Source organism: Miscanthus floridulus, chromosome 12 (assembly GCF_019320115.1).
Source record: "Miscanthus floridulus cultivar M001 chromosome 12, ASM1932011v1, whole genome shotgun sequence".
Classification (NCBI taxonomy): domain Eukaryota; kingdom Viridiplantae; phylum Streptophyta; class Magnoliopsida; order Poales; family Poaceae; genus Miscanthus; species Miscanthus floridulus.
Window position 1 is genome coordinate 73,159,343 of NC_089591.1, and position 71,913 is coordinate 73,231,255.

General features: G+C 44.5%; 3 protein-coding genes across 4 annotated transcripts; 1 reads left to right on the forward strand and 2 right to left on the reverse strand.

Moving 5' to 3' along the window:
- Nucleotides 1–17,824: 17,824 nt before the first annotated feature.
- LOC136496101 (probable receptor-like protein kinase At1g30570) lies at nt 17,825–21,299 on the reverse strand. Its single transcript, XM_066491816.1, has 3 exons — nt 21,165–21,299; nt 20,927–21,026; nt 17,825–20,723 (listed from the first exon to the last, which is right to left on the reverse strand). The coding sequence occupies exon 3, from the start codon at nt 20,664–20,666 to the stop codon at nt 18,138–18,140; it is 2,529 nt and encodes an 842-aa protein (XP_066347913.1). The 5' UTR covers nt 20,667–20,723; nt 20,927–21,026; nt 21,165–21,299; the 3' UTR covers nt 17,825–18,137.
- A 2,106-nt stretch (nt 21,300–23,405) lies between these two features.
- Nucleotides 23,406–26,671, forward strand: LOC136496123 (uncharacterized). The gene is made up of 5 exons (XM_066491832.1): nt 23,406–23,431; nt 23,525–24,437; nt 24,550–26,099; nt 26,166–26,447; nt 26,524–26,671. The coding sequence occupies exons 1-5, from the start codon at nt 23,406–23,408 to the stop codon at nt 26,669–26,671; spliced, it is 2,919 nt and encodes a 972-aa protein (XP_066347929.1).
- An 8,026-nt stretch (nt 26,672–34,697) lies between these two features.
- Nucleotides 34,698–37,724, reverse strand: LOC136496457 (F-box/WD-40 repeat-containing protein At5g21040-like). 2 transcript variants are annotated; one of them, XM_066492136.1, is made up of 2 exons: nt 37,591–37,724; nt 34,698–36,952 (listed from the first exon to the last, which is right to left on the reverse strand). In XM_066492136.1, exon 2 carries the CDS (start codon nt 36,874–36,876, stop codon nt 35,182–35,184), a length of 1,695 nt encoding a protein of 564 aa, XP_066348233.1. In that variant the 5' UTR covers nt 36,877–36,952; nt 37,591–37,724; the 3' UTR covers nt 34,698–35,181. The 2 variants fall into 2 exon arrangements, with proteins under 2 accessions (XP_066348233.1, XP_066348234.1); XM_066492137.1 differs by lacking the exon at nt 37,591–37,724 and adding an exon at nt 37,494–37,582.
- Nucleotides 37,725–71,913: the final 34,189 nt, after the last annotated feature.

A 71,913-nucleotide genomic window follows, 5' to 3' on the forward strand; every position in this document is an offset into this window, starting at 1 on the left:
GGCGCACGATACTGAGTGGAAGGTGCCTGAAAAGTCTGTTGAGGCTATCGAAACGAATGCCCACCCAAAGATTGATAGGGCACCTGCCTGACAACCTGTACTTTCTATGCCTAGGGTGGCTAGAAGATCTAGTAGCCACCCGCTTGCGCTTCCATTTTGCCTACGAGTCATGCTGCAATCCCTCCATGGCAATCGTAGCGTTCATCATCGCCCCAAAGGTCTGATAATTTCCTGTATATAACTCCTTCTACAAGATACAAGAGAGGCCGCGATAGAAACAATCTCTCTTCTTCTCATCTGTATCAACATGAGTCCCAACATACTACGACAAGTGGTTGAACTTGTTGATATAGTCCATCACGGACATGCTTCCTTGCCTCAAGTCCATAAATTCTGTCAACTTTCTGTATAGAACACCAACAGGAATATAATACTCTCTGAAGGCTGCTGTGAACTCCTACCAGGTCACTGCATGGCATTGAATGTGTCCCACCATGCACTAGCAGATCCCAATAGCTGTTGCGCCGTAAAGCGCACCTTCTGCTCCTCAGTTACTATGAGCAGGAGAAACTTTTGCTCCAGAATGCGAAGCCAATGCTCTACATCTAGAGGCTCAGCCATCGGTGTGAACGTGGGTGGGTGCGTCTTTAAGAAATCCTGATAAGAGCAGGGTCCTTCAGGACCACGGGCACCACCCCTGTTCCCACCATTGCCCCCGTGGCCTCCCCGGGCAAAGCCATCGATAGCCTATGCCAGCAGCTCCATGACACGAGCTGACTTGTGATGAGTAGCCAACATCTCTGCCATCATCTCTGCATGAGTCATCAGAGGTGGCGGTGGTGGCGGAGGAGGAGCTAGAAGTGGAGCCTCATGGCTCTCCCCGTTGCCGTTCCCATTGCCCCGGCCACTTTCACCTTGTCCTTCGCCAAGACCATGGCCTGCTCCAGCACTGGTGCTCCCGCGACCGGACCCTAGGTTCATCTATAATAGATAGGAACCAACCATTTAGGACAACCTTCCAAATCAAGAATAAGAGACTAGAGAAATGATAAGATATTTATTGAAGCATTCTTTTAGTTATCATATCAATTTACTAATCCAAATTATACGTGTAGGGGAAATTTAGTTTTAAGTAAGATTCCCTTATCATGATGCATGCATCGGCCTGTACGCTCACTCAAGTCGGAATATAGTGGCAATTCACAAAATTTTCGGCACATCGCACACTCACTTCCGCTTTGCTAACGATTCTTACGCAGCGTAAGTCAGTGTACATGCAGAAAACCGATTAGATAAAACCAATGCCGCTATCCTAGATATACCATATTGCTAGGGCTTATACTTATTTATATAATTTTATCGCATCCTACCTATCGCAAAACTTTTGTTGGTCAAATTTTAGGTTTTGGAAAAAGAGTGAGGAAACTCGTAGACTCATTATTGGCTCTGGTACCAACCATGGTAGAACCGCCCAAAATAACACACCTTCAGAGGCGCTCATCTTCCACTAGACGCTAAGCACCTCAAAAGCAAGCTACATCGGGCGGATTCTGTCGGGCACACCATAGGGGAGAGCCTGAATATTCCATGTTTTCCTACAGGATCCAATAATGAGAACGAGTTTACATAACTTAGTCCATTTCATACATCCAGAGTTCATAAAAATATATTATTACAGTATCAAATTCAGAGTGTGGAAATTTAACAGCGGAATGAAAAGAAACATCTATCGATAATATACAAGGATCCATCTGTGCCCACCAGAAGAATCCTTCACACAACGGCTACTCCTCAAGCAGTACCTGCAATAGGGGTAAATAAATCCTGAGTACACAATGTACTCGCAAGACTTATCCGACTAGTGGGAATACTTTCCTGACTCCAAGGGATATGATAAACTTTATGGTTTCCTAGGTTTCCTTTTTGCAGAAAACAATACTAACAGTAAATCCTTATTTATATTATTATTAGCAGTCATGCTTAATTCATTATCTAGCCCTTCTATGTAAGCACCTGTTCTACTTTCAAGCATGGGTTGAGCAAATAGTTCCATTTCATCACATTTCCTCTTTTAGTTCTTACTACGGTGCTAGACTGTAGACAAGCCATACCAAATCGCCTGGTGATTCATGAATCAATGTGCCTAGCTGGATACCTCAAAAACAAACGTCCCGCTTATACCCCAAGCACAAGCAGGACTAGCTGAAAGGTCCTAATGGCTAGAGGAGGTGAATAGCCTATTAAAATTCTACAACAACACTTAACAAACTGGTTAGACAAATATGAGGCAAAGCAAATGTTGCGCTAGCCTACTAAAATAGCAAGCCACCTACCATAATTCTAGTTTATATAGTTTCTATCCACACAATAGCTATGTCACTACACTAAGTTAGTGTGCTCTCAAAGGCTAACTAAAGAGCCACACTAACCAAACTAACAAGCTCTCACAACTAGCTACACTAAAGAGCTTGACAACTAGTTTGCGGTAATGTAAAAAGAGTGAGCAATTTGTTTATACCGTCATGTCGAGGAAGGAGCCAATCAATCACAAGAATGAATACTAATGAAGACCAATCACCTCGGAATCAAATGAGGACATAATGATTTTTTTACCGAGGTTCACTTGCTTGCCAGCAAGCTAGTCCTCGTTGTGGCGATTCACTCACTTGGAGGTTCACGAGCTAATTGGCATCACACGCCAAACCCTCAATAGGGTGCCATACAACCAACACAAGATGAGGATCATACAAGCCACGAGCAATTCACTAGAGTACCTTTTGACTCTCCGTTGGGAAAAGGTCAAAAACCCCTAACAATCACCATGATCAGATCCGGAGACAATCACCACTCTCCCCTCGATGATCCTCGCTGCTCCAAGCTGTCTAGGTGGCAGCAACCACCAAGAGTAACAAGCGAATCCCACAGCGAAACACGAACACCAAGTGTCTCTAGATGCAAACACTCAAGCAATACACTTGGATTCTCTCCCAATCTCACAAAGATGATGAATCAATGATGGAGATGAGTGGGAGGGCTTTGGCTAAGCTCACAAGGTTGCTATGTCAATGCAAATGGCCAAGAGAGTGAGCTTGAGCTGGTCATGGGGCTTAAATAGAAGTCCCCATGAAATAGAGTCGTTGTACCCCTTCACTGGGCATAGCACGGGGTGACCGGACGCTCCGATCATATTGATCAAACGTTGAGGTCACGTGCCACGTGTCCTCTCTCTTCAAATGTTGATCGCCTGATCTCAACGGTCAATTGAAGACCGGACGCAGCGGCTCAAAGTGACCGGACACTGGACCACAATGTCCGGTCGTTTCCAGTAAGCATCTAGAAATGATTTTTCATGACCAGACATGTCCAGTCATGCTCGATCGGACTCACCCAACATGCGGTCACTTGGTGTTTCCCCTGTGCATGACCATGTTAGTGTGACCGGACGTAGCCAGCCAGTGTCCAGTCGTTTCAGTGTCAGCGTCCGGTCGACGATCGACACTGCGCTTCTTCTACTGCTACTGACCGGACGTGTCAGTCCTTTAGAGACCAGCGTCCAGTCACTCACAGTGACCACATTCACCTGAGTTTAGGGCACCGGTGGCACCATTGGACTGTCTGCACTCTATGGGCGGATACTCCGTCGGTGAAGTTTCTAACCCTTGCTCAAATGTGCCAACCATCAAGTGTATCACCTTGTGCACATGTGTTAGCATCTTTTCACAAACATTTTCAAGGATGTTAGCACTCCACTAGATTCTAAATGCATATGCAATGAGTTAGAGCATCTAGTGGCACTTTGATAACCGCATTTCGATATGAGTTTTACCCCTCTTAATAGTACGGATATCGAACCTAAATGTGATCACACTCTCTAAGTGTCTTGATCACCAAAACAAAATAGCTCCTACCATTTATACCTTTGCCTCGAGCCTTTTGTTTTTCTCTTTCTTCTTTTCAAGTCAAAGCACTAGATCATCTCCATGGCATCACCATCATTATGTCATGATCTTTATTTGCTTCACCACTTGAAATGTGCTACCTATCTCATGATCACTTGATAACCTAGATTAGCACAGTTTCATCAATTCATCAAAACCAAACTAGAGCTTTCAATCTTCCCCTTTTTGGTAATTGATGATAATCCTTTCATAAAGATATGAATTAAAATTCAATTGAATCCATGTTGCTTGTCCAAGCATATTTACCATGTGTAAAAGGATATGGACAAGTTTCATAAACCCCAAATGGTAGCAATTGCTCCCCCTACATATGTGCTAAGAGTTTGGATTGTAGCTTGCACATATGCTTAGAAAATATAGGAGACAATGTCCACCAAATGATGCTAAGGTATAAAAGATGGACCTTTGAAGCGTGATACCAATCGAAGTGCACAATTATACCATCCTTAGCACCATGGTTAGCTCGATACCACTTGGAAACACTTGGAAATAAAATCACTAGATAAACTTATGCATGCTAGATTTTCATTTCATCATTCAAACCTATAACTAGCATACACCACACAAGCATGAATATTGAAATTTAAAACTTGTGCCATGCAAGCAAACATATGAAATGCACATTCAAATGCATCATACAAGTTCATGAGCTTGCTCTTCCTACTTGTGTGCTCAAAATTTTAATTGATCACTTTCCTTTGTCATATCTCTTGCCATATCTCTCTCCCTATGTCAAGTTCTCCCCCTATCACTTATATCTTTATTTCTTTTCCCCTTGGTTGTCTTTTCACCATCTTAGTATATTAATATCTTTGTTTTTTCTCTCCCCATGTACTAATATCACTAATATCTTTGTTTTTCTCCCCCTTTGTCATCAATGACCACAAAGGTTCAAAAAGTAGATAGGTTGAGATTATCGATGTCAATCAATGGGGTGAGGATCATTTTCCCAAATTTGGTTCAATCTAGAATACTTGCCAAAGACATTTAACTCGGTTTGATCCAAGGACAAGCTTCTTCACACCTCCAAATAAGGGTTATCTTGTACCATGTTGAGTTAAACACTTAGAGCTTATTTTCTAGATTAAACACTAGGTTTACAAGCCCATAAACATGTTATATGCTACTACTAGATCAAGTCAAGTATAGAAGCAATAGTGGTACCATATAAACATCAAATTCATTTGATTTTCATGAATGAGCCTATTACAATTGAGAGATGACTAGATGAACTAATCATGTCCTTAGCAAAGATGTATGCCATGCCAATCAACTTTTACCTTGGATTCTCGAAGGAGAGGCATGTCATATAAGTGGGGGGGTGCATCAACACATATTTGAGAAATCCAATATGTTCAACTCGTTCCTTAGCTTGTAAAACATTTTCTCATCCAATGGCTTAGTGAATATATCGGCAAGTTGATCTTCAATGCCTACACTCTCAATGCAAATGCCTCCTTTTTATTGGTGATCTCTTATGAAATGGTGGCGGACATCAATACGCTTTGTTCTTGCATGTTGAACTAGATTGTTGGTCAACTTGATTGCACTCTCATTGTCACATAGCAATGGCACTTTCTTAAACTTGATTTCAAAGTCACTCAAAGTGGCCTTCATCCAAAATATTTGTGCACAACAACTACCGGCGGATATGTATTTGGCTTCGATGGTTGATAATGCAATACTATTTTGCTTCTTTGATGACCATGAAACAAGTAATCTTCCCAATAATTGACATGTGCCTGAGGTGCTCTTCCTTTCAACCTTGCATCCTGCATAATCTGAGTCAGAGTAACCAACTAGCTCAAACTTTGCTCCTTTGGGATACCATAAACTAACATTTGGTGTATGCTTCAAGTACCTCAATATTCTCTTAGTAGCCTTCAAATGACTTTCTCTTGGTGAGGCTTGAAATCTTGCACACATGCATACACTAAACATGACATCCGGCCTTGATGCGGTCACATAGAGTAGGCTTCCAATCATAGACCGATACACTTTTTCATCCACCATATTTCCACTTGCATCACTATCCAAGTTGCCATTAGTTCCCATTGGTGTGCTAATGGCCTTGCTATCACTCAAGCCAAACTTCTTGATCATGTCCTTGATATACTTGCCTTGACTCACAAATATACTATTCTTCAATTGCTTGATTTGAAGACCAAGGAAGTAACTTAACTCTCCAATCATGGACATCTCAAACTCATTAGCCATTATCTTTCCAAACTCATCACAAAAATCTTGATTGGTTGATCCAAATATGATGTCATCTACATAGATTTGAAATACAAATAAATCTTTTCCAATCTTCTTGATGAAAAGAGTGGTGTCAACCTTACCCATCATGAATCCTTTAGAGAGTAGGAAGTCCCTCAATCTCTCATACCATGCTCTAGGTGCTTGCTTCAAGCCATACAATGCCTTCCTCAACTTGTACACATGGTCGGGCTTCTTGTCATCTTCAAAACCGGGAGGTTGCTCAACATATACTTCTTCATTGATGTAACCATTGAGAAATGCACTCTTGACATCCATTTGATAGAGCTTGATGTTGTGGGCACAAGCATAGGCTAGCAAGATTCTAATAGCTTCCAATCTAGCAACCGGGGCATATGTTTCTCCAAAGTCAAGACCTTCAACTTGTATATAGCCTTGTGCTACTAATCTTGCTTTGTTCCTTACTACTATCCCATATTGATCTTGCTTATTTTTATAAAGACCCATTTGGTTCTAATCATATTGTGTCCCTTTGGTCTCTCTACTAATTCTCATACTTGATTTCTTGTGAAGTTATTCAATTCTTCATGCATAGCATTCACCCAATCGATATCCTTTAATGCTTCATCTATCTTCTTTGGTTCAGTGGATGACACAAATAAGAAATACTCACAAAATGAAGCCAATCTTGATCTTATTTGTACACCTCTAGAAATATCACCAATTATAGTGTCCAATGGATGTCCCTTGCATTATTTATTGGTTGGAGGATTGAAACTTGATTGCTTGTATTTACTTGATCATTGGGTTGAGATGATGTACTAGCCACTTGATCTTGTTCATTAGCATGAGAGCCACTTGTGCTAGCTTGATTTGTATCATCTTGCACATTTGAGTTAGAGAGCACTTGTACTTGATCATCTTCATCATCATTCACTTGCCTAGGCCTCAATTCACCAACATCCATGTTCTTCATGGCATTTGAAAGTTGAATGCATCTAACATCTTCCAAGTTATCATTCTATTCTTGTGAACCCTAGGTTTCATCAAATTCAACATTATGAACTTCCTCAAGAGTATCACTATCCAAATTCCGAACTCTATATGCTTTGCTTATAGTGAAATAACCAAGTAGGAATCCTTCATCACATTTCTTGTCAAACTTACCCAATCTAGTGCCTTTCTTCAAGATATAGCATTTACAACCAAAGACCCGAAAATATACAATGTTGGGCTTTCTACCATTCAAGAGCTCATATGATGTGTTCTCTTTCAATGGGTGGCAATAGAGATGGTTGCTACAATAGCAAGTCGTGTTGATAGCTTCGGCCCAAAAAGATTGACTCATATTGTACTCATTAAGCATAGACCTTGCCATATCAATAAGTGTTCTATTTTTCCTCTCAACAAGGCCATTTGATTGTAGAGTGTACTTGGCTGAGAATTGATGTCTAATTCCAAATTCATCACATAACTCATCAATTCTAGTGTTCTTGAACTCACTACTATTGTCACTTTTAACTCTCTTGATGGTTGTTTCAAACTCATTATGAATACCCTTAACAAATGATTTGAATATTGCAAACACATCACTTTTGTCTATTAGAAAGAATACCCAAGTGTATCTAGTATAATCATCCACTATCACAAAGCCATATTTGTTACCACCAATGTTAGTGTATTGAGTTGACCCAACCAAATCTATGTTCAATAACTCAAATGCTTTACTAGTATTCATCATGCTTTTCTTAGGATGGGTGTTTCCAACTTGTTTACCGGCTTGACAAGAGCTACAAAGCTTTTCTTTTTCAAACACATCTTTCAAGCCTCTAACCAAGTCATGCTTAACCAATCTATTCAATTGCTTTATTCCAACATGACCAAGCCTTCTATGTCATAACCAACCCATGCTAGACTTAGTGAACAAGCATATAGATAATTTAGCTTCACTAGCATTAAAGTCAACCAAGTATAGATTCTCATATCTAAAGCCTTTGAAGATCAAATTAGAGCCATCTACACTTATAATCTCTATATCATCTACCCTAAATATGCATTTGAATCTAAGATCACATAATTGAGCCATGGATAACAAGTTGAAGTTCAAGCTCTCTACTAGCAACACATTAGAAATGCTCATGTCATTAGATATTGCAATCTTACCAAGCCCTTTGACCTTGCCTTTACCATTATCACCAAATGTAATACTATCACAACCATCATTGCCATTGGTGTTGATTGAGTTGAACATTCTTGCATCACTGGTCATGTGTTGAGTACACCCACTATCAAGAACCCAATGCCTTCCTCCAGCTTTGTAATTAACCTACAAAAGAAGATCAATTCCTTTTAGGTACCCAAACTTGCTTGTGTCCTTAAAGGTTAGTTACTAAGCTCTTTGGTACCCAAATAGCTTTTTTCTTTGAGCCCATCCATGGTTTACCAATAAACTTAGCCTTTACACCATTTGCACCCTTGGTAAGCATATAGAAAGAATCAAGCTTAATAGAGGATACATTAGCATTTTTGCTCTTGTTTTTGCATTCATGCTCTTTATAACCAACTTGCTTGCAACTAGTGCAAAATCGACCATTGTTCTTCACAAAACTAGTCTTGTGAGAAGCAAAGGCCGCCTTGCCTTTCTTGGGGGTATAGCCCAATCCTTCTTTGTAGAGAGAAGCTCTTTAGCTACCCAAGCACATAAGCAAGAGGTCCTCACCACCATAGGCATTAGCCAAGGTGTGAGTGAGCTTATTGACCTCCTTCTTAAGGTTCTCATTCTCAAGCATTAGTGAGGCATCACAAGTGAAACCATCACTACTAGATGAGGTGAAAGTAGAAGTACTACAAGAAGGTTTAGCGAGAGCAACAATGATAGGCATAGATAATGATTCATCAATTATATCATAAGTTAAGCCTACATCACAAGTCCCAACATGCTTCTTTTTATTTTGCTCATTAAGCAAAGAGGAATGAGCTTTTTCAAGCTTCTTGTGAGCATTGCCAAGCTTCTCATGGGATTCCTCTAGCCTCTCATGAGTTTTTTTGAGCTCATCAATGGCTTGCTTAAGGGCTTTTACCTCCTTATTCAAGCTCTTGCATTCCCTTCTCTTAATGTCAAAGTGTTCTTTAGCATCTTCTAGCATGTCAAATAATTCATCTTTAGTAGGTTCATCATCATCACTATCACTATCATTTTCATTATCATGTTCATTATTACTTTCATCATCATAAATTTGTACCTTAGTGGCCTTAGCCATGAAGCATGATGGAGTGTCAAAGAGAGAAGGCTTCTCATTGATAGCAATGCTTGCAAGTGCCTTCTTCTTTGTGGTCTTGTCATCATCACTATCATCATCATCACTTGAGAAAGCATCACTATCCCAAGTGACCACATATGAACCACCCTTCTTCTTCTTGAATGTCATCTTGTCCTTCTTATCTTTCTTTTCCTTTTCCTTTTTGTCCTTCTTGTTCTTCTTGTTGTCATTATCATTGTCGCTATTGTATGGACATTGAGCAACAAAATGATCTTTGCTTCCATATTTGAAGCACCTTCTTGACTCTTCCTTGTTCTTGGATGAAGATTTCTTTCTTCTAGCATGGTACCCTTTCTTCATCATGAATTTGCCAACTTTCTTGACAAAGAGAACCATCTTCTCATCATCATCATCCCATGAGCCATCATCTTCACTTGATGTATCTTGCTTTGCCTTGCCCTTGGATGATGCAGCTTTGAATGCCACGCTCTTCTTCTTCTCATCTTTCTTCTCCTTCTTCTCTTTCTTCTCATCATCATCTCTATATATATCATCGGTCATTATATCTCCCAACACTTGGTTTGGTGTCATGGTGTCTAAACCGCTCCTCACTAGAATAGTGACCAATATGCCAAATCTTGAAGACAAACATCTCAAGAACTTGTGGGAGAAGTCCTTGTCCTTCACCTCTTCTCCAAGTGCTTTGAGATTATTGACAAGCACTTAAAGCCTATGAAACATCTCTGGCACACTCTCATCCTCCTTCACCTTAAAGCTTGTAAACTTCTCTTTGAGAATGTATGTCTTTGCACCCTTCACGGCTTGAGTGTCTTCAAATGATTCCTCCAATTTCTTCCACGCCTCATGAGCCATCTCAATATTCTTGATTTGCTCAAATGTTCTCTCATCATTGCATCATGAATGACACTTAGAGCAATGTCATTGTTTTGGAAAAGCACTTCTCCGGCAGTAGTGGGATTCTCTGGATTACTAATCTCAATTTTGGTTTCTACCACCTTCCACACCTTTCTATTGATTGACTTGATATGTGTGGTCATCTTTGACTTCCAATAAGGATAATTTGTGCAATCAAAGTGGGGCGGCTTCTTGGTATTGTTGATTTGAGCCATTTTTACACCAAAGATTGTTAAGCTTCAAATCACGGTGACCTTGGCTCTAATACCACTTGAAAGGTCCTAATGGCTAGATGGGGGGTGAATAGCCTATTAAAATTCTACAACAATACTTAACAAACCAGTTAGACAAATATGAGGCGAAGCAAGTGTTGCGCTAGCCTACTAAAATAGCAAGCCATCTACCATAATTCTAGTTTATATAGTTTCTATCCATACAATAGCTATGTCACTACACTAAGTTAGTATGCTCTCAAAGTCTAACTAAAGAGCCACACTAACCAAATTAACAAGCTCTCACAACTAGCTACACTAAAGAGCTTGATAACTAGTTTGCGATAATGTAAAGAGAGTGAGCAATTTGTTTATACCGCCGTGTCGAGGAAGGAGCCAATCAATCACAAGAATGAAGACCAATCACCTCGGAATCAAATGAGGACAACAATTTTTTTACTGAGGTTCACTTGCTTGTCAGCAAGCTAGTCCTCGTTGTGGCGATTCACTCACTTGGAGGTTCACGAGTTAATTGGCATCACATGTCAAACCCTCAATAGGGTGCCGCACAACCAACACAAGATGAGAATCACACAAGTAATGAGCAATCCACTAGAGTATCTTTTGGCTCTTCACTAGAGAAAGGTCAAGAACCCCTCACAATCACCATGATCGGAGCCGGAGACAATCACCACTCTCCGCTCGACGATCCTCGCTGCTCCAAGCCATCTAGGTGGTGGCAACTACCAAGAGTAACAAGTGAATCCTGTAGTAAAACATGAACACCAAGTGCCTCTAGATACAAACACTCAAGCAATGCACTTGGATTCTCTCCCAATCTCACAAAGATGATGAATCAATGATAGAGATGAGTGGGAGGGCTTTGGCTAAGCTCACAAGGTTGCTATGTCAATGTAAATGGCCAAGAGAGTGAGCTTGAGCCAGCCATAGGGCTTAAATAGAAGCCCCCATAAAATAGAGCCATTGTACCCCTTCACTAGGCACAACATGGGGTGACCGAACGCTCTGGTCATATTGACTGGACACTGGACCTCAGCATCCGGTCACGCGATGCGTGCCACGTGTCCCCTCTCTTCAAATGTTGATCACCCGATCTCAACGGTCAAGTGACGATCGAATCCAGTAGCTCAAAGTGACCGGACGCTGGACCACAGTGTCCGGTCGTTTCTAGTAAGCATCCAGAAACAATTTTTCACGACCGAACACGTCCAGTCATGCTTGATCGGACTCACCCAGCGTCCAGTCACTTAGCGTTTCACCTATGCATGACCATGTTAGTGTGATCGGACATAGCCAGCCAGCGTCCAGTCGTTTCAGCGTTACTGTCTGGTCCATGACCGACACTGCGCTTCTTCTGCTGCTACTAACCTGACGTGCCGGTCCTTCAGATTCTAGTATTCGATCACTTACAGTGACCACGTTCACCTGAGTTTAGGGCGCCAGTGGCACCGTCGGACTATCCACACTCTACGGGTGGACACTCCGCCGGTGAAGTTTCTAACCCTCGCTCAAATGTGCCAACCACCAAGTGTATCACCTTGTGCACATGTATTAGTATCTTTTCACAAACATTTTCAAGGTTGTTAGCACTCCACTAGATCCTAAATGCATATGCAATGAGTTAGAGCATCTAGTGGCACTTTGATAACTGCATTTTGATACGAGTTTCACCCCTCTTAATAGTATGGCTATCGAACCTAAATGTGATCACACTCTCTAAGTGTCTTGATCACCAAAACAAAATAGCTCCTACCATTTATACCTTTGCCTTGAGCCTTTTGTTTTTCTCTTTCTTCTTTTCAAGTCCAAGCACTAGATCATCTCCATGGTATCACCATCATCATGTCATGATCTTCATTTGCTTCACCACTTAGAATGTGCTACCTATCTCATGATCACTTGATAACCTAGGTTAGCACTTAGGGTTTCATCAATTCACCAAAACCAAACTAGAGCTTTCACCAGTCGATCAGTCTCCTATCATGGGGTCTAGGTCCCCATCCAAACTTGGACTCCAAGCCCCCGCTCCTAAGTCCCAGACTCAGTGCGGTGCTTAGATCTTCACCATCCCTTCCTCCAATCAGTCGGTCCAGAAAGAGCCGGAAGCCACGACAAGAGAGCAATAAGTCTTTCCTGCGTCCATACCCAAGTATGTTCTCAGGATAATAAGTCTGTGACTTGCCTAGAACCCAATACAATGGCCGGTCCTTAACCGATGTAGACAGGAAAAAAGTGTAACCAAGCTATGCCCTATTGGCTGCAGGACACAACCTTTTACACCCACCAATACCCAAGCCATATCCCTGTCCGGTCTCCATTTTTCCTTTCCACTATTTTATCATGAGTAGTCTTAATAATCACCTATTGTGAGTAATGGCAGGTTACCCACGCTACCGAAATTCTAAGCATAGCAGCTACTCGACTTATACTAGTAGGACTCATAGGTAAGTATATCTATGCATGTAGTTTCCATAAAATGCTTGTAACATAAATGCATATCACACACACACACACATATATATATATATATATTCCATGATCATTCAAAAATAGGTGTTATGCACCGGGGCTTGCCTTGGGCAGGCGGGGTATCAACAAAGTCAGCAACTGATGGCTCCGGGTCTCCCTCCTATACTAGAATCTCCTCCTTATACTCCTCAATGATCTCCTCATAGTCTTGTTCATCCACAGGCATGAACTCTACCAACTCGTTATCTACATGCATGAAATGATGATGCAACAGTTAATAATACGTCAACAACAACTCTTAAAATAAAATACATCTGTCAAGCTACAAAACTAGCTCTACCGACTAAGACGCTACGCTACCTATCATTCCCACTAAATATGTATGAAACATTTGATGTATTAACTTAGCAACTAAAGGAATCCCTATTCTTAATATTGATTTACTCTATATACGATAAAACAAGGAGTACTAGCTACTCTATTTATCAACCTACTCTAGGGCTACAAAATTTACAGTGAGCACATAATAATATAATAAACCTACTGTAAAAATTTTATGGCTAAATCTATCACCAATTTTCCACCAAAATTCCTACAAATATTAAGCTAAATAATACTAAGCTTTTCTAAATGAATTAATGAATATATCATTATCATAGATAACTATAAACTAATAACACCAATAGATAGATAGCATTTTTGTGAACCTAACAAATTTTGTTTCACTATTTTTGGACACCTACAGAATTTACTATAATTTTACAAAGCTCAACTCAAAACTAAATTGAATAAACATTTACTAATTCCCTGGAAAAATAAAAAACCAGAATCCATCCGCACGACCCATCGCGCGAGCGGCTCGGCCCACTCCCGCGCAGCGCGCACGCGCACACATGACCCACCAGCGCGGCCCAACTGCGCGTCAGCGTCCCACGATAGGAAGGCCTGCGCGCACCGGTCAATTATGCAAAAACCCCTTGACCAACCGGTGAATCACCCTAAGACCCGTGACACTATTCCTACAGTCAATACTTAAGCAATCTAACCCTCAGAATATTCTATCTTCACCGCGGCCAGACCCTCGGGCACCCGTAGGCGCACTGGTGCTGGCACAGGGTGGTCACGCCGACCAACCTAGCCTCTTCCCGCCCAAGCTAGTGAGCCGAATAGCACCTACGACCCAAGAGTCTACCCTAGCCGACGTTACAAGGACAGTAGAACTCGCGGCAATGGTGGCCACGCGCGACGACGGCACGACCATGCTGACCACTCTAAGTCACTGCAGTGAGCTATAGCTAACCCTAAAGCACCACTAGCGTACCCTTGTGGCTGCTGTGGTGGAGGTTTGGCCAGGGACAGACCGGGTGTGTCTGGCCACGTGCGCACAGCAAGCTCCGTGACGGCGGCGGTGGCACGACTAGGTCCGCGGCACCGGGAAGGTAGTGGCGGTGGAAGTGGGGGTGCACACAGGATGGAGGGGATCAAGGCGGAACTCATGGAGCAGGCGAATTGGCGAGAGGTGGTGAGACGGGTAGTTGTCCACGGTCACGGCCAGTTCTGGCCTTAATGGCACGGCGAAGGGGGAAACGACCAATTGAAGCACGACCGAGCTCAATTGAAGGCTGGAGGTGACTGGGGCGGTAGCAGGGCTCCAACACCAGCGCTTGTGTGAGTAATTGCTCTAGCAGTGACCACGCGCGGTGAATTTGACTCAGGCGTAGCTCGGTCCCACCTGCCATCCCATGCTGTCGCAGCAGTGCGTACGAGAGATGTAGGGACGAGACGGCACGACGCGTCGTGAAACCATTTAACACACGAGGACAAGGTGAGGGGATGGTAGCTCCACGAGTAACGCAGTGCGAGGCCAACAGCGATGTTGTGTCGCCTCGACAGCACACGGACGCCAGGCAGAGCAGTAGCACGTGGGGGTACCACATGCCTGCGCGCGCTGTGCACCCGACGTGACAACGCGGCATAGAGAAACATGCACATGTTGTGGCACGATAGTGATGGGGGATGGGACGGTGGCGGTCCATGGTGCGGCGGTGACAACGCGATGCAAGCATCCAGGCAGCAGCGGACTAGCCAGAGCAACTGGCCCATGACGGTAACAGCAAGGACACCAGGGGGCGGAGCGGCCAGGCTAGCGTGGTGGTGCGCGTGCATGTGTGTGTGCGTGCGCTGGGCGACCGACACAGCGGCGCCGAGTGCCAAGGCACGGTGACCGCGCCCGGACGCTGAAATTGGCCGAGAACATGCCACACACGATTTTTAAAGCATCCCAAAAACCCAATTCGATGCTTCAATTGCTAAACCACCTATTCCATTCATAAGAGGGAATATTGAGTTATTAAAACCAGCCCTAAAACCACCCCACTACTTAACCCCATTCTCCTACAAAAATTATCAAACATGGCTTCGTAAAACCCTTTTCAAACTAACAAAATCGACTAAGTCTCGATCGGGTTCGCGTCAAATTTGATTTCCAAGCTATTAAGTTTGCTAGGTAGTGAATTCCTTTCTCGACTGTAGGTATTTGATCGTCGTCTACAGAGTTCATACTTCTAACTCTACTAAAACTCCGTATATACATTCTATCGTGTTTTCGCTCAATAAAAATTGATTTAAAACCATAAGTGATATCACTTGACTATGAAATGTAGCTTTCGTTTCGCGTTTCTGATGATCGTTTCAAGTTATGGAAATTGATTTACATACTATATCACATGCATTAACACATAACCATGATGCTCATGACATGTTTTAGCAAAAGATTTATAGTGTAACACCGAGAGTGTTACACCGCCTGCCCAAGGCAAGCCCCGGTGCATAACCCCTATTTTTGAATGATCATGGAATATATATATGTGATATGCATTTACGTTACAGGAATTTTATGAAAACTACATGCATAGATATACTTACCTATAAGTCCTACTAGTATAGGTCGAGTAGTTGCTATGCTCAGGATTTCGGTAGCGTGGGTAACCTGCCGTTACTCATAATAGGTGATTATTAAGATCACTCATGGTAAAATGGTAGAAAGGAAAAATGGAGACCGGATAGGGATATGGTTTGAGCATTGGTGGGTGTAAGAGGTTGTGTCCTGCGGCCAACAGAGCATAGCTTGGTTACACTTTTTTCCTGTCTATGTCGATTAAGGACCGACCGTTGCAATGGGTTCTAGGCAAGTCACAGACTTATTATTCCGAGAACATACTTGGGTATGGGTGCAGGGAAGGCTTGTTTCTCTCTTGTCGTGGGTTTCGACTCTTTTCGGACCGACTGATTGGAGACGGGGATGGTGGAGGTCTAAGCACCGCACTGAGTTCGGGGCTCAGGAGCGGGAGCTTGGAGTCCAAGTTTGGATGGGGACCTGGACCCCATGACAAGAGAGTGATGGGCTGGTCCTGCTTGTGTCTGGAGTACAAGCGGTGCGTATGTTTTCGGGGTACCCAGCTGGGCACCTTGATCCGTGAATCACCAGGCGATCTGGTAGGGCTTGTCTACAGTCTAGCACCGTAGTAAGAACTGAAAGAGGAAAGGTGATGAAATTGAACTGTTTGCTCAATCCTTGCTTGAAAATAGAACATGTGCTTACATAGAATGGCTATATAATGAATTAATCATGACCGCTAATAATAACATAAATAAGGATTCACTATTAGTATTGCTTTCTGCAAAAAAAAAACCTAGCAAACCATAAAGCTTATCATATCCCTTGGAGTCGGAAAAGTATTACCACTAGTCGGATAAGTCTTGCGAGTACATTGTGTACTCAGAATTTATTTACCCCTGTTGCAGATACTGCTTGAGGAGTAGCCATTATGTGAAGGATTCTTCTGTTGGGCACAGACGGATCCTTATATATTATCGATAGATGTTTCTTTTTATTCCACCGTTAAATTTCCACACTCTGAATTTGATACTGTAATAATATGTTTTTATGAACTCTGGATGTATGAAATGGATTAAGTTATGTAAACTCGTTCTCATTATTGGATCCTGCGAAAAAACGTGGATTATTCGGTCTCTCCCCTAGGGTGTGCCCGACGGAATTCGCCTGATGTAGCTTGCTTTCGGGGTGCTTAACGTCTAGTGAAAGATAAGCGCCTTCAAAGATGTATTATTTTATATGGTTCTGCCACAAAAACTCATCAGGTTTCGGGTACCCTTGCCATCATTAATTGTAGTACTAGCTAAAATTGTAGTACTAGCTAAATTGCCGTCCCTGGCAGTTGCAGACTTGCAGTGCAGAGAGAGGGAACCCAACGGGTGGCTCAGTTGTTACTTTCAGCTGCAAAACAGATGTCTTACCAACATAGCGCCACGTACGCGAGCAAAATTGATACCACCTTCTGGAGCTGCACTACCCACCTGCTGAATCCATTTGTTTAACGGCCATGTTTGTTTGAACTTATCAACTTGGCTTATCAGTTATGGTACTTGGCTTATCAGTTATGGTACAGTGTTTTTCTCTCGCAACAAATCAATGAGCAGTACTTTTCAGCTTGTTTTATTTACATCAAAACTTACGCAGTGCAGCTTCAGCCATTTAAAGCACCCGAGTGACTGCCACTGAAATCATGTGAAACAAAGATGACACCAAAATGATATACATAATAAGAAGTAGCCGCTAAGCATCGCTTGGCTGATAAGCCATGGCTAAAAGTGCCGTTGGTTTATTTGTTGTGAGATAAAAATATTATTCGTTTGCTGAAAAAATATGGCTTATAAACCAAACGAACAAGACGAATATATCCTCAAAGATATCTATAATTATCAATCCATTTATACAGGTCACACAGGCAGCAGTACATGAACGGTGGTTATGCAGATTGCATGATACAGATGTCAAGGAAACTCTTGACACTTCTGCGTCTTTTTTTTGGGGGGTTTGGTAATCTACAGAAAAAAAAAGTCCTATTATTCTACAGTTGTCAAGCAGGAGAACGCCCAAAGGAATAAGAATCAACTGACATAGCTAAAAAAAACTAAGAGAACAATATAACACAACTTTACATCATAATCATGGCTACAAAGCAAGATTTTTCAGTGGGTTTTGCTGAAGTCAGAAGTTCTCATGTGTCTAGTTCCTCTCTGATACTTGATGGCTTAGAGTGGCGTTCCTCTTCCCCCTCTCTGATGTGAGGAAGGCTAAAGGATATATCAGCGAATCCCAATTCACCGCTTCCAAACGATTCAGACTCTACATTTCGCTTGTAAGCTTCATGGAGCTGCAGCACATACTCAAGGTGCCACAGGACCTCACCCATTGATGGCCTGCTTCTCCCATCATCAGCGAGACATTTCTCCGCAATCTCACCAAACTTCTTCAGGGATTCTGATGAGAAGTCACCATCCAGACGAGGATCCATGATTGCTTCCAGCGAGCGCTGGCGCTGCCACCTCATCGCCCACTCTGCCAAATTGATTTGATCCTTTCGCAATGTGGGATCTATCACAGGCCTTGCACAGGCAACTTCAAAGAGCACCACTCCAAAAGAATACACATCGGATTTTTGTGTGAGTTGCTGCCTCCGGAAGTACTCAGGATCTAGGTATCCAAAGCTTCCCCTGACTGCAGTGCTAACATGGGTTTGGTCGAGCGTTGGTCCAGTTTTTGACAGCCCAAAGTCTGCTATTTTTGCAACAAAATTCTCGTCCAACAGAATGTTAGTGGTCTTTACATCCCTGTGGATTATACCTCGGTCCGCTCCTGTGTGGAGGTAGTGAAGGCCACGGGCCGCACCAATGCATGCATCAATCCGTTGCTTCCATGTCAGAGGAGGAAGGTTGCTCCCGTAGAGATGGCTTCTCAGTGTTCCCTTAGTCATGTATTCGTAAACTAGAATCATCTCTTTCTGCTCTTCACAGTAGCCAATCATTGCAACAAGGTGCCGGTGCCGAAGCTTGGAAAGCATCTCAATCTCTGTTTCAAATTGTTTCAGACCCTGGCCACATAATGTATTAGCACGCTTGATAGCCACTGTAGTGCCCTCATCGATCTCACCTTTGTAGACCTTTCCAAATCCTCCAGTTCCAATGATTAAGGACTCATCAAAATTCTTCGTGGCAGCCCTAATCTCTGCAATGCCGAATCTTCTTCCCATCCTATGACCGATGGAAGAGGCATTTCGTGCCAAGGACGATTTACTGGTTGCACGGGCATCTGTAGTGCTTTTCATAGCCTCATGGAGAACCAACGGATGCCATCCGGGAGGGGCCTCCTTCTTGACAGCTTTTCGTTTCTTTCTTATATAACACCAAGAGAACAGAACAACACTTGTAACTGCAACTAAAGATGCTGAGCCAATACCAACTTCTTCCCATAGACCTTTATTCTTTCCCCCTTTTGAAGAACCCCTTTGGTTGCCCGTGTCAATATGACCAAGCACGTAAGAAAGGTCGGAATCCTTGCTGAGCTTGAATATCTCCAAACCATTCAGAAGTGCATCAGCACCTGAGGCACTGGTCATGGAATCAGGGCCTAGCTGCAGCCAAAGTGAGTCTGCCTGCTGTGTTGAGTTGTCAAAGAAGTCCTCATGATGTGCTTTATTAATTCCCCCAGCCCTAGCATACACATCATAGTTCTCAGCAGCAGTCTTGTTATTGATGTAGATCTCGAAGATCCTCTGGCTGGGCTTGTCATAGACAAGCTCACAGAAATGAAGGCGGACTAAGTAATCAAAGTTTGGGTGGACATAGAATCGCCATGACACGTTAAACCGCTTGTCCACAACCATGTTATTGCTCATGATTCTTGCAGTCTCGTAAACATCAATTGGCGCAATTGATGAGTCGTTGCTTGATATATACATTATGCTTGAAACATTAGACACAGTCTGAGCAGCATTTGTAGAAAACATGAATGCTTCATCAGTGTACCATGGCCTATGGAGATACTGATCACTGGCCGATTTAAGTGCAGGACCTCCAATGTTCAGCCGGTACATTGTCTCAACACCTCTGCCACGCAAGCCAAGAGGAAGCTGCATGCCTGCACTGCCAACTTTGCTCACTGTATCATTGAACAAATTATCTGGGGCCAGCATGACCTCAATTGCATTCACAAAAGCAAACGACCCAGGTCTTGGATCAAACTCAATATTCAGGCCACGAGCACCAACTACGAGAAAGTACTCCTTGACAACTGCACTGATGACTGAATTGCTCACAGAGGCTCTCCAAGCAATCTCCTCTGACACATTGAATTTTGAAACAAGCTTGAAATCATTTGCTGTGACATCAAACACAGAATTGTTTGCACTGAAATTCCCAAATGTCGAAGGGAAGAAATGCAATCTGACACAGTAACTTCCTGGCAGCACACTAATGGTATACCAAGTTGCCGCATCAAAGAAACGGGCAGAACTGTAAAGCGGTCCGAATATCTCATCGGAATTGCTCTTTCCGACCAGTGATGCAGCAAGCCCAGGACTGCTCAAGGTAAAATTCCCCTCAGGGGTCATGTCCCCGGTCCATCTCCGCCCATCAGCACCAACAGTGCCATTCGAGCCACAGCTCAGAAGCAGTTCGCTTCCATGAGCTTGCAGGAACTGCAAGTTGAGAAATGCAATGCTCACCACAGCCAGTACAAATGGACTCATCTGAACGTCAATCACTGCCACTTTTAGCTCTTGCAGGTCTCATTTAGTCAACAGAGCCTAAAATTAAACACAAAAGAAGCCTTAAACACAGCAATTAAATACAATAGGCAGAGGTAGCAATTACAATGTTCGTCATTTCCCCTTCAGATCCAAAACGTCAAAGAAGCTAGATACTAACAGACAACAACTACCAAAAAAACAGCACCCCGCTTTGGAACGGAAATGAAAGAGGTGAACACGAGAGAATTGAGGCGCCTCACCTCGCCGAGACGCGCCGCCGGCGAGATCCGGGCCACCGGCTGGCGCCGGCTGCCTGCATCCCGGCGCCCAGCACGCGCGGCTCGCCGGCCTCCGAGCAACCTGCGAGGTACGGGGCATGAGGAAAGCGGTTACACTCGCGTCACCGTCACCTCGCCCCAAAAAAACGAACGAAAATGTGGCGACCGCCCGCTCGGCTGAGCGGGCGGCGCCGGGCGCGCGGCGAGAGCGGTAGCTCACCGGAGTCGGCCGGATCTCTAGGCCGGGACAGCGGTGGAGCGGAGGGGAAGGAAGGAAGGGGGGGCTCGCCGAGGAGCGGGTCCGGGCGGGCGTCGGGCGGTGGGGGGCCACCGTCAGTGAGACGCGGAGGGCATGGGGGGTGAGGCCCGGAGCGGTGGGGGGAAAGGCGTATATATATCTGGAGGGGATACCCATGTGCTTAGCCCGGGGGTTGGAGTGCCAAATGGCTCGCTAGTTACCTTTACCCTTTTCTAGGCTTTTACTGTGACCTCGGTTACCATGCTTAATCCCACTGTTATCTCGAAAATCAGCCAGTCTCGTTAAAAAAAAAATGTCACCTTCCCATTGGACGGCTCCTCCTGCCTCGTATTTTGAGACCCAAAAAAAAAGTTTAACCGATTGGTTGGATCTGGACGGTGCCTATTGGCGGCTCTAAGGGCCATCGCAGGGATTCAAAATCAAAACCTGTGTGATTTTAGATGATTCAAAATGAATATGTATATCCTGTGTCAGAAATAGGAGAATCTCAAATAAATAGTACTACTAGATAATGGATGCACTGGCGCGCACGTACGTGGATAGATCCAGCAGCTGAACACGTCGCGGAGCTTGTACTTGGCTTGCCATCCCGTTTTTTTTTTTCTGTTGTTATAATGGAATGTTTTTTCACAGTGTACTTGCGCCTGGCTGGCCTCTCTCTCTAGGATTCAGGGGCTGTTTGGATGGAGCCCTCCCAGGCAGCTCCATCCCCAGGCAGGCATCTCAACCCTAGGCGTTCAAAATCGGACGTCTGAGGGAGATCCCATCGCCAGACAAGTTTCACCAGTAAAGAACCAAACAGGCCTTCAGGGCGTGGACGTGGTGGAGGGGGGGGACGGGATGGGACGGGGCTGTGTTTAGTTGTAGGAATTTGGATTTTGGGGTTATTGTAGCACGTTCATTTTTATTTGGTAAATAGTGTTTAAACATGGACTAATTAGGCTCAAAACGTTCGTCTCGTAATTTCCCACCAAACTGTGCAATTAGTTTTTCTTTTTGTCTACATTTAATGCTTCATGCACAGGCCGCAAACATTCGATGTGATAAGTACTATAGCAACTTTTTAGAAGTTAGGGTGGAACTAAACAAGGGCCAAAGTGGCGGATGACCGAAAGCCAAGGGCCTGTAGGCCAGTGCAGCACGACCATTTTTACCCCACGTTGAAACGCGACAGAAATGAAAAGCGACAACGCATTGCCATCGACCTCTCTCTCCGTGTGTGGTTTTTTTCCCCTCTGAGGCAGGCAGCTAACATTATTGATACATTATCTTTTGCAATAATAATGTAATGTGGGACACATAATCAAAGGTGATTTGACCTGAGAGAGTTATAGAATACTCCCAGTATTCTATAAGCCCTGGGTGAAAGTTATAGCGGCCGGGCGTTTGACCCTGTGGGTTTTTTTTTCTGGACCTTTTTCTGCTGGGCTGGGCGGCGAGGAGTGCGTTCCGGTGATGTCAGGCCGGGGGCAGGGCAGTGGCGTGCGTGGTGGTGACTGGTGGTGAGTGGTGGTACGTCCGGCCGAAACGCGGCCGTAACAAGGATGTATCACCAGTCGAGATCTGTCCCGTCGCTAGCTTTTCGGACCAGCCAGATCGAAGAACCCAACCATGCGTCATGTGATGCGCCCGCGGACCGGACACCGGACCGAGCGACGAGCCAAAACCAACCAAACTGCCGGGGACATCTAATTATTTGCCACTCTTACGGAGGCCGACTCTCTGATTGTCAACTTTGTGGTGGCAACTATAAAAATATCCTAGAAAATAGTAACTCGCCTAATATTTTACCATTTTTGCTGACGTGGCATGCCAGATCAGCCAGCCAGTTTGAAAACGGGCCGTTGACGCTCGAAGACCGAAGCCAAAAGACCATTCTGCCCCCGCCGTGTATTGCTTAACCAGCGCCGTCTCTCCCCCTCCCATCTGTTCAGTCCACTCGCTTCTCTCCGGGATTCTCTCCCGTCCCTCCCCTTTCATTCCCCGTGGCGGCGCTTGCTCGAGGCGGGCAGGCGGGAGCTCGACGGCGGCGCCAAGTCGCGTCCCCCAAGTCGCAGGACGGCACGACGCCTGCAAGGTTAGATCTACTTCCTTCTTCTACCTACGCGCGGCATCTATGAATGGGGGGATTCCTGGTGCTAGGGTTTCCTAATTTTCGTGTGTTGATGTAGGATTCGGATGTAGAGCAAACCATTAGCCACGATGGTGTTGTCTCCGTGCCCCCCGTGGTATGTTTCATTGTTATGGCATGTATGTGAGGGGATCCCGTATGTGAGGGATGTCCTAACTCCCGATTTGTTTGTTTTGCTTGTCACTGTCAGGATTGATCCTGACAATGCTTTTAGAATCCATGTTAGCGTTGATAAATACACTTTGGCTAACGACTATGGAGTGGTTGACCTAGATGCTCAAGAACATGACCTGTGGTTTGACAGTAGCAATGTGTACACACTGAATGACTTTGTAGATGATATGGTCAGCAAGATCATTTGGGGCCGCAGTCAGCAACTGCTTATTTGGGGTGTTGACATTGACAGTGGAACAGAGTGGAAGGTTACTAGCAGTGATCAGTTTGAGGAGATGATAATGTCTAGGATGGATGAGAAGGTAATGCATGTTAGTTGTGATGTTGTTGAGAAAGATGCAGTTGGTCTGAATGATGTTGTTAGCAGAGCAAACAAAGGTGGGTCTTCTACTACTGCTGCCCATTCTGGTGTGACAAATGCAGGACATGCAGAGAATGTAGAAGGCTTAGGTGACACTTGTAGTACTCCTGAAGAAGGTAGAGCTGAAGAAAATGTGGTTGATTGGAACACATTGACTATATTGGCTGATGAGAACTGTGATGGTGAAGCTAATGCTGTGGTAGATGAGGATCAAATCTATGAGGCTTTTGGATTCAAGGCAGCAGATGAGGCTACTGCAGATGAGGTTCCTATTCCTAACATACCTGCTGATGTGGAGGATGAAATGAATGAGGCAGCAATCCCTGTTAATGATGACCTAGGAGATGAGCCAATGTTTGGTTGGGATAGAGACAACCCTGACATGAGTGTTGGGACACTGTACCCTTGCATGGATGATTTTAGGATGGCAGTTAGGCAGCATGCTATTGTGAATGAGTTTCAATTGGGGACAGAGAAGTCTGACAAGGAGAGGTTTAGGGGCTACTGCAGTTCCAAGGGCTGCCCATGGAAAATTAGAGCTAGGACACTGAAGGATGGCAGTGTCAGGGTACCAATACTAACACTTTTTTTGTCCTTTTGGTGTAACCTTATTTCTAATATTTGCATGTTGTATATGAATTTATCTTAACTATTTCTGACATTTCTTCATGTATGTGCAGATCCAAATCAATAAGGGTACCCACAAGTGTCCTTCAAAGAGTAGAGTTCTTGGGAGGATGGCATCCCAGAAGTGGATTGCTGAGAGGGCTATACCACTATTGAAGGATAATCCTGAGATGGGCCCCAAAGCTGTAAAGGAAGAGTTAGAGAAGAAGTACAACATAAAGATTCCATATCAGACTGTATTTTATGGGAGACAGAGGGCTACAGATAAATTATTTGGTAAGTGGGATGATTGTTTTGATTATTTGTTTAGATTCAAGGCTGAGATTGAGCTTAGGTCTCCTGGTAGTGTAGTTGAGATAGATACAGTTACTGTGGAAGGCAAGGTTCACTTCAGTAGATTTTTTTGTGCCTTCAAAGCAAGTATAGATGGATTTAGAGATGGCTGCAGACCCTATATTAGTGTAGATTCAACTACTCTCAATGGTGAGTGGAATGGCCACATGCCTGCAGCCAATGCAATAGATGGCCACAATTGGTTGTACCCAATTGCTTTTGGCTTCTTTGATTCAGAGACCAAGGATAATTGGACTTGGTTCATGGAACAGTTAGGGAAAGCAATAGGACCAATGAACCACTTGGCTATATGCACTGATGCATGCAAAGGGCTAGAAGCAGCTGTGAAAAAGGTTTTCCCTGGAGCAGAGCAGAGAGAGTGTTTCAGGCATCTCATGGAAAATATGAAGAAAATGTTTACAGGAAATGCCTATGCCAAGTACATGTGGCCAGCAGCAAGGGCATGCACAGTAGAGAAGTTCAATAAATTGATGGACAAAGTTATTGAAGCCTATCCAGGAGTTGTTCCATGGTTGAAGGAACATCACAGTTTACTGTGGGCCAGGAGTGGATTCAAGGAAGAGATCAAGTGTGACTTCATAAATAACAATTTGGCTGAATCTTGGAATGCATGGATCCAAGCACACAAAGATCTACCATTAGACATTCTAGCTGATGCTATCAGGCATAAGACAATGGTACTTTTTGAGAAGAGAAGGAAGATATCCAAGGCCCTAAAAGGATTCATACTACCAGCAATAATTCATCAGCTAAATGCAGCCTCAAAGGGACTGAACCATCTGAAGGCAACTAAGGGTGGACCCAACCAAGCAGAGGTGATAGTCATGTACAATGATGAAGTTGTCAAGAGGCATGTTGTCTACCTGGACCAACATGAGTGTACATGCAGAGAGTGGCAAGTGAGTGGCAAGCCCTGTCCCCATGCACTGGCAGTCATAACAACTGAAAGGCAGCCAAATATGGAGAAATATGTGGATGTGGCCTACTCAGTGCACAAGTTCCAAGCAGCATATGCAGGAATGATTCCTGTCATCACTGATAAGAGCCAGTGGCCAGTAGTTGAGAAGGGATTCAAGCTTCTTCCACCAATTGGGAAGAAAAGAGGACTTGGGAGGCAAATGAAGAAGAGGGTTAAGGGATGCCTGGAGAGAAGTGGCAAAGCCACAAGGCAGGTTATTTGCAAGGGCTGTGGTGAATTAGGCCATAGAAGGACCAGTTGGAGGTGCCCACTAAGTGGCACCAAAAAAAGGTAACTTACTAACCTACCTTTGCTGAAATCCTTTCACCATTGCTAACTAACTTAATGAAATTGCAGGAAGAGGACAAGAAAGACAAAGACCAAAAAGGGGCCAAAGAAGGGTGCTGACAAGGAGTATGAACCTGCTCCAGCTAGTGAAACTGCAGCAGCACCACCTGAGCCTTCACCAGCTCCACCAGCAGAAGCAGCACCTGAGCCTTCACCAGCTCCACCAGCAGAAGCAGCACCTGAGCCTTCACCAGCTCCACCAGCAGAAGCAGCACCATCACCAAGGACTCCAAGAACAAGGGCAGCAGTAGCAAGGGAAAGAGAGGCAGAGGAAGCAGCAGCAGCAGCAAGGTAAAATCTGAACCTAAATTGTGACTCAGGAACTTGCCATCTCGACAACAGCTCACTAAACCACTTTCAAATGCAGGAGGTTGAACTTGGAAGCTCCACAACCACTTGAAATGATCATTCCAGAGGCTGAATCTCTGCCAAACCCTGCACCAGCCAAGAAGATGACCCCTAGGAGGAAGCAGCTAGCCACAAATGTGAAGAGTTCTTCTGCCAAGGGAAACTGATGAAGCAATGAATCCTTGTGATCCATATTTTGGGAACTCTGTTATGTCATTGAAAGGTGCATGAACAACTTGTTATGGTATTGTAAGTTGAATGGACAACTTGTAATGTATTGCCTTATAGGCCTGAACAACTTGTGATGACTTTGCTAGGGTTGTGTCATGTATGCAGACTGAACTTGCTATGTTTGTGTCATGTATGCGGACTGAACTTGCTATGGTTGTCAAGAGCATATCAGTGGTCTTGCAGTGATGATTTTTGGATATCATGTACAAGTGAAATAACAGAAACAATATTCCATTAACCATTCAACATTTTCACACATATATGCCCACTGATTGGTCAGACTCATACTAAAACACAGAGCTCATTACTCAACTGAGATACAACTTGAAATAGTTCAACGGGATCCCTAGTTCAACTAACAGACAAGGGAACTAACAACTAGTCAAACTAACAGAGAACACATACATAGCTCCAACCACTACACCAGCACCCATGACCAAGCTCAAAGCCTTCACTGCACCAACCAAAGCATCCAGCTTCACCTCCATTGAGTTCTTCTACACACGCACCAGTGCCCTTGAATCAGCTTCTTCCTCTACTGCGCCATGTTGTTCTAGATTCATCACAATCTTCCCCTGGTCCACCAATATGGCTAGGTACTCTTGCTGCCACTCAAAAAACCTACAAGATCCTGGAACCTAATCACATGGAAACATATTTGATGTGACAATCGATTCAAAACCCTAACAAATCGGAACCCAAAGAATATGGCTTACCCCTTGCATGTTCCTGGGACATTTGAAGAAGGCACGACCCTTGTTGCATTTCTCATCTGTCTAGGGCCACGAGCTCGAGCACCCTCTGCAGCCCACACTCCTCGCACATGATGAGGGGGAGCCCTGTCTGCCTCCCGAGTGGGTACTCCCCTATCCTATCCGACAGCTGCGGACGCCTATTGCGTGTTGATGAGCTCGCTCGACGGGACATGGCGGCTAGGGTTGGGGAGGGCAATGGAGGGGCGCCGGCAACCAAGGACGGGGAGACGAGGGATCCCGGGAGACGAAGGAAGAAGAAGTGCGGAGAGAAGCGAACAGATGGGAGGAGACGGCGCTGGTTAAGCAATACACGGCGGGGGCAGAATGGTCTTTTGGCTTCGGTCTTCGAGCGTCAACGGCCCGTTTTCAAGCTGGCTGGCTGATCTGGCATGCCACGTCAGCAAAAATGGCAAAATATTAGGCGAGTTACTATTTTCTAGGATATTTTTGTAGTTGCCACCACAAAGTTGGCAATCAGAGAGTCGGCCTCCGTAAGAGTGGCAAATAATTAGATGTCCCAAACTGCCGAGGCCCGCGCGCTAGCCCCGAAGGAACCATCGCGTCGCCGTCGAGATCATGGTCGGCCGCGCGACCGACCGAGAGAAAAGCTCTCCCCGTCTTTCGATCCTCCGCTCCGCCAAGATGGATCTGCCACCGGCCGGGCGGCAACGACGACGACGGGGCCCGGGAAGTGCAAGTACACGCATCATGCCAGCACTGTTGCCTGGAAATGTGCAGATCTGGTTGCCGCTAATAGGAGCGCACAACCGGCTGTGGCACGGCCCGGGCGCCCGGCCCCAACGCGACCATATGCCTGCATGTTAGGATGAAAACGGTACGAAAATATCCCGTACCCGTATCGTTTTCTATATTTAATCTGATCGAATACGTATTTTCGGACAAATTCGAATTCGGTTCGAAATTCGGAATACCAAATTTGAAATCGGAACGAAAACGGTTTAGATATTTTTTCGACCGTTTTCTACTTTTCTACTTTTAATTCGGAATATCTCGAATTCAAAATTCGGTTTCGAAATTCGGTTTAAACCAAATTTGGCCCAATACAAGTCTAACATTAGAAAAATTATATCTTTTTCATACGATCTTGGATGAAGATGATTTTTATATAAAAATTGTAGTTCTTGACAAGATCTATAACTTTCTAGTTCTTAGTTTTTGATTTGATGTCTTGAAGATGTTTAAAAAATTAAACAAAGTCAGCGATATATTAATCGCGTACAAGCACTTGTTGCCTTAAAAAATCATATCTTTATTACGTCGTGTCGAGTGGAGATACTTTTTATGAAAGTTGTAGGACTTGTTAATTATTATATACTTGTTAATTGTTATGCACTTGGTCCTACGGGTCAATATTCTGTATTGATTTTTCATATACCGACCGTGTTCGACATAATTCCGCTCGAATTAGTTCGTTTTCGAAATTTTTGATATTCCGTAAGTTCGTGTTTGTTTTCGTGTCCGGCTTTACCGCTTTCATTTTCATTTTCCTATTTAAATGTAGAAGTAGAAAACGGTTGAGAGGTTTTCCGACCGTTTCCGACCGTTTTCATCCCTACATGCATGCATGCTCGCTCTTGCCGTTCCACTCCGGCCCATCGCTGCTTCTTGCGCGTATGGCGTGCATGTGTGTGGCATGTTCAGTGAAAGCCAGGCGGTGCTTTACGCCCCGGTTGGGGCTCAGGGCTCAAACGAGCCATAGCTAGGGGGTGTTTCCACCAAAATCCAAACTTTGACACTATGTAAAAAGAAGATTTCCCGTCACATCAAACTTGTGGTACATGTATGGAGTACTAAATGTTGACGAAATCAAAAACCAATTGCACAGTTTGGTTGTACTTTGCGAGACAAACGTTTTGAGCCTAATTAGTCAACGATTGAACAATTATTACCAAATACAAACGAAATGCTACAGTGCTCTACAGTGAATTTGCCGCCGTCGATTCGGCCAAGCTAAACGAGGGCCTAGCTGGCTGCTGAATCAGCTAGCAACCCTATGGCTACCTGGCCAGCTGCATCTGGGAGGGAGAGAGAGGACAGAGAGACTTTAAGGGTACGCATCTGTTGCCTACGGGCCCCGATACCCGACGGGTATTTGATCCATTAGGGGATGGGATATGATTATATTTTTACCCGCGGGCATCTAAATGGGCAAGAATTCATCCCCGACGAGTATAGCGAGTACGGGAACGTTCCTGTTTATCCGTTCCCGTTATCCGTTGGGGAACCTGACTATTTGAGCTGTCATGTGAGTATTAGGCCCAAAGAAGCTCAACATAGGTATTTTGACCCAAATCTGAACAATCATATATATAGTTTGTGTGTTCTACGAACCCTAGTTCAATTTTTCCTCACCATCTCTGTCAGCAGCACAAGCACGCCTGCCTCATGAGCGCTCGTGCCCCTCGCTTTCTCAGTTCGGTCTCTCTGCCACCTTTGCTCGTCCTTCTCACAACCTCGCTCCTTCTCCTTGGCATCTCCAAGACTCCGACACTTATACCCGGGTGAAGAAGAAACGTCTCCGATTGCAAAGTTGCGACCCCAAGTGTCCTTATTTATCAGGTATGCAGTACCCGTCGGGTATCTGTTACCCGACCGATGCCCGACGGGTACGAGGATCAGCAAGAATCTATACCCGAGACAGTTAACGGAGATGGGAATGTGATGAATTCTCCGTAGCGGGGAAGAGAACGTTACGGCGATACCCGACGAGTACATCCCCGTTGCCATCCATACTGTTGCCGGGGCCATGCTTGATGGGAGGAAAAAGGGTCCGGGCACCCTTGCTTGCTCATGTCACGCATCTCATTGCTCACCACGTACACTACCAGCTGGTGGTGCGCATTGGATCTTCAAGCCGGCCAGCTATGCAAATACAACCACCACTACCATACCATATGCATGGCAGCGGAGGTGGCGGTGGTGGAAGGATATAGTGGTACATTGGATTTGGAGTAGTGTGTGGTACACTAGTCACTGCCTCAGTTTTCGACATCACTGTCGATTTAAAATCCTCCTTCACTGCCGTTTGAATCGGTAGTGGCATGTTGACAGTGATGCTCACTGGCTACTGTTGACGGTACTTTACCCGATAGTGATAAGGTTTAGAAAAACAAAAAAAAAAAAACAATCCAACAAGCATGCTGGCTGGAGCATGCTCGTTACCCTAGTTTTCTGTATTAATTGCTGGTTGACTTCTGGAGCTCGGCTATACTGAATTATTACGAGAGAAAAATATTATATCATATATGATAAGTCCATGCGAACAGGCTGGCTGTCGCTTTGTACGTTACCCCAACCGCCCCATCCGAGAGATACTCCTACTATACTACTACACCTCGCCATACGATACGTACGGGCATAAGGCTGCTCTACCAGTCTACTAGTACGCTTTCTCTCTTTTAAGAAAGAGCCACGGAAAACGCGGTACAACACTTCTGGCACGCGGCACACTACTACTCCGTAGAGCCTAGGAAACACCAGCAGATAGATGCTACCGCTGTTCAGTCTAGCAGTGGCTGCTACAGCTCGGTACTTGTCGTCGCCCAAGTCTTGTACAAACGGGGCTCTGTTTGGCTATCGTTACTGGATTTATCAGTTATGGTATAATATTTTTTTTTCTAATAAATTAGTTATATAAATCAGCATAAATGATTTATAGATCTGAACAGAGCCCTAGTACTTTAGTGTCCTCAAGATTCGGTCTTACTACTATCTCCCCCCACGGCAACAAATATTTCTACTGGGAAAGCGAAAACCGAAGCCGGCCGTCAGGAACGTTTCACCGGCCGGGCCCCATGCGCGTCACAGCCGGACGCCCGGACCGGACGACGAGCGGCTTTTGCCTTTTTCGCACGCACGATCGACGGCACGCCACGAGACGAGGCGGAGCGGACGCGCGAGGAAACGGAAGGGCCTCGCCAGCGGCAGGCAATCGAAACCGTTAAGCGGCCACTCGAGGATTTGACGCCTTTTGTGTTGTGCCGCCCCGCCCGGCCGCTATCAAAGCTTTTATTAACAAAACTCGGGCTGTGGGGTGTACTGCTACTACTACTCGCTTGCATGTTATGCTGGCTTCCTTCGTCTGTTGCACTGCTCACGCAAACACCACCTTTCTTCCAGATCCGCAAGTGGATGCGGATCCGCGTTAGATCTGCAGCGACCACGACCACCGAGTCGGCGTATTATCGTCATGTTCGTAGTCAATCAATAATATTTTTTCTCTCATAATAAATCAGTCAATAGTATTTTTAGCCATAACTTATTAGCCAAACGAACAAGATAAATATTGCAAAGAAGCAGATACTCCTTTTCTATATAGTGTGACGAGCCAGCCCAACTGCCTTGGTTTAGTTGAGAGTTTTAGATGTGTGTACAGGTAGCAGGGAAATGGCAACCACGATGCGATGGCAATTTGGCAATGGTATGTATGGGCTGCACGGTAAGCTACCCCAACCAATTTCCTCGTCAATCCAAGAAAGATTTGAGTCCATTTATCAGTAATGACTAATGAGGAGAGACGGTTGGAACAGGACCATTTTTAGGGCTATATGTTTCTGCAGCATTTTATATGACTTACAGTGTGACAAATTTGTCATGCCTCGTGACATCCAAAGCAATGTTAGGTTTATTACAGTAAGTTGAGTTATCCACTGATTAAAAAAATGGCATCCTACCTTGTTCAGTGTCAGTGCTCCTTCTCCCCCTCATCTACTTCCCTCCGTTTGTGTTTACTTGTCAGCAACTTTTTACTGTAGCAAATTTGACCATCTGTTTTTTCTTCTAAAAAAATCTTAGATACTTTAATGTATATAACACTAATGAAGTATGTTCAATAAAAAATCATATATGTGAAAACTTGATGTATCTAAAAATCTTTTGCAGAAAAAAACGTATGATCAAAATTGCTACGGTAAAAATTCAGTGACAAGTAAACGAAAACGGAGATAGTACTTTCTGAGCAGTGGGCCCTCCTTGATTCAGCTAAGGGGCCGTTTGGCATGGATCCTGGCAGCTCCGGCTTCTGCTTGACATTCACCTGGCATTCACTGTAGCAGAGCTAGATTTCTCTCTCCTCCCTCCCCCTCTCACGGAGCCGATTAGAGCTACTGAAGCCAAAAAAAATTTAGCTTCACCTACTCCAACTGGCTCAGTGAGAGGGAGAGAGAAGAGAGAAATCCGGCTCCAATAAACAGTGCGCTAAAGTGAAAATAGCTGGTGGGAGCTGGAGCTATGCAAATCCATACGAAACGGGGCCTAAATTGTTGGCTCTTTTTTTTCCCTCCTGGAAAGTGGGGACCGCGGACTTGGAGAACCGAGAGAGTGGTGGTGGTGGTTTGAGGCGCATACAGAGGGTGAGTGAGTGAGGATCCAGTCACATCCATTGGTTGGGAGGGTGGTGGTGGGTCACATGGATGGAGGGTGCAGCAACACATGGCCCTGTTCCTGCCTCCCTTCCTCTCCTGCCGTGGCCGTGCCTGCACGCAGATGCAGGTGATGACACTGCCCTGTGCTTCCCTTGCTCTTCGTCACGTTCACATGAACGGCAGCCACATCACTGGCTGCCCTGTGACCGCCATTACGGGATGCCCTGGGCTGGGAAGCTCTGGTTCATAATGTCCAAAGAAACTACGCTCCTGCTGTCAGCTGTGGCAACCATTCCGTTGCATACATACATACTTGCATTGACATTGCATGGTGGTGCGCCGGCCGGGTGGGCGTTGGCATGTCACCGATTGATTCCGATGGTTTTGCGCCCTGTTCGTTTAGCTTATAAGCCGTACTTTTTCAGCCAACAAACGGTATTTTTCTCTCACAACAAATCAGCCAATGATACTTTCAGCTATGGCTTATCAGCCAAACGAACAGGGCATTGATTGCGAAAGCAGTGCCAATCGCTGGGCGACGCTTGATGGTCGCAGCTGCTCCCAAATAATATACTAGTCACTACTGTGTGTATCACAAGCAAGAGCGACGTCGAGATTCTACGCGCCGACGCATCGCATCGCATGCATTTCAGTTCAGAGAGGTCGCCGACGCGCAGCGGCGCAGGGAACAAGATTTGCCAACCTCTCACATCAGCGCTGCACTTTCTTTCATCTTCAAAGAAAGGCGCAATTTGACGCATCACAAGAAAATAAACAACAGGCACGTCAATCACTTCCCACAGGGTTCCCGATCAGGCTCATCACCGCACTGCTCAAACGGTCGGCAGTAGCCAGCAGAGGAAAATGGAAAGCCTAAGGTCAGATTGCAAGGGAAGCACCCAGGAAGCTTCCTGCTGCGAGAACAAAAACTCTCTTGCACTGCCGAGTTCCTGATAAAAACCTGCAGCATGTGGGAACTGCATGGTCTGTCAGATGAAAACGTTAGTTTAACACACGCATAAACAACGGTGATCATGTAGATGTAGGGGTGCAGAATTGTTTTATGGCTATGTTACGGCTAAAATATTAGCAATCATTGAGACAGGGCATAACTTGACATTGAAAATTGCGCGTCCTGACATTGCCAATGATTCAGAACGTTGGGTTGGATTGCTGCCTTGCCCAGTGCCTAGACAGGTAGAGCACAGACATCAAGGTCTTGTTTAGATTGCCTCAAAATTCCAAGTTTTTTCACTCCCTCTCTATCACATCAATTTTTGGACGCATGCATAGAGCATTAAATGTAGGTAAAAAATTAACTAATTGTACAGTTTGGTTCTAAATCACGAGACAAATCTTTTGAACCTAGTTAGTCCATGATCGGACAAAGTTTGTCAAATACAAACGAAACGTGCTACAGTGTCCAGATTGCAAAAATTTGCAATCTAAACCAGGCCCATAGCGAGTGCCGAAGAGTGTAATCACAGGATCCTTTAAGATTTAGCACCATCGAAAAGACAAAAATGTTAGCATCCAATTCGTTTGAGGCTTTGACAAACCTCGCAATATATACGGCACAGCACACCTGATCAAGCAGTATTGTTATCAAACCATCACTAAATAAACTGAATTCCTGGACCGCCCGGAGAACAGAACAAGCTCACATTACAGCAGATACGCTCTCGCAAGTAAAATTGCCATTCGCCAGCACCCACTACTGGTCAAAACTTTTGAAGCATGTGCAATATGTAGTAATAATATATCTGAAAATTAGAAAACATACATACGCACTTCAACGACAGTGAGATCAGACATGTAGCAGCTTACTATGAAAAATGTAAGCTGCCATTGAATGTGTTGCCATACAAGCACAAGATTTTTCTTGCTTATAGAAGGGAGAAAGCCTTCAGTACAAATACTAGGACACTGAAAACTAAATATTATTTTACAGTAACAGAAATCCATAAGTTGATAATGTAATGTTACCAAGTCTCTCAATTGGCCAAAAGCCCAAAACTGCAAACAGACAGTTAAAAAGACCAAAAGCCTTTAGAACTCGAAGATTTGAGGAACTTATCTTCGATTTGATCAATATACACTAGGCACAGAAGAATTGCATATATTAAACTGGAAATTGTAACCACTTAAAGTTAAACATCTGAGTGTGCCAATGTTGAACTAAGTATTAGTTGACCCTGCTTCAATGAAAATAAACTCTTAATAAGTACTCCCAACAAGGAAGTACCCAATGGTGGCAATGTATGGCCATGACAAACCGCAACTCAGTGAAGGGCTATTAATCCTAATCTAAGACTTGACCTTCTCATTTATGGTACGCTTGTTGTGCCAAGTGGTACTCTTATCACCCTTCAGTTGGTTCTTTTTCATGGCTATTGAGCACTGATCAGGCCTTCTACCATTTGCATTCATCTCTACTTGTGCCTTCCTCCGCCTCATGCGGTTCTCCTGCCTCAAACTCCTTAGAGCCTGTGCCCTCCTCTCAATCTCCAGTGCTTCAGAGAAGTTCCAGACTCTAACAGAACCATCCTCACCCGCACATACAATCCTATCTGCGCCAATGGCGATGGAGAAGAGATCACATCCAACGCCATGAAGCATCCTCTGTGGAGGCTCCATTGCGCTTGCATCAAAGCTCTTAACACGCAGACCCTTTGATGATCTTTTGGGGGTCAGAAGCTTCCTCAAATCAATAAGTGCAATCCTGCCATCACTCGAGGCTGACACAAGCCATGGATACTCAAAAGCAAGAGAATGAACAGGACCTGAATGTGGCACCCAAGTTGCCACTGGTTTAATGTCCACATCATCATCAGAGACATCAGAAACATTGAACAAGCGAATAGCGCCATCCTCTCCACCAGTAAACAGCACATCCGCCAGGTGTGTCCAAGCCAATGAATATGCGTTACCAACATGGGCATTGGAAACTAAGCTTGTTAACTCGCCGTCCCTGATATCCCATACATATGCATCTCTACCAGCAGTACTGGCAACAGTATTTCCACGCAGAGCAAGAGACCACACCCAGTCTGCATGCATGAACTTTTGCACACACTCCATCTGGGCTCTGTCCCAAACACGAACAGTCATGTCCCAAGAACCACTATAAATCCTCAGTGAATCCAAGGCAAGACAAGTCACAGGACCTTCATGCCCCCAGAGGCGAAACTCCACATTCTGGTCAGTACCACTTCCAGAGATGTCAAATAAGTGATCATTGCCTTCAACAGCCCTCCAACACTGGATATAGGCATTAGTTCCTCCACTCACTAAAAGCCTAGAGTCAGCTGCAATCGCCCGGATGGTACCACCAAGTGCACGGGATGTATCAATCAATAACCCTTCCTCCATTTTCCACATCCTAACCACAGAATCGCGACCGCCTGTGAATATCAGGTTTGCTGATACCAAAAGGAACACAGCACGTACATCCTCATTGTGGCCACGGAGAATATCCACATTGAATCTTCCCATGAATGATTTACTCCTAAACTCCCGCTCCACGAAAAATGTTTTCCAGGATTTCCCATCTAGAGGGGCACCTGGCAACAAAGGCCCATTCAGGGCGGCGGGAAGGTCTGGAAGCCCCCACCTTTCGCAGTATAACTTCTTCCATCCCTGATGATCTGTGGCTAAGGCATGCAGGAGGGTGGAGACACAGGATACAATTCCAAGATCCTTTGCATCGAGGCGTGCAAGGACCTCGCAGACCAACGCAGCCGGCAGATCGGTGAAGCACCTGACGCCAAAGGTTGAGGCAGATGCCTCATCGCTCGCTTCAGCTTCTTGTTCTGAATTAGAGTCACTCGGAACAGATCCATGACTGGACTTCTGGTTCTCCAATTTGTTGAGGCTCTTCAAACCTTTAGGCTTCCAGTAGTGAGATAAGGGATTTGCCTGGACGAGAGTACCCTCAGTGCAAATGCTGGAGCAATTATCAGGCGAAGAAACTCTTCTTTCCTTGTTGCAGTCAAAGGCCATAAAATTGTGAGGTCCAACCTCGAGATTAATCTCCCTAGACCTAGAGCGAATCCCCCTGGAACCAATACAAAGTTACCTGAAAAAAAATCAAGAAATCAATGGTCAACTCTTCATCACAAATCATATGCAATATAGTCATTCAAGTACACCTTAAACTGAATCTAAAGAGCGACAGCAAAGCAATGAGGCTGCTCTGTATACAAACACACGGCCATGGTTTGATTTAGGCATTAATCAGATCGAAGCAAATTTCGACAAGCTTTACACCATAAAATTCATCCACCAAACCAAAGCGGAGATCCGGCACCCAAACCTGATAATAATTCGACCTATAATGGATACAAATGAGGACAAATTGGTAAACCAAACAGGCTAGCAACAAACCGGGATCACAGATCTAGATGTTCTACACCAACACAGCTCGACGTGCTCTACCTAAATCGAAGCCCCAAATCCACGGCAATCCCGCCGCAGAAGCACGGAACCACTCCCAATACAACCTTTAAAATTTTAAAATCACGCAAAAGTATGCCCCTCTGCATGCCCGGACGCCTAGATAGAGATAACAGCAGCGACACACGCAATATTGCACGAATTTGTCGCGCAAAAATCACCACCTCCTCTACGGGACCGGGACCAGGATTGAAGAGCGCATCACCAGCCGGGATAAGCAGAATCGAACTAGAAAGAAGCCACAAATTACGAAGAGATTACCTCGAGGCGGCCTCCTAGATCTCGTCGAATGGTTGGGGGACAATTTGTCTCGTGGATTTGGGGGGGAGACCGCGGCCGGTGGGGAGGGGGAGAGGACCGACGGCTGACGCGAGGCTTGGTCTGCACCGCCCGTGCTCGGCGCCGAGATTTCCCTACTGCTTTGCGATCTGCGCCGCCGCTGAAGCAAAGGAAAAGCATCCGTGCCGCACAAGGAAAAGGCCGGTAGGCCTGTTGTGGGTGGGTGTGGTTTTGCTGGACCGGCCCGTTAGTAATTTTCCGTGAGGAATCAGACTCCTTCTGAACGGGCCCAAGTTTGTTGAATGAATAGGGCTTTATCCCATTTTGGGCTTCTGAACTTAGCAAAGCACGCCAAGCACATTGTGGCTTCGCAGCAGTTCGTAGTCTCAAGTTGGTTTCGTTTCAAGTTTCAACTGCCAATGATGCTGGGAATAGTTTTCGAAAGCAGATGTTCAGTTCAGTACGCTTGTGTATGTATAAAGACAAAAGCAAAGCGTCATCACTATCAAACTTTTTTTTGTTTGTGACTGTCATCACTATCAAACTTAGCACATACTAATGATACTATATTGCCTGCCCCTGCTAATCTTGTAGTCTCTTCAGTGTGTATGGCAAGGGACTGCTTCTCACACACGCAACTATATATACTCTGTCAATCTGTGGATTCTGGAGCCGGCAAGGCGTCTCTAGAGCTGATGGACGGGGTTTGTGACCTGTAACTCTAAAAAAAAAGGCATGTACTCCATCCATTCTGAAATATAATCGGTTTTTGGTATTGCTGAATGCCTGGATCACATGTGTGCTGTACTACTGTCTGGTGCCGAGGTGCTTGGCCTTGGAGTTGGACAAAGATAAAGTTGATTGATTGATGAAGACAATAGCAAAAGGAAGCATGGATGTTTTGTGGGCTGGGCCTTCCAGGCCCATTAGTGCTGATCGATCATGCTCCTCCAGGTAACAACCGTGTTCTGGGCTGGACTGTTTGATTCAATGAAGAACACACCCGGTAGCTGCGTATTCACTGAGCTAAGGCCCGTCAGATTCCTTTCTGCTTCTCGCTGCGCTCGACCGAAAGGAAGAGAAACCAAGCAACTACAATGCGCTCGACAAAAAAGTCATATGGGGCTTGCTCGAACGAGATAAAAAAAATATGGAATCAGTGTCAGAAGGTTGGTCTGAAGTCTGAACAGTTGGACCGACAAACGCCCTGGCCCGCAGCGGGACGTTTTGAGCCTTGTTTTGAAAAAAAAAAAAGACGATTTACTATACGGCCATTTTTTAGCTTTCCAATAAAAAAACATTTTCCATATAATTTTTTAGAAAAATGGTTCACGATGGCATGGCAACATATACAACCATAATTTATTTACTAACTCGGATAAATGGATTTGTATTCAAAGTGCCTCTGAAATGTATTGATCTTTTTTTAGCAAATAACAACATATCGTAAGAGAAATTAATGGTTAAATCTATTTGTTATAACTTTTCTCTGATGTGCCACCTATGTTTATTATTTCCAAACAAAAACAGTGTGCGTGTGGTGAGAATTTACGTGAGCTTCAAGATTTCCAACTCTCCGGATCGGAACCGGTGTGCAGGCACAGTTGAAAAATAAATCGGTGCGTACGGCAGATTCCATTATTCCAGCTATGACTCTAGTTTCCCATGCTGGTGAGTGGTGACTGTTTAGGAACGACCGAATCATACCCATTGTTGTTTCTGGCCACTGATCAACCATTAATGCATGGAGAGCGACAACTGAAAAGGAACAAGAACGCAACCAGAAGAGGCTCAGCAGCCAGCACCATGTAGCCAAGTAGTACTCCCGTAGGAGTACAAGCGTACTACAGGGTACAGGCGTGCCGCCTGCAGAAGTACAGCACGTGTCCTTCCGCTCGCATTAAGCAACTGATAAACTCTGCAACAGGAGCAATTAATCATACTACCATGCACCATCATCAAGGCTCATCAAAAGCTTAAAAAGCGCACTCACTACTGCACACGCCGGGACAAAAGAGCTGCCTGCCCCCAGCGGCCAGCACCCAGCAGCCAGCTACCGCACCGCAACCAATTTACGTCACGTCGCAACGAGCCAGATCCCCGTACAGACAGGTGTCGTCCCGTCACGCAAAAGAACATGCACGGCCGAAGCGCCCATGGGGAAACTCTGTCGGCCTCACTCCACCAGTCCGGCTAGATCAGCCTGCTCCTTGCTATCCAGTCTGTCTCGACAAGAGAGAGGTCACTCACGGTCACGGCACGGGTAATTGGATCGATCAGAAGACGATGCTCGGGGTAGTTGCGAGCGGCGAATCCTGCGAGTATGGATTTTGACGATGTTAGTTAGAGAAAACTCCAAAGACACGCATGCTGCACGAGGCATGACCGCTCAGTCGTCAGAGTATCCAGTCAGTCACACTGTGATTACCAGTAGCCTAGCTACTAGCTCAACACTGTCGTCTGTCCTGATCCAGATCCATATGATATGGTGAGGGGTGACCTTTATGGATTTATTGGGGTTAGGTAGAAAGAGTGTAAAAAGCGGCCAGCCAACTTAGGGGTGTTTGTTTCTTTAGACGCTCCTAAAATTTATGTCACATCAAATGTTTAAAGGCTAATAAGAAGTATTAAATATAAATTAATTATAAAACTAATTATATAGATGGAGGCTAATTTTCGAGATGAATTTTTTAAGCCTAATTAATCTATCATTAGCACATGTTTACTGTAGCATCATGTTGTCAAATCATGGATTAATTAGGCTTAAAAGATTCGTCTCGTAAATTAGTCGCAAGTTATGTAATTAGTTTCATAATTAGTCTATATTTAATACTCCATGCATGTATCTAAACATTCAATGTGACAGAAATTTTAGGAGGAGGGGAAGGAACCAAACAACCCCTTAATCGGCTGACCCTATAAATGCCACGCAGCCTAATGCCCGGCATAAGGCCCACAATTTTGGCCTACTCAAACATGGCACGGCCCCAGGGTCATCGAGCTTGGGCTGACCTGGCACGGGGCAGCAGGCCATGTCTGGGCCGCTACTCAGGCTAGCCGACCCAGCCCTACAACGCCTCACCCCCCGCGTATATAAGCGACGGCCGCGATGCTCTTTCTCCTCAACCCTAACCCTAAATCATTTCCTTCCCCACCGCCTCGCCGCTCTCGCCTCTCGCCCAGCTCTCGCCTCGACCGCTCGACGGTCGAAGCCTCGCCGTCTCGTCTGCTGGCATCCGACCTCGTCGACCCCGACTCCAGTGACCTCGAACCGCCTACCGCCGGCGACCTCCCCTGATCCCCTCCCTCTTTGCCTCTCCCTTCTCTGTCTCCATATCTCTCCTTTAGATCTCGGTGATGATGTGAGTTCGTTGTCCCCGTTTGTCCCTCCTCCACTGCTCACCGTCCTTACTAACTGGTGTGTTGTGTTCTCTAGGTGGTTGTCGTCTTCTCTGGCACTGTAACACCCCAGGTGTTTGCCACCAGTTAAGCAATGGGTTTGAGCTAAAACATGGTATATTAAGTGATGATGAAGATATCAGGGTCAAACCTATAGAAACGAGCCCCAACCTAAACTTGGAGATTGCACCTTTGCTCGCCTATAGACCCCTTTTCAAGATATATGCTTGGGTGGTGTTATTGGAATATCTTCATGTGTCTCACATCAATACCCATCTATATTGATCCATGGAAAAGTTTCGTGAAGTTTGGAATCAAGAAGTCACATGAAATGACGAGTTATGTCCTTGCTTGAATAATTTTATAAAGTGAATGGAATTCTTGATCGTCAACCAAATCTTGCAACCTTGCCCAAATGACTCTAGATGAACTCTACAACAAAAGTCATGAAAGGTTCATGTTGAGGAGAAGTCAAGAAAATGCCTCAATCGGTCAATAACTCTAATTTAAGCTTTATAGTGACGATACTTTGACCTATGTTGACCAACCACTTACAGTGCTTGCATGGAGTTGCACCTTAAATAAAAGTTGAAGATTGGGTAGAGTAGAACAAACTTTGTTTTTGGACTAAGAGCTAGATCAGCTTGGAAGTAAGTCAAATCAAGGTCACAAGATCGAAATTGCCGTTGTTTTCAGCACTTAGAAATATTCTAAGTCTGGAGTTTCGCTAAGCAACGACGTTGGCATTCCGCGTTCTCCGAAATTCGCTAAGAAACTTGAGTTGGTCCAAAAATAAAAGTTGAAGGTTATACTATGAAGAAGAGCATGCAAAAAGTTGCACTGAGTTTGACTGAGTTTTGACCTCCGAAAGTGAATTTCCGTGACCGTTATCAAGGCACTGACACTGTCATTTTGGGGCTTAATTAGCCACTAACCTACAGCCCTAATGGCCAGTTACCCTTAATGAAAGTTGGAGAGTACCTAAAGAGCAACAACTTTGGTACAGGCACCCAGGTCTGAATCCATGTGGATTATGCGAAAAATGGACTCCAAGTCGGGCACCGCAACGCACGCCACGTGTTCGACGAAATGGCGTCGTGGCAGCCATGCACCGGAGCGTGCCCCGCCATGGCTGACGCGCGTCCAAGCTCTGCGCCACGCGCTGCCGAGTGCCCTGCTCCTCCATAACTGTGCGCCCGAGCGGCCCTCGCCTCCCTCACTCGCCTCTCCCACTCACTGTCCTCCACTCGCTCTCCCTCACGCGAACGCCGAGAACAGCCATGGCCGCCGTGAGCTCGAGTTTGGCCGCTGCCGTTCTCCCACCTCCGAGCGCTTCGCAGCCCAACAGCCACCGCCACTACCTTCTCCTTGCCTTGCTCCATCTCGCGCGCATGCTCGCCCAAGCTATTGGCCTCCAGAACAACGCCGCCGCCTTACCGCACGGCTGCATGCCACCGGCATGTGTGGCCAAAGCGCCACGGCCCACCTCTGGCCAAGCCGCAGACACACACGGGTGCGCACGACTCCCCTGGCCATTCCACGCCACTCCACCGCCGACGACGAGCAGCCTCCGGCCGCAACAGCAAGCTCCGATGGCCTCCTCTGCTTCAAATCCCGTCAGGGACCTCCTACAAAAATTCGACGAAAGTCAGGGTTCTAACTGCGAAGTCAGTGACTCAGATGAATAGTGCCGATAAGGACCTATTTGTAGTAATTTGCTGAATCTTTGGAAATTCATAGTAATTCATAGGAAATTCGTAAAATAGCAAATGAGGACTTTTTGGAATCCTTGTGAAATTGTCTATGCAGTGGATCTATAATATGGCATGTTTTAGTTTAAATATTTTGCGATAAAAATAGATTTGTGCAGTAAGGTTGTAATGCTAGTTGAATTTGTTATTTTTCATAACTGTAGATCTAAGGCTCCAAATGAAGTAAAATTTTTGTGGCATGCTACTCATGTGATAGTTGATGTGTGGTAAAAATTTCATGAGTATTGGATGAAGTATGAGTGAGTTATTGGTTTATCTTGCTCTCACATGAATTCTTGCTTTAGCAACTTGTCTTTTTCATAGAGGTTGCTATACATATCCAAATGGAGTGAAATTTGTACAGTAGACTATTGAGAGGATATGGGAGCCACTGTAATTTTTGTAGAAGTTATTGTGCACTTTTGGTATATGTTCATTAAATCACCTTGTTATCTAAAATAAATTAAGAAATGCATTAAAAGAATTTATTTGGTCATGGACACTAGGTTTTCTGGTGTTCTTTAGTCATGTGTGAAATGTTGGTAAAGTTGGTTTTGCCCAATTATGTATTGCAACTTAAGTTATTAATTATTTTCTTGCCGATGTGGTTTATGGACAGATCTGGGAACTTAGCAAAGTTCTTCATGATAATGTGCTTTGTTGTGAAACTTGTTTATACAAAAGTTGTAGATAATTCATGTATCTAGCTTCTATTAAAATTTGGTGTCATTTGGCCAAGTAGTTTAAGAGTTATAGCTGTTTAAAGTTGGGTTTCAGAAATGGCTGCTTTCTGTCAATTGTAGACCAGTTTCTGTAAATAGATATATTTGACTTAGTTAACTTGAGAATCATGCTAAGATGATTAAAGATGAATTGTAGAAAATTTCATAAGCTTTCCATAATGTCTTCTTGCAAATCATTTGGATTTGTGTAACTCCAGTTATAGCTAAATCTTGTAGCTGCTATTTGCATGTCTAGAAATTGGCAGATTCCAATTATAGTGTTTGCTTGTATATTGTTAAGTGTGACTTATGCCTTGAATGATGACTGAGTTAGAGCACCTAAGATCTTGGGAAACTTGTGTCATGCTTGGTGTTGTTGTCTCCGTTTGCCATCTTAGCATGATTGATTGTGTGATGTTTAAGTTAAGCATCGCAAAGTACTTAAGTGTGTTAGTGTAAACTATGCGTGTCTTGCTTGCTATTTTGTGATGTGTCTCATGGTACTATTCTTCATATTTATGCACCTGCATATTGCATCTCATCTAGGTACGCTAGATGAACCACGTGAAGGACGTGATGTTGGAGCCAAACCCGAAGACGGTGTTTGATGGATCTGTCCCGAAGATGGAAGGACTAAGCGAGTGCTAGAACTGGAGATGTTACCAGGATGGTGCAAACTAACTGAACTAACTTGTGGCGGATCCCAGGCAAGCCCCGGAGCATTCTAAGTCTCCTACTTTATAAAAGCAATTCTTTCTATATATATGAGTTTATATATTGTTGCATTAAGTTGTAGGAGTTGATTGAAACCGTTGATGCATTTATTACTATCCTTGCCTACCTTATTACCTTTTACCCTGTTAGGTCAGGATCGAATAACTGCTTAGCCTTGCTTAGACCGGTAGCGATCGGTGATATCCGGTCACCTACATTATAGGTGGTTACTGGAAGAATTTAGCTATGGAAAGAATGATATCCTAGAATTAACCATATGTGATGGATAATTGGAGACCGGACGGAAAAAGTTGGAGGCAACCAGACAGGGTTCTGGGGTGCTGTTAGTTTCCGTCTGTGTCGATTAAGGACCGACCGTTGTTGGGCCTCGAGTCATGTTGAACGCATGCCTTACATTTAGCTGGCCGGATAAAGTACCTTCCGACCGCGAAGCTGGGAGATTTTTCGGGCCGAGTAGATTGCCCACAACGCACTGTGCCGGAGCAGGTGTGGTAGGACACGGGGGCGAGATGATAAGACCAAAGTGCAGTCGGTCGGCTCCCGGGTACATGTGGTTCCTGGCAAACTCGAGATTCCTGGAAAGTTGACTCGGTGATCAATATCTCACTTTAGCGGGTGAGTGAGGTTTGTGTAAGGAATATATCACCAGCTGGTTAGGAATCAATTCGAATCGCCATCGCTCCTGGATAGTGAGCACTTGACTCGAGTTACTGCATCGTAGTAATTATTATGGAACAATGATGGTTATCTGGATGGTATGGGATATGCTAAATCTAAATTGGTAACTGGATGTTATTGGTTAATCAAGTGATTGCTATAGTACAGGTGCTTACCTAGATGGATAGGTCATAATAAAGATGATGCAAAGTACTTAAAATGGTTTCTTCATGACAGCTTATGCTTTTCGCAAATAAGTCAGCTAGCCCACTAAAGAAAGCCTTGCATAATCCTTGGTGTCACTTTATTTTTGGTTTATGACGGGTAAGTCTGGCTGAGTACATTCGAGTACTCAGGGTTTATCCCACCTTGTTGCAGGTGATGTTCTCGACCTGTTGATGATGGTGGCTAACCACCGATGGGCTCGGTGATTCTATACTTACTTCTCATCTATATGCTTTTGTCGGATGATGTCACTATGCTAGCAATATATTTGGAACTTATATTAATGTAATCATTTGAAAGCTATGTTGTTTTCACTAAGCAATTTTGAAACCCAAACTTGTACTATTAATTGTTAACCCCTTTGCAATATTATTTCCGCTGCAACCCGATGTATGTGATGTGTATTTGCTTAATCACGCGATCTTGGTTGTGATGTTGATTTACCGAGGTCTTTCGGGACACTCGGCGGACTACCAGGTTTATATGAGTGAAAGTATGGGTGTGTCAACATGTTAGCGGGGACAACCGTACTTGATCTTGTATAAATTGGGCGGTTCTGTCACAGGCACCGGGCTTCGATTGCGTAGGTAAAACCCGAACCCTAACTCTCCTCTTCTATCTTCTTCCATTGATGTATTCTGATATGATCTTTTCATCCTCCTCCATCTCTTTGCGCAGGTCGGTAGCCGATGGGTCGTCCTCTAGCTGTGGCATAGAGCGACCAAGGTAGCTGTAAGGTCCTAATGGCTAGAGGGGGTGAATAGCCTATTAAAAATTCTACAACAACACTTAACAATCCGGTTAGACAATTATGAGACGAAGCAAGTGTTGCGCTAGCCTACTAAAAGTGCATGCCACCTACCACAATTCTAGTTTATATAGTTTCTATCCACACAATAGCTATGACACTACACTAAGTTAATGTGCTCTCAAAGGCTAACTAAAGAGCCACACTAACCAAACTAACAAGCTCTCATAACTAGCTACACTAAAGAGCTTGACAACTAGTTTGCGGTAAAGTAAAGAGAGTGAGCAATTTGTTTATACCGTCGTGTTGAGGTAGGAGCCAATCAATCATAAGAATGAATACCAATGAAGACCAATCACCTCAGAATCAAATGATGAACATAATGATTTCTTATCGAGGTTCACTTGCTTGTCGGCAAGCTACTCCTCGTTGTGGTGATTCACTCACTTGAAGGTTCACGCACTAATTGGCATCACACGCCAAACCCTTGATAGGGTGCCGTACAACCAACACAAGATGAGAATCACACAAGTCATGAGCAATCCACTAGAGTACATTTTGACTCTCCGCTGGGGAAAGGTAAAGAACCCCTCACAATCACCACGATCGGAGCCAAAGACAATCACCAACCTTCGCTCAACGATCCTCGCTGCTCCAAGCCGTCTAGGTGGCGACAACCACCAAGAGTAACAAGTGAATCCCACAGTGAAACACGAACACCAAATGCCTCTAGATGCAAACACTCAAGCAATGCACTTGGATTCTCTCCCAATCTCACAAAGATGATGAATCAATGATGGAGATGAGTGGGAGGGCTTTGGATAAACTCACAAGGTTGCTATGTTGATGCAAATGGCTAAGAGAGTGAGCTTGAGCTGGCTATAGGGCTTAAATAGAAGCCTCACAAAATAGAGCCGTCGTACCCCTTCACTGGGCACAACACGGAGTGACCGGACGCTCTGGTCATATCGACCGGACGCTAGACCTCAGCGTCCGGTCACGCGATGCGTGCCATGTGTCCCCTCTATTCAAATGTTGATCAGCTGATCTCAACAGTCAAGTGACGACCGGACGCGCTGCTGCGAAGTGACCGAATGCTGGATCTCAGCGTTCGGTCGTTTCCAGTAAGCATCTAGAAACAATTTTTCACGACCGAACATGTCCGGTAATGCTCGATCGAACTCACCTAGCGTCCGATCACTAGGCGTTTCCCCTATGCATGACCCTATCAGTGTGACCGGACGTAGCTAGCCAGCATTTGGTCGTTTTAGCGTCAGCGGTCGGTCGACGACCGACGCTGCGCTTCTTCTACTGCTACTGACCGGACACGTCGGTCCTTCAGAGACTAGCGTCCGGTCACTTATAGTGACCATGTTCACCTGAGTTTAGGGCACCGTTGAAGTTTCTAACCCTTGCTCAAATATGCCAACCACCAAGTGTATCACCTTGTGCACATGTGTTAGCGTATTTTCGTAAATATTTTCAAGGGTGTTAGCACTCCACTAGATCATAAATACATATGCAATGAGTTAGAGCATCTAGTGGCACTTCGATAACCGCATTTTGATATGAGTTTCACCCCTCTTAATAGTATGACTATCGATCCTAAATATGATCACACTCACTAAGTGTCTCGATCACCAAAACAAAATAGCTCCTATCATTTATACCTTTGCCTTGAGCCTTTTGTTTTTTCTCTTTCTTCTTTTTAAGTACAAGCACTTGATCATCACTATGGCATCACCATCATCATGTCATGATCTTTATTTGCTTCACCACTTGGAATGTGCTACCTATCTCATGATCACTTAATAAACTAGGTTAGCACTTAGGGTTTTATCAATTTACCAAAACTAAACTAGAGCTTTTAGCAGCCCCGCACACCGTTGAGGAACGATGCTGGAGAGCCGTCCGCCATGGCGGCTACTGATGACGATATTGTTTGGCTGCTCACCAGCAACAACGACTTGATCGCGGCAGGCCTACCCTCTGAGGACGATGACGACACCCAAGACGACGCTGTTGCGTTGTTCGGTGTCGATGTCGGTAGTGGCTCTACTGCTCTGATCAATATAGACGGCGATGGTGGTGAAGGGGCGACGACGACTAGGACCCTGGCCTACTCCAATGACTCAGCTCCATCTATTGCTGGTAACTCTTCTGGTGCTGGTATTGGTAAGCGTAAATCTACTATGTGGGCTAATTTTGATGAGATCTATGAGACTATGAATGGTAGGAAAATCTGTACTAAAGCTATCTGTAAAATGTGTAAGCATACTTTGTCTGCTAGATCTAATGCTAGAACTGGACACTTAAAGAGGCACAAGAAATCTTGTAGGCAGAAAACTGATCAAGTTGTTAGGGTTCAGTCTAGGCTTACTTACAATCCTGATGGTTTTGTGCATAACTGGGACTATAAACCTGATATTGCTATATCTGAATTGTGTTGCTTAATTGTTAGGCTTGATTTGTCGTTAGATATTGGTGAGACAGATGCATGGGAGGAGTACATTGTTCGTGCTCATAACCTTAGGTTTACTAAGGTTTCTAGACAGACCACCACTAGAGATCTTAGTAAGCTATTTACTGAATATCGTAATATGCTTAAGAATTCTATGTTGTCTAGTCCTTCATCTGTTGCTTTGACATTAGATATTTGGTCTAGTAATGCTAAGGAGGACTACATTAGTGTTGTTGCTCATTATATGAGTGCTGATTGGGAGTTACAAAAAAGGATATTGGTGTGAGGTTGATTGAGGTGAAGCATACTGGTGAAAATATTGCTGAAAAAATTGCTTGTGTGGTTGAGGAATTTGGTTTGATTAACAAGGTTTTCTCTGTAACTCTAGACAATGCTTCTTCTAATGCTAAGGCTATGGATACTTTGACACCTATGTTTATTGGTTATTTGGGTTGTGATCCTTCAACTAAGCTTGTAAATCCTAATCAGCGTAAGTATAGTCTTGTGTATCAACGTTGTGCTTATCATATCATTAATCGGATTGTAAAATCTGGTTCAAAGAGGTTCAAACCTTACATAGAAGATTTTAGAACTGCTATTAATTTTTTAAATTCTTCTAATCAAAGAATTGCTATGTTTAAGAATTTGACTTAGGGTGTTAGACCTAAAAAATTTGACTTAGATATGGATGTCAGACAAAATGCTACATACCTTATGCTTAAACACTTGATTCCATATAAGCATGTTTTTTCTGTGTTCATTAATGCAAATTATGGCTCAACATTGTTGAATGCAAGGCATTGGTATATAGCTGAAAAGATATTGGAGTTTCTGGAAATATTTTATGAATCCACAATTGTTCTTTCTAGTGTTTACTATCCAACTAGTCCACTTATTATGCATTGTCTGCTAGACAATGCTTCTCATTTGCATGCAAGTGAAAAAGATCAGAATCTAATTGTTGTTGTCTATCCTATGAAGCTTAAATTCCTTAAATATTGACAGGATATACCTCTGTTATATTCATTTGCTTTCATTCTTGATCCTAGAGCTAAGTTGGGAGGTTTATTTAATGTTCTACAAATACTTAAAGAGAACACTGGTGTTGATTACAGTTCGTATTATGCTGATGTGAAAACTAAAATTTACAAGTTGTTTAATAAATATGAGAGAAAGTTTGGTGCAGCTTGGTCTTAGAGGCCTATATAGCCTGCAAGCTATACAGGTAAGAAAAAACAGGCATGGGGAAGAATCTTTGGATGCCCTAGATCATTTGGTGTTATTGGTCCTTCCCCTGCCTCTGCTCGCACTTCATCTCAATCTGCTTCTACTGCTGGTTGTGAGCATACAACTTATCTAGATAGTGACAATGTCACTACATATGAGGATGACTTCGACTTACTTCTCTAGTGGCGTGACCACAAACTAACCTATCATATCCTATCTATAATGGCTAGAGATATTATGTCTATTCCTGTTTCTACTGTCTCTTCATAATCATATTTTAGCTTGATAGGAAGGATAATTGAAGAGCGGCAGCGACGCTTGTTGCCTGAAACTGTGAAGATGCTGGCTTGCATAAAGGATTGGGAGTTAGAAGAAAGAAGGTTATAGCATGCTGTTGACAACAAAGAGTCGGAAGGCTCCTTCAAGAATCTTTATCTTGATGAAGATGCATTTAGGGTTGTTGCTGCTACTAACACATCTAGGGCTAGCACATCTGGATCTGCATCTATGGCTTCTGCTGGTACTTAGTGTGTGAGACTTGAGAGTTGTGAGACTTGAGAGTGGTATGTTATCTTTGTATCTGTGATGTGTGACTGGTACTGGTGAACAATGGTTTAAGACTTAATTAAGAGTTGTGTTGCACTCTTTTTCTCTTTCTAGGATTTTTCACAAGGGTGAGTTTTACCTAGAAAGGTTTTTAATGAGGCAGCATTGCACAAACAGCTCAGTTATCTTAATTCCCTTGTCTCAATTGATGTCTTTTGTTAGAATTTAGAATCTGTGATCAGTTTATTGCTTGTGAATGTGAAATACTGAAATATGAATGAATTGTGAAATGTGATTGTGAAAATAGAGAAGTATTGGATGAGAGAAGCAATTTGAGGTGTTTTAAGAGGACCGGGCTGTAGGCTGGCATGGCCCGTGGATTTGGCCATGCTTAGTGGGCCGACATGGCATGGATTTTGGCCCGTAGGGCCGTGCTTGGGCCGAAGGCCAAGCACGAGACCCAGAGGGGCACGGCCTGAGAGACACGGCATGCTATGTCGGCTCAACCCCCTATGCGTCGTGCCTGGCCTAAGCCCAAACTTGGTCGGGCTGGCCCGTTGGGCAACTATAGCTGGCCCCAAAGACCACCATTTGTTTTTAGGTCATCTATGCTTATTGCTTGTTAGTACTGGACCAACAGATAGCAGACCGTACCTACTTCAATTATTGGATTTCTTGCCTCTTCATGTAGATTAGTAGATCCAATGCACTCACACTCTTGTTATTACCAGCCGCCCGCTCACCTAAAAGCAGTTAAAGTTGTTAGCACTAGCATCTTATTACTACTACTAGAGCCTATCTAAATTCTTGATCTAGCAGCTTGTATGCTGCTAAGTTTTATAAGGATTAATCTAAATAATGCATGAGTGCTAATAGACCACATTTTTCACCCATAGATCAATTATTGGGGCAGCCACTATGTCAGCACCAACATATATAACTCAATGAGCTGACTACTTGGCCCTGTTCACTTGAACTACTTCAGTAGTACCTTTCAGCGAATGAACAGTGTTTTTCTCTCACAACAAATCAGCATAAAGCATCCACATAAGTCTCTTTTACCGTCAAGCAGCTGGTATCGATCACTTGCTCTCCTCACACCTTCTCAGGGCTGGGGGGCCAGGGCACGTGAAATCGCTCACCATTTTGTTGCACGCTAGGGACACTTCTTTCCTCTCTTTTGGTCTTGCACATTAGACGACCGAGCTACGTCATTGGCCATTATAGCTTGGGGCGACATCGTTGCAAAATGTGGCTCTCACCATGCCGCTACGGCAACAGCATCCGAGCCCAAGCTCCATGGATCCAACCTGTGAGCTCACCACTAGCCCTGACTAGCTGAGCTAGATTGGGAATTTGGGAACAAGACAAAAGGCAAAGCAATAGGATGAGAAAAGGAATGAGAGGGGAGACACACTGGTAGCAAGGTAGTTGACCGTATCGCTCAGATGGCATTGACATTATAGAAAAAATTGGTTAAAACAAGCTCTTGAGTTAACCAGACAAGTTAGGCGCCCTTAAAATAATTTTTTTCGATATAGGTCCAATTTTTTCTCTCTCCTTCAAAACGCCTTTACAAGAGCGTGAGGATTTAGAAAAATGATCATAGTTAAGCTTGTTGTTAAAATTACCAATATCCAAATAGAGCATAGACTGCCTAATTATCCAGTCTTATTAGGAAGTACTAGATCATTTTCCATCTCTTCCGCCCTGAGCACTCAGGGTGAGATCAAAGGGCCATATGCCCCCTTCCCAACCACACCACCCAGTCCAACTTATCTTCATCGATTAGTAAACTAGTATTTTCAATATTGATCAAGTGATCATGACTTCTTAGAGCTCCTTGTGGTCACGTTGTTTGTTTTGCTAGTCATAATTCTAAAATCTGCATGGGGCACAACTGCTGGATACCTTTCTCTTGGTTAATCCTGTTAGGTTGATTTCTTGGCCCAACGACCAATTGTGCCCTTGACCCGTGCCCTGATCGGAGGCGCTCAACCTTTCACTGGCTGATGGGCCCCTATCGCGTAGCGCAATAAATAGGAGTTGGGGGCTAGGGCTCGAGGCACAAGGTTCATCATAGCTAACAACCCCATCGAGTTTTCTAGCCCTAATCCAATCTAGAGAGCGCGCTGTGAGCGACGAGAAGCTCCACCGCCTTCACTAGACTAGGGCCTCTATGCTGCTACTTTGTCGCCGGCGCTATGGCCATGACTAGAGACTCGGGATGAGGTACATCATCATGAAGTTCTATATCCAAGTCAAGTCTTACCCATTGATCTACGCCTAGATGATTCCATAGCTCCACCGCCTTCACTGCCGTCACTAGACCGGGCCCACTATGCTGCTACTTTATCGCCGGCGCCATGGCCGCGACTAGAGACTTGAGATGAGGTACATCATCATCAAGTTCTATATCTAAGTCAAGTCTTATCCATTGATCTATGACTAGATGATTCCATAAATTCTATCAATGATATCAAAGCAAGGTTGCTAGTGGGTAGATCCAGTTTGGGGTAGAAAAAAGAAAAGAAATCAAGAAAGAAGTGATCCAAATTGGATCAGAAACCCCAACCCTAAACCTAGCCCTAGATGGATGGACGGAGAAAGGGGAGGACCTACCCGGTTCCTCACCGCCGTCGCTACCGCCACGCATGGGAAGAAGCAGCCGAGCCACGTCATTGCCATGCGCACAAGCACCGGCCGAGGGCACCGTCATAGGACCACTCAACGGTGGCGCACTCACCCACTAGGGAGCGCGTGCTCTAGCGAGGGGACCCATAGCGACGTCGCCCTTCTTCTCCCGTGTCTACTGCTTTGAGGGATGACAAAGGATAAAGGGATCTAAGGTTTAGGCAAGAGCGCATGTGGGGCGCAAAGAGCCCCACCATGGTGCCGCTCGATGGTGCCGCGTGCGGCTCCGGCCATATGTGTGCACCGGCGAAGGGTGCCCAGCGGCGCCATCACTCTTCTCTCCGGCCACCGTGTTTTGGGTGAGAAGGGGGAGAGCAAGCCGATGGCTGTGGTGAGGAGAGAGAAGCAGAGGAAGAAAATAAGGGTTAGGGTTCTGGGAGCGGAGCCACGCGGGGTCAAGGGCAACGTCGCAAGGCCGCTTGACGGCGGCATGCTCAGCCTCGAGCGAGCGCACTCATCGGCGAGGGACCCCGTGGCGGCACCACCACACTTTTCCTCTGGTCGCCATGGGCAGCCACTATCAGCTCTTTGTCCCGATGGAGCATAGAGAGAGAAGGGGGAGGAGACAAATGAAGCTAAGGTTTGGGCGAACCAACATGATGGTGATTTTTATTCCACCGAGATCGTCGCTCTACTGTCCGATCAAGATCAACGGCTCCGGGCGAGCAGACCTCATTTGGCCCAGGCAGGGTAGCGGATTCCTGGCCCAGGCCAAGGTTGTAGCCTAGGCGCAGGGGAGCGGACACGCACGATAGGAAAGCAGGCCGCTGGGCCATGTTTTTGTCGCTAGGCCACGCGCGCGAACGCACAATAGTGATGGGCCGGGTGGTATGCATAGTAAAGATTACTAAATGATTATTAATTTTTTGAAGTAAATTTTGGTGATTTTTGTCTAGTTTAAATCTCTGTCAAAATCTAAACCAACAGGATAATTCTTTCAAAGAGTAAATAAGTACAGTAAAATACTTCTGAAAAGTAGATAAAGAATTTTTTCATGTTTCCGCTGCAAGGTTTAATGTTGATTATCTTCCAGTTAAATTCAAACCAATGTGAGAATTTAATTCGAAGAGCTGTTACATTTAGTAAATTATAATCATGCTTATCCTCTAATTAAATTGGAACTAACAGGAAAATTTAAATTGGAGTAGTCTGATTTGTTTATATTAAATTATGGTATTGTTATTTTCTGACCAACTTTGATGATAACAATATTACAATAAGTTTAAGTTTAAAGTTTAAATCTTTGATAAATTTTACACCAACATGGTCAATTTTTAGAGAGTAGATAAAAACCAAGAAATGCTCCTGAACTAAAAGAATGTATTTTATTATCAAGTTTCCGCTGCAATGATATTGATTATCTTCTAATTAAATTCAAACAAATGGGAGAATTTAATTTTGAAGAGTAGTTATATGTATTTCAAGTTGATTTATGAGTTTTATGCATTAATTCTATTTTCTGTTCAACGGTGATGTAGAATTGATGTAGAAGCACCTTGTTTATTTAACCATCGAAATCACTCGACTGGATGCCAACAGGCTGCAATGTTAGGCTATGTGAATGAAAAGGCTTGAGTCAAGCTAGCTCAGGATTGTTTTTGTTAGTTTATTAATTTTCTAATTAAATTGAAACCAATGGAAAGATTTAATTAGAAAATGAAGTATAAGTGAATGTTTTTATGATAAGAGTTGCAATAAGTAACATGCATGTCTAATTTGATCAACGTTGGATTAAGCATGCGTGTTTGTATATAGATTTATCCCACATGGAGAGAAGTTTAGCATAGTACTCATGCTAGTCAATCCTGTGTGGCGGGAGAAATTTTGTGATAACTCATATATTTTTGTATCCCGCATAGCGAGAGAAGTTTGGGTAACTCTTATGCTATCCTAGTATTAACCATGGCACAATAGAAATGCACCGTCATGGTCAATACTAATCAAAAGACAAGAAAAAGATGCAAGTGTGACTTGCAAAAGTACAGTTAATAAAACACCTCGATGAGTTCTTGAAGTGGAATGATGAAAGTGTACTCCTATATGGATCAAGAAATAACTTTGTTTGCATGACATAATCATGTGAATGAAGTAAGTAATAAGTGTCTCCACGGTCACAGTTTTCCTGAATAGTTCTCAAAATTATGGCAGTAAAGTTTATGTCATATTTCGAGAGGGAGAATAGTAAGATCAATTAAGAAAGGTACTCTTTATTAAGAGTGAGATAAAAATTAATTAAGATGAATGTGGCAGTCGGAGGAGTAAAATAATCAAAATAACGATACCCCTAAGCAGAGAAATAGCTAAATTTATAGACCTTTTAAAGTTCTACTTTAAAGTTTCGATAGGAAGATAGCGTAGTTAGCCTCAAAGATATAAAGGCGGTGCTTAAAGCGCCATATGTGGTTTTAACAGATTAAACCCAAACAAGAAATTTAAAGGTACACTATCTTTTTTAGAAGATCAGATGATCTAGGGGAGCATGGTATGTAGAGATCTATGACTTGAAGAGAAGTAGGTGTTGAGACTTGTGGTCTCAGATGGTGAGGAAGTGGTAGGGGCCTCCGCCCGATGAATGCAGTAATCGGACGAAAGCTTTGGAAGGGCTGGCACGGCAAGTGGCATGTAAGGGAGTGACGCGTAATGCTGTGGTTTCATTAATACATTCACCAACCTTCTTGTACTGTTACAAGTGTCCCCTATTTATAGGGCTCAACTACCACCTTTGCCGTGTTTACAATAGTACCCCTCAACTGCTACAGTACATTCTAGGAATATTCCTCTACTTGCTCTTCGTCTTGGGGGTAATCTTGCCACGCCGCCACCAGATATTGGGCCTGCGTGACCAACCGGCCTAGCGGACCTCAGGATTCGTTGATGGGCTTTGGCCCTCCACCTTCATTCTTTGCCCTGTCTAGCCCTAGGGTTCGGCGATGAACCCTTGGCCCCCCGCCTGTGGTCTCCGCCTTAGGTACGCCTGTTGACACCGCTTTTTGCACGTGTCAAAATGATCAGAGTGGGCTAATCGGTAGGAGGAAAGTTACTATATACGCTGACAGTCGATGAAAATCAGCTTGTAAAGATGGTTGCCGATGAATGGTGGTGATCGATGGAAAGGTTGATTTAGACTCGGGCGTTGTCGATAAGGTTGGAGATGTTATTGTCGATGCCGATGAAGGAAGGCTTGAAAACTACTGCCGATGAAATAGGAAGTATGCCGATGGAAAGGAGGTCGGTGAGAATTCCATCGTAATTGAGGTGGACAGGGAAATAGATAGGAGTTGATTTCCTTTTCTATATTTGTTAGAGTATGATTCATGTAAGAGTCACGTGTTTCCTTAGATATGGACTTGGTGTCCTAGTCGTATTTGGTTATGTCTCTTTAGATCAGGGTATAAATATAGATTGAGGGGCAATGTAATATAAATCAATCAATATCAAAACCAATTTCTACTCCTATTTGCATCTATTTACTTTTCGGCGACTTCGTCAATTTGCATATTTTTTCCTTTTTATGAGTTCTCATTGATTCGGCGAGTTATATCGCTTCAGTGCGACCTTCGGCGATTCTCGAGTTTCGCATGAGTACCTCTTGGCCATGACTTCCGGGCGTATCGCTGTTGTCAGGACCAAAGTGCTTGTATCTTCATCCTTGTCGATTAACAGGTCAAATCGACTGGCACGCTTTGGATATCGATTCGAGTATTAGCCCTTTATGTTTGCAGATCCACTTTTGCATCAACACATCTTTTGGCACGCCTGGTGGGACAAATCAATCCGATCAATATGTTCAATCCTAAGATCGATTCAGGGAACATTATCACGGTATCAGAAGAAGATCTTAAGGAAGAGCAGAGGCAGGCTATGGAAAAGGTTGTAGAAGAATACAGGCAGCTTTGTCTAAAATCATTTAGCCTGAACAAGAGTGGACAAGTCATCCAAAAGCAAGATTTGTCGTTGCCTTGGCAGTTTACCTTTGACTCCAATCCTAGTAAACTTCAAGAGATGGTTAATTCTGTAGTAAATCATGCTTTGATTAATCATTCCAATGTGCTGTCCAATACTGTTCATAATGCTGTGGTTCAAACTCTCAAAGAAGGACAAGCGTCATCGCATTACGTTAGGCCTGCCTATCACCAACCAGAGCTGGCATCTATCAATACTCCACCGGCTCCCTTGGCCGTTGTGGGTACAGAAGTTACTTCTTCTCCAGTATCGGCAGGCTTACCTAATATTCAATCTACACCGATATGATCAGATCCGATACTACCAGGAGGATGAGTTTAGCTTAATACAGATCTATCGGCATCAGCTATGTCAGGCCCTATGTCTTAGAATAGCCAGATTCCTACTAATTGGTGGGGATATGGTATGCCTCCAGAGTCATCTGCTTTCAATCCTAGGTTACCTCAAGTGTTTGATGCAGTAGGAAAAGCTCCTATACCATCAGCTATTTCGCCGATGGCTCAAGTGCCTCAATATGCCACAGCAACTACTATGCAACCAATTCTAGGAGGTTTCCAGATGCCTTTGGTTCAAACACCCAATTCAAGTCCATCGGCAAGCTTACTACCGATGCAGCAGAAAGCCCTTGCTATGAGTCAAACTGGGGTTCAGTTCATGCCTCAAGCTGGTTATAATTATCCAACAATGTCAGCAAATTACCAGCCATCGGTAAGTTTTGTACCGATGAGTTCTAATAATGGTTGGTCAGGACAGTTACCTGTTCAACATACAGTTCAACAAAATCAGCAGGTTGTAGGGATTCAACAAGGTCATATGCAAGCTAGTTTCCAGAATCAAACATCGGTAGCTCAGCCGATGAATCCTTTCCAATAGGTTAATGGACCACAAGTAATGGCAAATATGCCAATTGCTGGAGATCGTGGGCCACAAAGATATGTGGAGGGATATCAGCAGGCACCTCCTGTAGAAATTCAGCCAGTTCATCAGTAGGAGGCTGATGCTTTTTAGGCCGATAAGATAGCAGAAATTATGAAGGATCAGTTTGGGATAAAGCCCAAGGTCAATACTTATTCTTATCGGACTCCATACCCTCCTGCATATGATTTAATTCCTCTCCCAAATTGGTATAAGGTACCAAATTTCACTAAATTCTCTGGGCAAGATGATACATCAACAATGGAACACGTCAATCGCTTCATTATTCAATGTAGAGAGGCAGCTAGCAGAGATGAATTAAGAGTTCGATTATTTTCATCATCTTTGTCTGGATCGGCATTTACATGGTTCATTTCATTACCACCAAATTCTATTATTACTTGGGTTGATCTAGAAAAACAATTTCATAAGTATTTATTTGCTGGAATCCATGAAAAGAAGCTTACCGATTTAGTAAAATTGAGATAGCGTAATGATGAATCGGTAGAAAGCTTTGTGCAAAGGCTACGAGATGTAAAAAATAAGTGCTACAGCCTGGTGCTGGATGATCAACAGCTTGCCGATCTGGCTTTCCAAGGGTTATTGCCACATCTTAAAGACAGATATGCTTCTCAGGAGTTTGAATGCCTCAGTCATCTTGTGCAAGGGATCTCTGATCAAGATACTAGGGTTTTTGAACCTAAAAAGAATTGGAGTAAAAAAGTATCATTTGTTGAAGAAGTAGGAGATTCTGATTCTGATGAAGAACCCGTTATTGGCTTAGCTGAGTGGGTTAAGAATAAAAAGTCGATATCTTATCCCTTTGGTCAGAAAGAGCCAGAAAAGTTTACCTTTGATATCACCAAGGCCGACAAGATATTTGATCTTCTGCTTCAAGAGGGCCAAATTAAGCTGTCACCTAATCATGTGATCCCATCGACAGAAGAGTTGAAGAAGATCTTGTACTGCAAATGGCACAATGCAACTTCACACAGTACAAATGAGTGCAAGGTGTTCAGGCAACAGTTACAATCGGCTATTGAATCTGGGAGAATTAAGTTTGGTACTTCAAAGGCCCAGAAGCCGATGAAAATTGATCAACACCCTTTTCCAGCAAATATGTTGGAGGCCAAAGGGAACACCAAGGTATTGACGTCAAAGGCTGTTGAGAAAAACGCATCAGTGGATCCCCAACATCGGATAAGTACTGATGATGCAAAAAGTAAGGGTTTGCTGGGAGAAAGCAGTAGTTCCAAAAACCCTCCTCGACCTGGTATTGTGATTACCCATTGAAGGCAGCAGGAGGGTTGGCGTCAGCGTAAGGACCAATATCGACAACAGCAAGAAGAGAGACATCGGGAAGAATGGTATCGGCATAAAGATCATTAGAGGTGCCCATTTTTCATCCATTGCTGGGAAGAAGGTATTAAATTGCCAACTGTTGAAAATTGCCCTGAGTGCAATGGTTATTATGGGGTCAATCGGTCAGAAAGGAGGTTTCAACCTGGCAATCAGGGTTTATTTATCAATGAGCCGATCAGAGGCAGAGCATCAGTGCATGATCGGCTGGGGGCAGACTTAGTGTACATGAAAGGCTTGGTAAACGCGCTGGATATTTTCCAAGGAATCAAGAGGAGCTTGAGGAGATAGCAAACGCAAGAGTTCCCGATGAAGAAATATTCTACAGGGACCCTAATATACGTCATGTAGAATCAACTGGGACCTGTTATTAGCCGGTTTGGAAAACCAAGTTTCCTCAATGGTGCCCAGAGGGTCTGACAAAGACACAGAAAAGGGGGATGCAACGTGAGCATCAGGAGGATTTATACCGAGAGGAAAATTCCTCCAATGAGAGATCCGGTCATCAGCAGTGGTAGGTAAAACACAAAAATAAGGGTCCATCGGCAGATGTTAATATGGTATTCATGTTGCCGATAGAGTTTTTGGCACTATCTGATAATGAGGAAGAAGTTGTTCTCTCTGATCAAGTAGCTCAGTTGACACTAGATCCAATGATGACTGTTTTTGAGAAACCTACCGATGACGAGAGACAGCATCTTAAGGCTTTGTTTGTGAAAGGCAGAGTTAATGGGCAGCCTGTATCTAAGATACTTATCGACGGAGGGGCTGCAATTAATATTATGCCTTATGTCATGTATCGGAAACTTGGTAAGGGAGATCAAGACTTGACCAAAACCGATATGATGCTGAAGGATTTTGAAGGCAATGTGTCACTGGCTAAAGGGGCATTATGCGTTGAATTGACCATCGGCAGCAAAACCTTGCCGACGACGTTCTTTGTTATTGATGGCAAGGGTGCATATAATCTGCTTTTAGGGAGGGATTGGATTCATGCTAATTGTTGTGTTTCTTCTACAATGCATCAATGCCTCATACAGTGGATTGGGGATAAGATTGAGTTTGTCCCTGGTGATTCTTCTTATATCATCGCATCGGCAGAATCAGATACTTATGAGCGAACTAAATGCATATCAGGAGAAGTTTGGGAAAAAGAGTTCCTTAGAGTTGCTGATTATGAAATTCCACCGATCCAAGCAGTCGGTTCTGAAGAAGAGTTTTAATGGATAGGTTTGCCGATGATGGAAAATTAGGTTAAGGGTTCACATCGGCAGATGATTTAGTAGAAGTAGATATTGGTGATGGCGATTGGCCAAGACCTACTTTTATTAGTGCTAAGTTAGATTCCAAGTGTAAGCAGCAAATAACTGATTTGTTAAAAGAGTATAAAGATTGTTTTGCTTGGGATTATACTGAGATGCCTGGATTAGACTGATCGATAGTTGAACATCAGGTTACCTATCAAATCTGGATTTCGGCCACATCAGCAGTCAGTGTGCCGATGCAACCCTAATATACTTCCTGACATTAAGGTCGAAATAACTAAATTAATTGAGGCAAAGTTTATTTGGCAGTATCGATATGTAGAGTGGATCTCTAATGTGGTTCCTGTTTATAAGAAAAATGGAAAACTTCGTGTTTGTATTGATTTCAGGAATCTCAACAAAGCCACACCGATGGATGGCTATCCAATGCCAATTGCTGATTTGTTGATTGATGCTGCAGTCGGACATCAAATTATCAGCTTCATAGATGGTAATGCATGTTACAATCAAATATTCATGGCTGAAGAAGATATTCCCAAGACTGCTTTCAGATGTCCATGTCATGTAGGGTTGTTTGAGTGGATAGTCATGACGTTTGGTTTGAAAAATGTCGGCGCTACTTATCAAAGAGCTATGAACTTTATTTTTCATGAATACATCGGCACATTAGTGGAGATCTACATTGATGATGTAGTGATTAAGTCTGGAGATATCACAAAACATCTAGCCGATCTATGAAAGATACTGGAGTGCACAAGGAAGCATGGATTGAAGATGAATCCTAATAAATGTGCATTTGGTGTATCGGTAGGTCAATTCTTGGGTTTTATGGTGCATCAGCGGGGCATCGAAATCAGTGGGAAGTCTATTAATGCAATTAACAAGGTGGTTGCTCCTGCCAATAAAACTGAATTGCAATCTTTGATCAGTAAGATTAATTTTATTAGAAGATTGATATCTAATCTGTCGGGTAAGATCAAGGCTTTCAGTCCATTACTTAAATTGAAAGCCGATCAGGAATTTGTATGGGGGGCTGAGCAGTAGTTAGCCCTAGATGAAATTAAGAAATATTTAACAAATCCACCAGTGCTAGTTCCACCTCAACACGGGAAACCTTTCAGGTTGTATTTGTCAACTGATGATACCGTTATCGGTTCAGCTCTTATTCAAGAATTTGAAGGGAAAGAACATGTTATTTATTATTTGAGCAGAAGATTAGTGGATGCTGAGACAAGATATTCGGCCATCAAAAAATTATGTCTGTGTTTATACTTTTCTTGTGTCAAATTAAGACATTATTTGTTATCTGCCGAATGTATGGTCATATGCAAAGACGACGTAGTCAAGTATATGCTGTCGATGTCGATATTAAGTGGTAGAATCGACAAGTGGATTTTAGCATTATCAGAATTTGAACTACGTTACAAATCGACTAAGGCAGTTAAGGGGCAGGTTATGGCTGATTTTGTCACTCAGCATTGTAATACAGTGGACTCTCTAGAGGTTGCTCCTTGGACACTTTTCTTCGATGGGTCCACATGTGGTGAAGGAGCAGGTATCGGCATTGTGTTGATTTCACCTCAAGGAAGGAAGTATGAGTTTTCATTGCCGATTGTTGCTACATCGACAAACAATCAGGCTGAATACTAAGCCTTGATAAAAGGGTTAGAATTGCTAAAGGAGATACGTGCCGATGCTGTTGAAATCTTTGGTGATTCTATGCTAGTTATAAATCAATTGGCTAGGATTTATGAATGCCAAAGTAAAGTTTTAATTTCGTATTATGAAAGATGTTTGCAATTGTTGAAAGGGTTTAGAGATTTTCGTCTTGAACATATTTCTCGACTGCATAATGAAGAGGCTAATCAACCAGCTCAGCATGCTTCAGGGTATCAGCCTATTCAGGAAGTGCTAATATCGGCAGTCGATACCGGTGACTGGAGAAAGGAGATTGTCGATTATTTAAAGGGTCCATATAAAAAGGTTGAAAGACGTATAAGGTTCCAAGCTACCAAGTATGTGCTCCTCGATGATGAATTATATTATCGAACTATAGATGGAGTTTTACTCAGATGTGTTAGCAGTGATGAATCGAAAAGTTTGATGGGTGAAATTCATGAAGGAGTGTGTGGAGCGCATCAATCGGCTTTCAAGATGAAGTGGATGATCAGAAGGAATGGATACTATTGGCCAACTATTCTTGAAGATTGTTTTAAATATTCTAAAGGATGTCAGGGGTGTCAAAAATTTGGTAATATTCAAAGAGCGCCTGCATCAGCTATGAACCCTATAATTAAACCTTGGCCATTCTAGGGATGGGCTATCGATCTCATCGGTCAGATTTATCCACCATCGAGCAAAGGACATAAATTTATTTTGGTTGCTACCGATTATTTCACAAAATGGGTTGAGGCAATTCCTTTAAAAAAGTTGACATCGGCTAATATGATCGATTTTGTGAAAGAGCATATTGTTTACCGATTTGGTATTCCTCAAACTATCACTACCGATCAGGGTACTATGTTTACATCGGGAGAATTTGATGAGTTTGCTGTAGGTATGGGAATTAAAGTTTTAAATTCTTCTCCATATTATGCTTAAGCTAATGGTCAGGCTGAGGCTTCTAACAAAGGGATCATCAAACTCATTAAGCGCAAAATTAAAGAAAATCCTAAGAGGTGGCATACAGTATTAAATGAAGCCTTGTGGTCATATCGGATGTCATGTCATGGTGCAACCAAAGTAACGCCCTATCAGTTAGTATATGGACATGACGCAGTATTGCCTTGGGAAATTAAAACTGGCTCTAAGCGAATACATTCTCAAAATCAGCTGACAGCCGATGATTATGATACTCTTATGAAGGATGAGTTGGAAGATGTGGCGGGTCATCGGTTAAGGGCTTTAGTTAGCATCAAAGAAAATAAGAAAAGAGTAGCCAGATGGTATGACAAGAAGGTGAAGGTAAAGGAGTTTGCCGATGGAGATCTGGTCTGGAAATTGATTTTACCGATTGGGACTAAAAGTTCAAAGTTTGGAAAGTGGTCTCCTAATTGGGAACGTCCATATCGGATAAATCAGTCTGTTCTTGGTAACGCATATATTCTAGAAACCCTCGAAGGGGTTGTGTTTCCCAGAGCATTAAATGGAAAATATTTAAAGAAATATTACCCTAGTATCTGGATGGATGCATAAAAGTATAAGTGCCGATAACAGTCCTATCGGCTAGAATTATACAAGGATGTCAATGTCTCATAAAGTGCCGATGCAATAGACAAGATTTACAAGTTTAACAAGGATTGGATAGCCAATATCGCACGTAGGCGAATCTGGTCGACTTCCTTCATTTCTTTGATGTCTTCATCGGCAGCACCCTCTACAGGCTTGAGTTTTTTCTTCATGGCCAAGGCTTTGCGAGCCTGGATGTCTCTTTCTTGTTGAAGGGCCTTGATGACATCGGGTAGCTGGCTTTCTTCTTGTTGGGCATGAGTTAAGGCTGCCTCGACTTCTTTCAATTCAGCCAATAGAGCCATCCTCTTTGCTAATAAATCTAAGATTTTCTGCTTAAGTTCAGCGCCTGAAGTCTGCAAGTTGTCGATGCCCTTGTGCTTCTCATCGGCAATCTATTTCAGTTGTAGCATCTCTTCTTTGAGTTGAGCCTGAGCTGCTCTATCGGCAATGCATTGAGCAGCCCATTGATATTGCAGTTGGCGGCTTTCTAAATGGGCTGCTGGGAAGAGTGCTTCTTCAACATCGGCAGGGACCTAGCCACGGATTGTTTTGAAAATTACCTTTGCGGGGTCCGAGTCATCTACCAGTTAGGCGATATCCTGCTGTAACAAGTCCAGGAGAGCTTCCAACTTGGACTTAATTTCTGCCGATATTGTTCCCAGTGCAAGGGAAGAACTTGCTTCCTCTCCATCATCATCAGAAACATCAATGGCAAAGGAAAATAGGCTATTTAGGGAGTCTTATTCCTGAGAAAAAGAAAAAGAGGTCAGTTAAGGATAAGTATGAATATTATAAATCGACTAGGTCAATTGGCATACCTGTTTCAAGGCAATTTCTTGTACTTGGCTGGAGGAAGCAGCCTGGAGTATGCCGTGTGGAGGATCGGCTGAGCTTGCCGATGGGATATCCTCTATGGCCTCATCGGTGGTTGGCCCTTGGAGTATGATGACCGATAGTATGTCCTGTACAGGAGGATTAACTGCTTGCTCAGTTGCATCGACTGATTCTTGCCGGCTTGTAGACGTTGGGGCAGATGTGGGGATCGGTATGGACTTCTGTCATTTTGGCTGTGCCTTGACATCTGTTAAGGCTTTGCGCTTTGTTTGGGCCTCAGCAATGGTTGGCTGGGGGGCATCGGCACTTGTTGGTTGTGGAGCTTGAAGATCTGGTATGCTTGCTGATGTGCCCATTTGTTGCTGCAAAACAAGTGTAAGGTATGATATTTAACAGATAAAATGTAAAATCAAAAGAATACCTCTGAAGGTTTGTTAGAGATAGTGGTGCTTGATGTCGGAGGAATTGACGATGACGATCCAGCAGCGGCTCTTACACCCTGATGATTAATGTTAATACAGTCTGTGATCGGCAGGAGTAGAAATAAATAGGGTTGTTACCTTGAATGCCTTGATCAAGGTTGTAGCAGTAGCCAATGGAGTGGCCCTAGCTGTAGCCAATTTGGACTTGGAGGTGATGGTCTTGGCACGGGTCTTCTGGTGAGTCAAAGCAGCTAAGGTGGGGGCGTTGTAGCCGATCGATGATATCGGGGAAATAGGCCGAAGATCGAAGGGTTTCCCACTTTTGCTCATAGATGGTGCTGGGTTGTTAACCTATCATGAGAAAGTTAGTTACCGATATATGAAAGGAAAAAAGCAGAAGGGAGTTAAAAGAAACTTACTGCGTCATCGGGAATGGCGTACTCAGGGTCGATCATGTGCCGATATGTGTGAGCAGATATTGCAAACAGTTGTTCCCTCCACTCTCGCCACCATTGCTTATATGATTCGGTGATGAAAGATGCTGGCGTCTAGATGGATAGATCGACATCTATAGTATCGACATCGGGGGAGAGTCGCACTACCCTGCTCCAATCTGTTCCGCAGGTGATTGTTTCTCTAGGTTTGATCACATCGGCAAAATAAAGTTTGATTGGCAGTTGCCCAAAAGCCAATTGACGGGATACTGTCGATGGATTGTAAAATTCATACGTGATATTGGTATTTTTCCCGCTATCGAATGTGTTTACTAGGATTGCCCTGGGAGTAATGATGGCCATCATGAGTTCATTATCCTGATTCAGAGTGTCATCAGCAAAGTTGAAAAGAAGGGGGAATCTATTTTCTTCGTCAATATAAGGTACCCGGGCCCTATGATCACGAGAAAGACCATTGTAGAAGCTTTGTAAGAATCTGCCGATCTGGTCTTCATTGGCCTCTGTTCCAGGGAGGACAATTATGGCTTCACCAAAATTGAGGGGTGAGCGTGTTGCCAATTCCTCATCCCCAAGCACGTGGTCTTCAGCAATTTCTTGTGGGAATTGTTGGGCAAAGAAGTCCTATTGCAAACGTTTATGCATATGGGCATTCAGCCACATGTTGATAAACCACCACAGGCCTCATAAGTTGCCGATGGGTTCGCCAAGCAAAAGTTTCTGAGACACTTGATGAAGAAGATGATAAGTGGAGCTCAGAAGGTATCGGCTAAGAGGGAACCTTACACCATTGGCCAAGAGTTCAGCCGCGGGGAGGAAGGCGTTGGTTGGTCCTACTGATCGACCATAGAAGATAAATTTTTCTAACCACATATTCAAGAATGTGGCATGTTCTGTCTGGTTAACTGTCCTGGTCCTCTGGCGTTCTTGAATATATCCCGTCCAACTGCCGATGTTGCGGGTATTCACCCTATATTCAGATTTTTTGCCATAGATGGAGCCTTCATCGATAGTTGAAATGTCCAAGCCAGTGAGCATGTAGACATCGGCAAGTGTGGGAGTAGCTGGGCCATGTCCAAACATAAAAGTGTTTGTTGTGTCTGACTAGAAGTAAGCAGCTGCAATCATCATTGACTCGTTCTTTTGCATATCGGCAATGGATAGCCTAATGCATTGGTCTAGCTTCTGTTCTGCCCAGTGTACTTGCATCGACCTATTGACCCTCAAGTACCAATCTTTCTATCCTTTGGTGGTTTTGGGCCAAGATCGGAATGTATCTTTCCATAAATTCAGAGATAAATTTTGGGCTCTAAAAGGGATTCTGTTAACCTCTGCATTAATCAGATCAGTTGGATCTGGGTTGCCCATTGGTCCTAGGCATTGGAAATGCGGCTGATCGGTTGGAATAACTAATTTGTTGCGAAGTTCCTAAGTTTAGAGGATCCGAAGAACAAAGAAAAGGAGAAAAAATTACCAACTGTATGAACTCGCAAAGACCAAAGGAATTGAGGTAAAAAGTAACGGAAGTGGAACGAACCGTAGGGACGTCGAAGTTGATTGCCATTATCTTGAGATAGATGGGGGCACGAGCTAGAGACTCGAGGTTGACGCTGGAGAAAAGTTCTTGTTGGTTGAGGTCGCGTAGTTGTTCGTCGGAGTCGTCGCCGAAAAGAGAGAATGCCAAAGATTGGAGTTTGAGGGTAGAAGACGAGCGTTCCAGAGAAATCTATTTATAAGCTGCTTGGAGTAGGGGTATTCTAGACTTATCTCTATGCCACACGCATGTGGGTCGAGGTGGTTCAGATGGATATGGTAATTGTTCGCACGATAATCAAGGGATTGTATAGATGATTTGATGGCAAGTAATCATGACTTAGAAGAGATCTCGGTACAGGATATTTTAATTCTAAAAATGGCAGCATTATTATGTTAGGATCTTGCCGATGGATTATTGTTTCGGTATCTTAACCATAATCAGGGCAAGAGTGGTTGGAAATTGTGCGATATTTACTCAGGTGCATGAATAAGGACTAGATTTGATTAGATTTGATAATAGATCAAGTTTTGGCTTGGAGGATGAGTTATGGTAATTGGGCGAAGGCAAACGTTATCTGGAGTAAATTTCAGAGCATTAATGGTTTTATACTCCGAAATTGGGGGGCATGTGTTGACACTGTTTTTTGCACGTGTCAAAATGATCAGAGTGGGCTAATCGGCAGGAGGAAAGTTACTGTATACGCTGACAGTCGATGAAAATCAGCTTGTAAAGATGGTTGCCGATGAATGGTGGTGATCGATGGAAAGGTTGATTTAGACTCGGGCGTTGCCGATAAGGTTGGAGATGTTATTGTCGATGCCGATGAAGGAAGGCTTGAAAACTACTGCCGATGAAACAGGAAGTATGCCGATGGAAAGGAGGTCGGTGAGAATTCCATCGTAGTTAAGGCGGACAGGGAAATAGATAGGAGTTGATTTCCTTTTCTATATTTGTTAGAGTATGATTCATGTAAGAGTCACGTGTTTCCTTAGATATGGACTTGGTGTCCTAGTCGTATTTGGTTATGTCTCTTTAGATCAGGGTATAAATATAGATTGAGGGGCAATGTAATATAAATCAATCAATATCAAAACCAATTTTTACTCCTATTTGCATCTATTTACTTTTCGGCGACTTCGTCAATTTGCATATTTTTTCCTTTTTACGACTTCTCATTGATTCAGCGAGTTGCATCGCTTTAGTGCGACCTTCGGCGATTCTTGAGTTCCACGTGAGTACCTCTTGGCCGTGACTTCCAGGTGTATCGCTGTTGTCAGGACCAAAGTGCTCGTATCTTCATCCTTGTCGATTAACAGGTCAAATCGACTAGCATGCTTTGGATATCGATTCGGGTATTAGCCCTTTGTGTTTGTAGATCCACTTTTGCATCAACAACGCCGAAAGCCACCAACCTCCAATGCCCAGTTAAGTCGTGCTCCTGCTCGGGCCTCCACCCATATGAGCAGAGGCCGAACTGAAGCACTAGCGCCATCCATGAGCGCCTTCCTTTGCTTACCTGCACACATATTAGATGTTGGCATTTGATTAGCCTATCAGTGGGGCGGCCTCCGCCCTCTTCGCTCGGAGGTGCCTGTGTGCCTAACGAGCGGAGGCTACGCTGAGGTTGCACGTAGCGTCCTGCGAGCACAGTCTAAGAAACTGTCATCTTTCCAGGGTTAGGGTCTAGAGGCATGGTGGCTGGGCCTTCACTTAGGTGATCAGTCGAAGATGTCTCGACGAACTGCTAACCGCGTAGGTCTCCACTACTCTCAAAGGCCGTGTTACAACAGTTCCCCCCTTTTGAGACCACAATCCACCTGAACGTGTCGTGAGCTCAAAGCGCCTTAAGCGTGGACGGCGAAGACTGCGTGTGGTCATGTCTCCGACCGATCCCCGCTTGTTCCCCCCTGGCCTGCTCTAGCGCGGCCGCTGGTCTTGTTAAGGTTGGTGTTGGGCTACAAATCTAGCCATTGTGCAGCTTGCAACTTATACAGGGGTTACCGTTGGGCGGTGGGCAAACTATCTGGAGATGACCGTTGGGTGCCAGGCGCACTATCCGGGGGTGACCGTTGTACGGCGAGAGCTGAACCGCCCACCCACGGCCTATATAAGGGTGGTGTTGGTGGCAGGGTCCCCCCCCCCGCACGAGTCATTCGTTTTCGTTGCAATGCCAGAAATCGTTCTCTGCTTTCTTTGCTTTCGCTTGAGCTGCCTTCGCACGTTCCATTCTTTCTGGCTTGTGCCTTCCTCCCAGGTTGCCACCGTAGTGGCTTTGTTTTCTGCCTTCGCCCATACTCACCGGCCCGCCTTCTTTGGACCCTATCGCCACCTTCTTGGTGTTAGGGCAGGCGGCTGGAGTGCGCATTTTGAAGAGTGTATGGTTGCCTCCGCCTCTACGCTGGAATTTGAGAAGCTGGTGGAGGAGGATTTGGGGAGTGTCTCTGCCTCTGTCGGGGACCTGATCGCTGTAGATCCCGAAGATATGGTGATTAAGTCATGGGATTTTGGCCCCTCGTCCATTACTGATGAGGTGGTTGCAGAGATGTTGAAGGAATCTTGTTTTTCTTCTTTGAGGGTAAAAATCTCTCCGCCTGGCTAGACTATTCCGGAACCGGAGGAAGGATATGTGGTGGTGTTTCGAGACTTCTTCACTTGCGGCCTCCGTCTTCCTTACATCCCCTTCCTCCGCCGGGTGTTGGAGACCTTCAATGTCCAGCTCCATCATCTGACTCCTACTGCCTTCCTCACACTCTGCAAATTCTACTGGGCATGTGTTTCTTATGGCACCGAGCCAGATGTGGACACCTTCTACGCTTATTATGAGCTATAGAAGCAGCCAAAGAAGAAGAAGGAGATGCAGGAGGGCAAGGAGGTGGAGGTGGTCTACTAGTATGGTAGTTGCACCTTCATGTCAAAGAGGAACCAAGGCATAGACCGCTTGGAGATTTCTTTTTGCTAGAAAGGCAAATGGGACCATGGCTGACTTGAGGAGTGGTTTTATGTGAAGACCTACGGGGTTCGTAGCACCACCGAGGATGGTACAGAGGTCATGGAGTATCCGTTTTTCTCAAGAATGGAGGTGATGGCGCCACATACGTGCGTGGAACCACCGGAGGCGGTGTCACCGGCGAGGGAGGCTTGTGACCAGGCCTTTGCATTGGCATGCCGCTACTCCGGGGGCCACGATCTGGTGGAGGAGACTATGGCCTCCGACTATTGGCCCCTGAGAAGAGACAATTCATCCTTTTGGCTTGAAACGGTGGCAGTTCCCATTTTTGGGCCAGAGGCCGGGATCCCGTTCCCCCGCTTCGGCCAGTCTTTGGGGGAGGGGTGATGGAGGATAGTTTTATCTCCGAGGTTGAGGAAGCCGTCGTTAGGTTGGTCGGTAGAATTTCAGAGCATGAGTACATGTCTCGGAGAGCCGTGGTAGGCACCATACCACGGCTCAATCGAGTTTTTGAGGAACTCGGGATCGTCTACTGGGAGCGTGAGGTTCCCGCAGAGGTCCTGGCTTCAATTGACAAGAAGAAGAAGAAGGCCTTCGTGAAGAATGTTACGGCGGAGGCCGAGTCCAAGAAGAGGAAGGATGCCTCTGATGCTCGGGCGCCTACGAAAAAGAAGAAGAAGAGCGTTGCTCTGGTGATCGCGGCGGCCGTGTCTTCAGTCGGTAGTGCTGGCGTTGCCTCCACCGGCAGTGAAGATGTTCAGAGCTCCTCTGTCCAGTCAGTGGACATGCGGGTCATGAGCGGCGGGGATCGTGGCTCTCCTAGAGCTCTGGTGCGCCCTGTTTGCGGTGCTATGAGCGGTGCAGAGCGGCCGAAGGCAAGCGCTACTCTAACACGCCTGTTGCGCGGTGCTAGGAGCAGTGTAGAGCGGTCAAAGGCTGGTGCTCATCCATCGTGCTCCTCACGCGGCGCTGCGGGGGGTGCCGAGCGTCCAGAGGCGATCGCTGCTCCGGCGCGCTCCTTGCACGTTACTGCAAGTGTCGCCGAACAGCCGGAGGCTAGCGCCGCCGATCCTATGCCCAACATTTTTGGCGGGCTGTATTCAAGTTCTGAAGAGGGCACGGAGGTCATCTTGCAGCACGCTCCTTCGTCTCCCACCATTGTTGTGCCTCCCCCCATGCCAGAGGCCGACGTCGGGCAGCCGGAGGCCGTGCTTGCTAAGCAGGCCCCGACGGCTCAGTCTTCTTTGAGCCCTTCGCCCGCCAGGCCACGGGCTGAGGAGAGCCAGCCCTTTGGGCCTTCGCCGCATGATAGGGGCAGAGACTTCTACCTAGGGGGCTCGGCAGGCGGCCCAGCCTAGGCTTTTTATGAGTAAGTTTGTTTGGCGCACATTTTTGTGTTTACTGTCTTCGCCTGCTTTATTTGTTTATGTATTCTACCAAGTGCTCATAATGTGTACTTGTTGCTTTGTAGGTGATGTCATGGCTGGACTCCTCAACCTCGGAGGAGCGAGCGGTCGCTGCCAGCGTTAGGTTTGGTCCAGGGCAGCCGGGGCCGATGGCACCGGGTACGAGTGAGTATAGAGTGTCTTTATCTTACTCATCTTTTGGCCTGTTGTTATTGCCTATTTCTGATCGGCCCTCTGACCTGAGTTATTGTTGTTGTTTTTTTTGCTACGTAGGCTCCTCCGACACTGCTATCTCAGGTTGGGAAGAGTGCTATCTTGGGGTTCTTGGAGATGTTAGAGGTGGTCTCTGGCATTTGGTGTATTTATTGTGAGATTTGCTTTTCTCACCTTATGGTTTTGTGTTTGTTTGTTCTTCTTTGAACAGATCGCTTCAAACAGCGTCTGAGGGACATGGATTTCTTCCAACTTCTCTGTGTTTATCTAGAACACCAGAGCTTGGTGCGTCTTTGGTGGTTTGCCTTTTTTGGTGTATGTTCGCCTTTAGACTTGTTTTTGTTTCTATTGCTGATCGCCTTGGTCTTCTTCTTTCTGATTGCAGGGGTTAGGTCACACGACTGTTGTTATAGAAGAGCGCTACACTCGTGAGGTCTTTTACCAAGATACTACGATTGAAGGGTGAAAAAGGGGGTTTGGCCAACTCCCTTGTAGCTCTCCGCCTTTCTCTAGCGGAGAAGGAACAAGAAAAGGAGGCTTTGAGGGCCGATCTCGCCAAGGCCCGAGATGCAGAAGCTTTGTTCGCCAAGCAGGCC

Excerpts from the sequence above, each read along its gene's own strand:
- LOC136496101 (XM_066491816.1), bottom strand. The coding sequence starts at position 20,666 with ATGAGTCCATTTGTACTGGCTGTGGTGAGCATTGCATTTCTCAACTTG.
- LOC136496123 (XM_066491832.1), top strand. The coding sequence starts at position 23,406 with ATGGTGTTGTCTCCGTGCCCCCCGTG. Across the intron at positions 24,438-24,549 it reads TGAAGGATGGCAGTGTCAGG|ATCCAAATCAATAAGGGTAC; the intron begins GTACCAATACTA and ends ATGTATGTGCAG. Across the intron at positions 26,448-26,523 it reads GAAGCAGCAGCAGCAGCAAG|GAGGTTGAACTTGGAAGCTC; the intron begins GTAAAATCTGAA and ends TTTCAAATGCAG.
- LOC136496457 (XM_066492136.1), bottom strand. The coding sequence starts at position 36,876 with ATGGCCTTTGACTGCAACAAGGAAAGAAGAGTTTCTTCGCCTGATAAT.